Source organism: Pongo abelii, chromosome 11, assembly GCF_028885655.2.
Source record: "Pongo abelii isolate AG06213 chromosome 11, NHGRI_mPonAbe1-v2.0_pri, whole genome shotgun sequence".
Lineage (NCBI taxonomy): Eukaryota > Metazoa > Chordata > Mammalia > Primates > Hominidae > Pongo > Pongo abelii.
This window is the reverse complement of record NC_071996.2, coordinates 107040652-107112740: the sequence shown is the minus strand read 5'-3', so window position 1 is coordinate 107112740 and position 72089 is coordinate 107040652. Positions and strand designations below refer to the sequence as shown.

The following is a 72089-nucleotide window of genomic DNA, read 5'->3' as shown; positions in this document are numbered from 1 at the left end:
CCCATTGTGCAATGTTAATATCTTGTTCCACCAAGAAATCCCGGACGAGCTCTCCTGTGGCCTCACAGGAAGCTCGGAGTCCAGTTCAAGTCCTTTGATCCTTATGTTTGCTATTACTCTGGGCCTGCACGTCCCTCAGACTCCCCGCAGGCACCCCTATGTTTGGTGTCCAGCTCTTCTGCAGCTTGCTTGCTTCTCCTCCATGGGTCCTTGGACCAGTTATTAGCATGAGACCACTTCCTGTCCAAGCATTGCCAAGTTCCAGATAGGCAATTCCCAAGGAAGAGACATAGAAGCTCAACGCTTTACAAAATCCTGTGATCTGGGGCTTTGGGGTGACAGTGTAGACCTTCCCTTCTGGAAAGCAGTGGCCTCCATCCACTTGCCCCACAGCTGCCCATGTCTACACAGGGCCCCGCAACCAAGATATTCTGGCAGAACTCTCCGAAAACTTCTTTAGTCAGAACGATGTATTTTTAAGGTTTCCAAGCCCAGTTTTTGCTCAGAAAGTAACCCCACAGGCTCCTCCACACTGGTACAAGAGGACCACCTCAAGATTGGACATGATCTGGAGAAGGGGTGGGGGGGCTAGAGATTGGGTTATAAAAACTATTGAACCACAAGGTTTGGAGAGCTTTCTGGGCGGGTGAACACATCGAGGTGCTGTAAGGATGGAGCACCATGGGAGGGCATGAACGCTCCACTCCACATATACCCTACCCCTTGCCCTATGCATCTCTTCCATTTGGCTGTTCCCAAATTGTATCTTTTATAACAATCAACTAAACATAAATAAAATGTTTTCCTGAGTCTTGTAAGCCATTCCAGCAAATTACCAAACTTGAGGAGGAAGGTCATGGGAACCCCCAATTTATAGCCAACCAGTCAGAAGTACGCATGAGCTGGAATTTGCAACTGGTATCTGAGATAGGGGCAGTCTTGTGGGACCGAGCCCTTTAACTTTGGGAGCTGATAGTAACATCAGGTAGACAGTCTCGGAATTGAATTGAACTGTTGGACGCCAAGCTCATGTTAGAAAATTGGTTAGAGTTAGAGAAAACACCTCAGAAACATCTATGACTCCACTCCATAAATTCCAAAGCAGTAGAGTGCCTGCTTTTCCAGGAGCTAATTTACTTTGCTATGCTTTTGCCAATGGAGAAAGTTAAATGCAGACACCCCCAAAGGCCACAGACCAATAAGTCATAGTCCAGTGCTTGAGGGATGAGGAGGTGTTAGTTTCCTCAGGCTGCCTAAAAGAATGTCACAGGCTGACTGGCTTAAACAGAAATGTATCTTCTCACAGTTATGGAGACTAGAAATCCAGGGTGAACTTGCCACTAGGTTGCTGTCTAGTGAGGGGTTTCTCCTTGGGTTGCAGATGGCCACCTTCTCACTGTGTCTTCCCATGCTCTTTCTTCTTTTCCTCTGTGTACCTGTCTTCTTTTTTTTTTTTTTTTTCTTTTTTTTTTTTTTTGAGACGAAGTTTCACTCTTGTCAACCAGGCTGTAGTGCAATGGCGTGATCTTGGCTCACTGAAACCTCACCTCCCGGGTTCAAGCAATTCTCTTGCCTCAGCCTCCTGAGTAGCTGGGATTACAGGTGTCCGCCACCACTCCCGGCTAATTTTTGTATTTTTAGTAGAGACAGGGTTTCACCATGTTGAAGGCTGGTCTCAAACTCCTGACCTCAGGTGATCCGCCCATCTCGGCCTCCCAGAGTTTTTTTCTTCTTACAAGGACATGAGTCCTGTTGGATTAGGGTTCCACACTTAGAACCTCATTTAACCTTAATTACCTCTCTGAAGGCCCTGTCTCCAAATAGAGACACGTTGGGGCTTAGGGTTTCAACATACTGATTTGAGGGATGGGGAGGACACAACTCACCTCATAACAGGAGGAATGCCTCTGTTTGTTCTCCAGCACCAAGCTGTGCACTGCTTCCAGTTACTGGATCAGAGAATTATAGAACATTAGAGGTGGGAGGAACATTAGCTGCTTCATTTAATAGTGAGGAACTTGGGTTCCAGATGGGTGAAGTAGCTTGCTCATGGATATAGCTACTGAGTGGTAAGTTTGAGAATGGAACCCAGACTCCCTCCTGCCGGGTCAGCGCTCTTCTCCACTGACTTGCGCAGGCCCCCAAAGGGAGCTCCTAAGAGAAGACATCAAGGGTTCAAATCTTGAGTTACTAGTAAGGGAGGGCTTTAGAATATCACCTGCTACCTTATCATGAAAGGTTTTCCTCAAGGGAGCCGTGAAATATATGATCAGTAAAAACTCAATATATATTCCTAAATATAAATGCTTGGGATTTTCTCCTGTCAAACTGATGATCATGGTGCTAGCCAAACTGGATTCAAAGATTTTAGCCAACTCTGTATGTATAGCATGAGCAACTCCCCCTGAGCTTATGAGGGTTTTCTCAAACTTACAGGAGTGTCAGTGACCCCTCTTATTTCTTGACCTCATCCCCCAGGAAACCTACTATTACCATGGTACAGCCGTAAAGACCTAGCTTCCTCCCCTCCCCTGGGTCATTCTCAAATATCTTCGGTCAATCAGGAGTCAAATGACCAGGCTTGCCTCTATGCCAGTTCCTATTTTTGTCCTAGCTTTGCAAAACCAGGCGCTTCTTGCTGGCAACCAAAAGCAATTCTCTCATGAACCTCAAATCGTGCTGACAAGACACTCACATGGCCAAGGGCCATGTGAGGCAACAGTTCTCTGGAAAACTCTTGAGTGGTTTTCCAGGGCCATCTTGACACCAACAGCTAAGCCAGGTGTCCCCTGACAGCTGTGCTACCTTACTTCAGCACACCGCAGAAGCTGAAACCCAGGACTCCTTCCAGACTCTGCTTTGTGCATTCTATATCAGCCCTGATCCTTACCCATCTCTCCAGGACTCATCTTCTCTAATTCTCCCCCAATACTACAGCCCAATTAGCCTCTTGGATTACCTTTTCTATTTCTCTTCTTCAAAATTAAAAAAAAAAAAGAAGTTGAAGGGTTGTACTGCGACCATAATTAATCTTTCCAATTCATCCTTGCACTGTGGGAAATAGCTTATTCCAAGTAATGGAAGGAGAAAAGTCTCCTTCCCTTTTTCCTGAGTTTAGTGGTCTTGTCATGCTCCAGCCAGATGCTTCTCTGCACAATCACCCTCCTACTCCATCCTTGGGAGTAGCAGGAAAGACAGAGCTTGCATCCCAGAGTGCTGCCCCTCCTGTCCCCACAGGACCAGGGAGGAATCAGAAAACAGGAGCCAACTCCATTGCTGTACTGGGAAAATGACACCCACAGTATTCTATCCCTCAACTCTACCATGAGTTGGTGAGTTGGCACATTTGGTCACCTTTAGCCTAGCTTCTAAAATAAACCTCCAAAGAAAACTTAATAATGGAATAGGTACAGTTTTGTTACTGTTTTCCCCTCTTGACTCCTCCATGTGCCTCTTCCTGGATAAGGGGGATGCAGGCACAGTGCCATACTTGCAATAGAAAGAAGGCTGATGTTGGACACAGAATCTGAGCTCCTGAAAAGTATGAATATGATGCATGGCACGTAGAGCCAATCCAAGGGAATGGGCAAGGCCTCTTTGAGGAAGTGAGTTTTAAGCTGAGATATAAGGGATGGAGAGGAGTTCCCAGGGCACAGAGAGTTTCTAGCAGAGCAGGCAATAGATGCAAATGTCCCTAGTGATGGAGACCATAGTGCTTTCCAGAAACTGAAAGAGACTCGTGTGGTTGAACCAGAGAGAAGGAGAGGGAGCTTAGCATGGAAACAGGCAGGTGAAATAGACATGGAGATTCAAAGGAAAGAAGCTAGATATGAGGCAGCCTTGTGGGAAACTGTGTCCTCTTTCTGCATGAAGCTCTCTTGAACTGCAGACACAGAACATAAGGAGCAGGTGGTCCTTTCCACCAGCATATCCCCTCTTCCTGCGACTTTCATTTCTTTTCAAACCCAGAGCCCACCTCATCCCCTCTAAAAAGTCCTCTCTGATTTCCTATGTCTACTGCCCACCTATCTGTCCTGCCCTTCACGGCACTTCCTGGTTTCCTTTGTCACAATCAGTGGCTTTCCCTACCCTAGTTGATACTAAAAATAAAGGATTAGAACAATAGAAAGCAGAAATTGCTGCAACTCCTGGTCCCCTTTTCCTGTAACCTGAGGGAAAATGCAAGCCTCACAGGACATTTCAAAGTGATGGCTTTGTCTTTTAATGCAGAGGGAAGAATTTCCTGGCTATTAAAAACACTTTAACAAGTGGAATCCAGGCATCCAGGTCCTTCCTCATGCATGTCTCAATACAAATTCCCCCCCTTGTTCCAAAGAAATAATTATTTATCATCACAAAAAGTGTTTTATCTACCAAAAACGAAAACAAACATACTAAAAAAAATGAAAAATGGCTTTTGTGGACAAAAAGGAGGAGATGTGACTAGTTTAATAAAAACATCAGCTTTGTGTCTGATGGTATCACAGCCTACTCCCCTGTAACTGCAATGAAACATATGAACCCATAGATGGCAGAAGGTGACTGCTAAGTAAATACCTAGTTCCAGACCTCACAGAATCAGGTCTAAACAGCTCAAGGCAGGAGCTTCGCGTCCATCCATCTTTGCAACAACCACCGTACTGGTAGTGTAGCTTCCACTTCCCTATTACAGTTGGATAATCATAGAGGAGGACTCAGGTTTCACCATTTTCAAAAACACTTTCTGGCATTTTAAATTCCAAGCTATATGAAAATTAGCCCAATTCCTCACATCCTGATGCAATCATCCCAGTCCCATCTTCAGTGAGCGACATCTGGTACACATGCACTACATTAGAATCCCAACTAGCTAGGCACCATGGCTCATGCCTGTCATCCCAGTACTTTGGGAGTCCAAGACAAGAGATTTACTTGAGAGCAAGAGTTCAAGTCCAGCCTGGTCAATGTAGTAAGACCCCATCTCTACAAAAAATAAAAATAAAAAAATTAGCTGGGCATGGTGGCACACACCTGTGGTCCCAGCTACTCAGGAGGCTAAGGCAGGAGGCTTGTTTGAGCCCAAGAGGTTGAAGCTGCAGTGAGCTATGATCACACTACTGCACTCCAGGCTGGGCCACAGAGCGAGACCCTATCTCTAAATAAATAAATAAGAATTCCAACTCTTCCTCATGTCTGTCCTTGGCCTCTGAACTTCCTCCATGTTTTCCACAATCTCCCTCAGTTTTAGTGCCAAGACCTGGCCACAAACACCAAATCAGTCTGGGCAGTGACTATCAGAGCTGCAGGGCTTACTTCAGTTTATAGCTCTAAGTCTTGATTATATTTGTTTAGTGATAAGAGTTTATCAAGCCTGATCTTTGCTTTAATAAATCCTCACAATTGTGCCATGCACTCAATTCAGAAGTGACAAACAAATTTAGATGCCAAGTGGGTAGCATTTTCTAGCCTGTGACATTGGGCCAAAATGGTCCAATGAATTTTCAACCCATCCAGCTGTGCTTCTCCATGTATTCATGTGTGTCCTCCAAAATTGGTTCCTTTTTTTTTTTTTTTAATTTCCAAAGTTTCCGTGGTGATCCATGGTCAGTTTGCTATTAACTATTATTGTTAAGATAATTTTATTCAGGTGTAGTGGCACACGCCTGTAGTCCCAGATACTGGGGAGGCTGAGGCAGGAGAATCGATTGAACCCAAGAGGTGGAAGTTGCAGTGAGCTGAGATTGTGGCACTGCACTCTAGTCTGGGTGACAGAGTGAGACTCTGTCTCAAAGAAAAAAAAAGAGAGAGAGAGAAAGAGAGAGAATTTCCATTTCTTAGGTATAATCATAATGTCAACACTACTACCCTTGACCCCCCCATTACAGAGCACTTCCAGGGTGCAGGTACCTTCCTAAAGTACTTGCTTCTACATGTTAATTCAGGTAATCCTCACAACAACCATATGAACTAAGCAAAAGCATTGTTATTAATCCCCAATTTACAGATGAGGAAGCTGAGCACAGAGAAGTTTAATAATTTCAATGAAGGTCACACAGAAAACAGTAGAGTTGGGATTTGAGCTCAAGCCACCTGGCTCTTTCTGCCATGTTCTTAACCACTATGATAAGTCTCACTTTGAACTATCACAGGGGCCCAAAATGAACAAAGTTCATCTTCTCTCTCCCTGTTGAATTTGTGACAGGTTGGTTTGAGGGTGAGCATGGAAGTGGAAATAGCTACTGTCTGGAACCTCATGGTGTGGTCTTTACAAGTCCAGACTGATAAAAGAAATCAACTATAGGCCCAATAAGGCTGCCCACAAGCACTTGGTGAGCCTTCCTAACGGCAGAGCCAGAAGTTTGATTAGTGGAGCTCTGGTTACCAAGGGTAAGAGTCGGGTATATCGCTGGCTTAGCCTCCTATTTTTGTTTCTCATTTCTAAAATGGGGATAATTCCATCCAGCTCACTTCAGCATATATTGAACAGAAATCCCTGAATAGATACAGTAGGCAGCATCCACCAGCTGGAGAGTCACCTGGATCCAGAGGAGGCAGCCCCTCTAGATCAGTTCCAACGTTGGCTTCAACAACTACAAGTCTGTAAAAACAACATAAAATACAAAATGCAAAGGGCATCTGGCAGTTCCTCAAAAGGTTAAACACAGAATTACCACATGATCTAGTAATTCCACTTCTAGGTATATACACAAAAGACTTGAAAGCATGGGCTTAAACAGATACTGGTACACCAACGTTCCTGGCAGCGTATCCACAAAAGCCAAAAGGTGGAAATAACCCAAATGTCTACCGACAGGTGAACAGATAGACAAAATGTGATATATCTATAAAATAGAATGTAATTCAGCCATTTAAAGGAATGAAGCTCTGATACATGTTTCAACCCGGATGAATCTTGGAAATACTATGCTAAGCAAGATAAGCCAGATGCAAAAGGATAAATACTGTATGAGTTCACTTTCATGAGGTACTAACTTCATAGAGACAGAAAGTAGAGAAGCTCCCAGTGTCTGAGAGCCAGGACAGTGAGGAAGGAGTTACTGTTTAACAGGTACAGTGTACTATTTGAGATGGTTGCACAACATTGTGAATATATGTAATGCCAATGAACTGTACACTTAAAAATGGTTACAATGTTAAATTTTATGTTATGTATATTTTACCACAGTAAAAAATAAAATACAACTTTTAAAAAATGTGAAGTGCCTGAGACATCTGGGAGACCCTGCCAGTTACCTAGCCAATAGCCGTTCTCCTCTTTTACTTTATTAACAGAACCTTGATTTGGTGGCGACAGCAATCAGCACGGCTAAAAATCTGTTTCCCAGGCTCCCTGCAAATAGGGGTGGCCACATGACTATAAGCTGTCCAGCGAGATGTAAGCTTCCAGTGCTTGAGTGGGGTTTCTGGGACAGTTCATTAAAAGGTAGGAGCGGGAGATGTCAATTCATCCGTCATGCTCCCTTTCGCCTTTGACCCCTACCTCCTTCTTCCAGCATGAAACAGGCACAATGGCTAGGACTCCAGCCACTGTCTAGGAGGATGGGAGTCAACACTAGAGAGGCAGAGCAGAAACAGAGGCTCCTGACACAAAAGGCAGTGCGAAACTGCTATACCTTTCATGGGATGCTTATCCCTGAACTTCATGGTACCTGAGGGAAATGAGAACTCGTCTCTGATTTAAACCAGTGTTTTTCAGGGTTCTGCTACCTGCGGCTGAACACAATCCCTAACTGATTATTCAGCATGTTAACCGCTACTGTTGTCATTGTTGCTATTGGTTTTATTATCAAGAAAGAGGTGCCCCAGACCAGGGTTGTTTTGACAATGTCAAAAACACTTAGAGGACCCAAGATGTGAAATGAGTTGTCCACCGGCATAATTCATTTGAAGCTGGAGGATGTGCAGAAACAGCCCTGCCTGGCCCGGTGCCACAGATGCCATCATAAAAAATGGAGACATCATGGTGGGTCCCCTGAGGCAGCCATTTTGATTGACGCGCTTTCTCCCCAGAGAGTGCAAGTGTGAAGAGTTTTTTCTCTGCTCCTCAGGGTAGACAATGGACTGGGAGGCATCTGGCTCCTCCCTGCTAGATTTAAAGAGAAGCTGAAGGTTTCTCTAACCGCATTTCTCCGGTTCTGATGAAGAGCTCACCAGCATAGACTAGCTGACATCACCGGGATGAGTCACCCACCAACTCACAGTTCTTTAACTTCCTCTGCTTCACTGACCTTCGCCTGCACTGTGCCCCATGCTACCCACTTCCTGGTGCGGGCACACCCTGGACTTTGTCCTCAGCAGGAACTGTGCCACCAGAATCTTGATGTCTGCTATTCCAGGCCTTACTGCCCCACCCTCCTCTTCTACTCCCTACCCCTCCACTTCCGTTCTTTGGCCTCCTAATGGTCAATCCCATGGGAATGTACGTTGGGTCCAGGAAATTCTGCACTATCTATCAATATTTCAGATGCATGTGTCATTCGACCCAGCAATTCTATTCCTACGCACTTACCCTACAGATTCCTGTAATGTTCTCAATAACACATGTACAAAAATACTTAGTTCGGAAGAAAAATATTTTTAAACAATTTAAAAGATTTGTTAAATAAATTGTTGTGCATCCATTAAATTGGGTGCTATGCAGCCATTTTAAAAACTGAGGCAAAGCTACGTGCAGTAATATGAAAAGTTCCCCAAGATACATTTGTAAAAGGAGCACAATATATTATATGCTACTGCTTGTGTGGGGCACTTTATGTAAAAACATAAATAACATATGTATGTGTACACACATATATACACATATATATTAACTGTACGCATAATACGTATACATATGTAACACCTACCCGTATAATATGTACGTACACACACACGCACACTCAACACCATTGTACTATCTCTGAAAGGATATACAAGAAAGTGCAGCAGAAGACAGAGGTGGGTGGTGAGAAAAGGAGATTTACACTTTTCACTGTGTACTTTTATACTCAAAATTTATACAATGTGGAGTATTACCTATTCAAAATAGTTTTCAAGAGGATGTTCATCAAGAACTTTTCCTTGGCCAGGTGCAGTGGCTCATGCCTGTAATCCCAGCACTTTGGGAGGCCGAGGCAGGCAGATCACTAGGTCAGAAGTTCCAGACCAGCCTGGCCAATATGGTGAAACCCTGTCTCTACTAAAGACACACAAAAAAATTAGCCGGGCATGGTGGCTCATGCCTATAATCCCAGCTACTCAGGAGGCTGAGGCAGGAGAATTGCTTGAATCCAGGAAGCGGAGGTTGCGGTGAGCAGAGATCACGCCACTGCTGCACTCCAGCCTGGGCAACAGAGGGAGACTCCGTCTCACAAAAAAAAAAAAAGAAAAGAACTTTCCCTCTACTTCCTAGGGGAGAAAGTAGGGAAAATTTTTCCTCATAGCTTCACTGCCTCTCTGCCCCAGCCACACACCTATGGTCAATCAGCAGCTGACACAGTCACTGCCCTGTCTTCACTCCTTCAGGCTGTATCTTTCAGTGGGCACTGGTGGACTGGATTTCCAGCAGCCACCAGCTCTTTGTCTGTGGCCTTTCTCTAGCCACCAGAGTCATGAGCAGCTCTCCACCCATGAGCACCCCGGAGCAGACCAACCATGGCTGATGGGAATTGGGTACACTGGTGAACACAGGTGCCCGTCGGGGGAGATGACTCTGGGGTGTATTCCACACTGGCTCCCAGAGGGCCTCAGCAGGATTAAGCTCCGGTTGTCCACAGTGCACACCCTTTGTTGGCTTCTTTCCCTCCTCTGCCTCACCCCTCCCCTCCTCTACCAGGATCACCTCCCAGTAAACTTCTTATTTGGACCCAGAGACACTCATAAAGAAAAGATGATGTAACAAGCTATAGGGAGAGACGCTGGGACAGAGTCTCCCTCATAGCCATTGGAAGGAACCAAACCTGCTGACACCTTGATCTCAGACTTCCAGCCTCCAGAACTGTGAAACAATCAATTTCTGTTGCTTAAGTCACTCAGTCTGTGGTACTTTGTTAGACAGCCCTACCAAGCTAAGACAGGATAGCTATCCTGTATCCAAAATGCCTGAGACCAGAATTACTTCAGAATTCAATATTTTTTTTCAGATTTGGGGATATTCGCATTATACTTATCCATGCAGAGCATCCCTAATCCAAAAATCAGACATCCAAAATGCTCCAATGAGCATTTCCTTTGAGCATCATGTCAGCACTCAAAAAGTTCCAGATTTTAGAACTTTTTGGATTTGGGACTTTCGAATTATGGATATGCAACCTATATAGTGGGTATCTGCTAATTAGATGGAAGGTCAGGGAAGGCCTCTCTGAGGAGGTAGTATGTAAGCTGAGGCCTGACTAAAGGAAAGAGCCAGCCATGCGTAAGTCTAGGGCAGACCATCTTAAACAGAAGGCACAGCAAAGGCAAAGGCCCTAAGCTGGGAATGGACTTGGAAAGTTCGGAGAACAGAAGGAAGGCCAGTGTGGCTAGATTTAGTGAGTAAAGGGGAGAATAGTACAGGAGGAGGTTGGAGAGCTCAGCTAATGACTCAGCCATCCTTCTGGCCTCCTTATTCTCACCTCCTCCTGCTTCCACTCTGCATTTTTCTCCAAGTCCCACAATCGTTAGATATAGTTATTACAACTGTCACTGTGGAGAATAAAAAAAGGAGAGTATTAGGAATTAGGATTTTAAATGGCATTAATGATGTAGCTAAACTAGAAGACACTACTCTTAGGTTATGTGAAATAATGTGAGGTTATCTGAAATACTTGGTGGATGGCATATTTGCTTGATGAAACACTAATTTCCTGATGGAGAACAGACCAAAAATTCCTGGGCCAGAAACCAAATACTTGTTTGCCATTTGTTCTTGGATAATAAGTCATTTACTATCTCTGTGTTTCAGTTTTCTAATCTATCAAATGATTATGAAACTAACACCGTCCCTACCCAACTTGCTATATACGAAAGAAAATTATCCTCAAAAGTATCAGAAGGGAAATAAATGAAATCAAATAGAATATTGAAAGAATACCCTATCATGAACAAATAGTATTGATCCCAGAAGTCAAAAGATAGCTTAATATTTAGATATCTATTAACATTCACTGTGTTAACAGATCAAAGGAAGGAAGTTGAACAATAATCAAGAAAGATGCCCAAAAGCCAAATCATGTTGAAAAAATTCAACATTATTTATGATTTTTAAAAAAACTGTTACCAAGTTAAACAATTTTTCCTTTAGTTTCCAGCTTTCTCAGTTAGTAACATATCCTATGTGTTTCTTATAAGCATAGTTGTAGGGTGAAGCATTTCAAAAGCCCTTGCTTTTAATGCTTTGTAATGTTTTTAAAAGCTACAAAAAATGGTTTTCAGTGATAACAAGCATGAAGGAATAGAATTTCATTATTTAACATTATTTTAAAGGCTTATACTTGTTGTGCTATTTTTGTGCATGTTACTAGTCATGGCCTTAATTTACTAATGCACAGTCTTAAATCAGAAATGCCATCTCCAATAACTGTGTGAAAGAGCGCCTGCTCTGGAAGTAGGACTGAGGTTAGCAATAGAGAGCCAGGAGCACAAAATGAATTTTGATATATCTTTTTTTTTTTTTTTTTTTTTTTTTTAAAGAATTGGCTGCAGACATTCCTGTCTCTTTCTAACAACTCAAGCTGGCTGTATCTAATTGGAACACAAAGGCCAGTCATTCAGCGCTCCCACCCCTGGCTTTTCCCGCTGCTTCCACACCGTGGAATGAATGCTGGCAGCCCTGAATCATTTCCAAGTCACTGGGAATGCACTGAGGTCAGCAGAGCTTGTATTTATGTCAACTTTCTTCAGTGCAAAAGTGATTTGCCTGTGCTTCAAGCTATAGAATCACAGCGCATTGTTATTGAAAGGGGTCTGAGCAACTCAGTCTAGACCAGTGGTTTTCAACCCTAGCCGCACATTAGGGTAACTAGGGGGCTTTTGAAAAACAGTGATGCCCAGACTTCCCCCTCAAAGTGTCTGATTTAGTTGGTCTGGTAAAAGACCCTTTCTTTCGTGTTTTTGAAAAGCTCCCCTGAGTGATTCTAACATATAATCACAATTAAAAACCACTAGTCTAGTTTTGTCTTTTCATTAAATGAGCAAATGTAGGCCCAGAGTGTCCAGCTACGTAATGGCAGATAATGTCGACTTACAGGTAATTCTTGTGATTAAAAAAAAAAAAAAAAAAAAAAAAATTTGTCCAAAACCTTTTTTCCCAAAACTTGGAAATAAGGCAAAAACATGACTTGTGTCCATTCAATCCCTTATTAAAACATTGCTTTTAGTACTAATTTTTGTACTTGTAGTAGAGATGGGGTTTCACCATGTTGCCCAGGCTGGCCTCAAACTCCTGGCCTCAAGTGATCCACCCGCTTCAGCCTCCCAAAGTGATGGGATTACAGGCGTGAGCCACTGCGCCTGGCCATTTGCTTTCTCTTTGTGTCACTTTCCTAACCGGCTTTATCATTCTTCTGGTTACCTCATTAATGAGAAATGAAACTTTGACACCTACTCACTAAGGGGTTATATGAAAACTATGAGTATAAATTTATAATTGTTTTGACACTTATAGGTGATGTAAATTTTATTAAAGTGTCTTAAACCATTCAGAAAGCTTTAATTGGTCATTCAAGGTATACTTTATTTTGTTCTCTAAAAATATTACTCATAACCACATTCAGAAGCCATAATGTTCAAGACTTTCACTTCAGGCAAAGTGGAGTACCAAAGACCTAATTGATCCTGTCTTGAAAAATGCTAAAAAGTAAATGGGCAAAATATCAGAAAGTATAGTTTTTAGACACTGAACATCAGACAGCACAGGACAGTGATCCCTAAGAGCGGGAAAGCAAATAAGGCAAGCTCTATGATTGTTCCAGCTCACAGCCTGGAAAATTTCCAAGACACCATGCAGAGAGGAGGTCTCACTTAGTTGAGAAGATGGAGCTGCGAGTCTGGAATCAGTAGTGAGAAAAATCAGCCTTAGACCAAAGGCAGCTATCATCCCACCTCACAAAGCTTAAAAGCAAACTTGAAATTGTATTCAAGTAATTTACATGTATCTCAGAACAAACATTAAAAATATGTATGGGACTATAAAAAAAACCAATACCCAACAAGGTAAAATTTACAATATCTGGCATCCAATCCAAATTACTGGGTATGCAAAGAAGCAGGAAAATATAACTCATAATGAAAAGAAAAATTGATCCGTAGAAACAGACCCAGAAATGATAAAGATGTTAGAATTAGTAGAGAAAGACATTAAGACATGTAGTTATGGTCAGGCTCAGTGGCTCACGCCTATAATTCTAGCACTTTGGGAGACCAAAGTGGGCAGATCGCTTAAGCTCAGGCATTCCAGACCAGTCTGGGCAACATGGTGAAACCCCAGCTCTATAAGAAAATACAAAAATTAGCCAGGTGTGGTGGCATGTTCCTGTAGTCCCAGCTACTCAGGATGCTAAGGTGGGAGGATCTCTTGAGCCCAGGAGGTCAAGGGTACAGTGAGCTGAGATCATGTCATTGTAGTTATTGTAACTATATTCCATATGTTCAAGAAGGTGGAGCAAAGATTAAGCACATTAAAAAGAGACATGAGATCTATTTAAATGACCCAAATAGAACTTCTAGAAATGAAAACTACAACACCTGAAAAAAATACATTGGGTAGGATAAACAGTGGATTCAACACCAAATAAAATAATATTAGTGAACTTGAAGGCATAACCATAGGAACCATGCATAATAAAACTCCTGGAGAAAAAACACTGAAAAATGAAGAGAATGTCAGACACCTTTAAGCAGTCCAATACACATATAATTGGAGTACTGCAGTCCAATTATATATTATTTTCCTGTTGGAAAATGTGAAGACAGAAAAAAATTTTAAATAAATTTTTTTAGATGTAAATTTGTCTAAAGCTATAAACTCACAGATTTGAAGCTCAACCAACACCAAGCTTAGGAAACAAGAAGAAAATTTCATGAAGGCATAATGTTATCAAATTGCTTAAAATAAAGAGAAAATCTCAAAGCAACCAGAGGAAAAAAACCGTAAAGTTGTGTTGTCTCCCCCAGATTGTGAATGTTCAATTCTACACACCCTGGCCTTGGGAAACCACAGGAGGTAGAGCTTGGGACCTGTGGACCTAGAGAACATTGCTTTGCTTCCCAAGTAGAGTTCAGAATGCAAACAATATCTAATATGAACTATAAATATTTTTTCTCATTTATTAATGTTTCCCTTTAGCAGGGCAGGAACTAGCATGAGTTGACATATCAGGTACAAATTTTAAGGAGCACTAAAAAATTAATCAAATAACATTTTCGTGTAATAAAGAATTAAAATGAATGCAAGAAAATCAATTATTATCAAAATATCACATTTTTAATGAAGACAGGATCTGACCCTGTGCTTGCATGACTCACTTCCTTCTCCTTGGTCCCAGCTCTACTCTTTAGAAAGAGACCTGACATATCTTTAGGGCAATTTCTTCTTATCAACCCCACGCACTGCCCATAGTAACTCCAGCCCTCCACCCACTCATCACTGATTTCATTTTGGTGCCAAGACAAGAAACCTTAAGGCCATCTCCTTCTTTCTTTCTTTTTTTTTCTTTTTTGAGATGGGGTATCACTATGTTGCCCAGTCTGGTTTCAAACTCCTGGGTTCAAGTGATCCTCCTGCCTCAGCTTCCCAATGTGCTGAGATTACAGGGATGAGTTGCCACTGCTGGTCTTTCTTATTAGTTCATATTTTCTTCATGTTTCTCCCTTCTAGAGTCACAAGAGAATTATCTTCTTCAAGTACAAATTATATTCCTGAAATGTTTGCCTCTGTACTAGAAAGGGTTATCAAGGAATTGGAATCTTTTAACAGGGGGTTTCTAATCAAATGGATAAAGAGCAAACAAAAATAAATGCCAAGCTTTACTTACTAGCAAAAAGTGGAGTTTTTTAATTCATTGACACAGATTTTGTGTATGTGTTTTAATAGGGCTATTGTGTTGCTATGGTTGCAAGCTTGCATTGGTATTTTCACTAGGAGACGATGTGGTCTGAACATTCCTCCCACTTTTCACATCTGCCCACGTGTTCCACACAGGGATTTGGTAACCTGGCTTCTAGCCCTAGCCTCCTCTGCCATCCCAGGGAGTGCACATTTTTCAGCCCTTTCTCAGAAAATCTGAATTCCTCTGAGATGTGGTGAAGTTAAGCCCTGGCTCCTGCTCAGAACGCAGATTGTCAAACCACAAAATATTGATCAGCTTCCTGTGTGAGGCTCGATAAATTTTTACCTCTTTGGCATGATATTTATACAGGAGATCGCTATGAGATAATTAATTTAATAATGACCTCTTCAAAATGAATTTAGAAATTAATCACTAGAGAAGATATCGAGCTTCAAAATTCGGGTGTTTTTCTTAAAGCAATCGTTATGAAATATTTTGCAAACTAAGAATGACGTCTTAATGATTCTTCTAAGTTCTAGATATTCATATATCTTTTCTCTTTTCTCTCTTCCTCTCCCGGCTCCTTTTTCTCATCTTTTCTTCTCGTCTCCTTACCAATTTTTCTTACAACACTTACACCCATCGTCCAAGCTTGCCTCTCTGAAATTTGATTCTCAAATCTGATCACAGATGTCTCCTAAGAAGTAAAGAGGCAGTGGGGACAATGGTCCCAAGTATTGTGTCTTCTGAGGACCTTCCCAGTGGTGGCAACTGAAACTGGTTGTCCTCAAGCTTGGGAAGAACTTCCAACCAAGACCTTGGTTCAGGCCCTTATCATTTTTTAGTGGCCTCTGTTCCTGCATCCCTTTTCCAGCTTTTCACCATACTCCAAACTGAGTGATCCTTCTAAACTGCAATTCCATCTGCATGGCTTGAAATCCTCTAGTGGTTCCCCAATGTCAATTAGATGAGGTCCAAGCTCCATAAAATGGCATTTGAGGCCTTTAGTGATCTGGATCTTCCTCCCACCCTGACCTTGTCTCTCAGGGTTCATGCTCCTCCCTATCCCTAATCTCCCCTTCCCCTGCCTCCCATACACACACACACACACAGCCACACCAAACACACTCCTTACCCAGCCACACCAAACTCCGTATCTCCCAGTCCCCGTAATGCACCATGTTTTCTTACGCCACCATATAAGGTTTTCTCAGCCTAGACTCCCCATTCTATAAAATTATGATATAGTTTCAAGACTAATCTTTTAGCCTTGAAGAGTGTACATAGCACTCTGTCTCATTCCTTTCAGTGTCTCTGTTTTTTGTAGCCAAATATATTTATAACTGTTCTGACTATGAATTAGAATTCTCTGTGATGTAATTTCATGGTATTAGGTGCCAGCAGGAAACTGAACACTTAAGTCAGTGATCCACATGTCTGAAAATGTTTGAATGCTTAACACTATGTAGCTCTGGTCTAAAAAGAAATGAGTCATTTATGGGTCCTTGGGTTGCCACTCTCTGAAATCTCCAAGTACTTTCAAACATGCACATTCTCACATTCACTGGCCTTCCTCGGCTCCCACATGGCATCACTCACATTCTGATGCTCTGCACAAGATGCTTTTTATATGCAAAAGCAGCAGAAATTCAGGTTGCCTGAGCCATTGGCAAGTGTACAGTGGCTTGAATGCTCCCTGACACAAGTCCACCGCTCTCCTGAGCACTCCTGAGCGGTGACCACAAGGCTGTTCTAACCCAACTATGTGAGAAGAGCTGTGGTGTAATGGACAGAGCATGAGACTGCAGGTGACGAGACCTGAATGCAAATTCCCACTCTATACCTCTGCTTCTATCATGTGGCCTCAAGCAAGTCATTTCCCCTCTGTGTGTCTCAATTATCTCATCTAAGACCAGTGAGTTGGGCAATATCAATATTTTTCAACTGGAACCACAGACTGCCTGCATCAGAATCACCAGGGCTGCTTTTTGGCAGTGTCGACGCCTCGGCCCCTCTCCTGACCTAGTGAATCACATTCTTTAGCCAAGGAATGAGAAGGGAGTTTAGAGAATAGGAGCGATCCAGAGTCAACATTTCTAATAGCTTCTAAAGTAACTCTTGTGGTTACCAAAATCTGGGACCCACTGAAATAGATGATCTCTTAAGCCAGGCTGTCTACCAGGCTCTTGCCACACAGTGCTAACTTTCTATCTGTTGTGAGATGTATCACAAATAAAAAAAAATTATGAATGATTTTTCTAAAGTATTATAATTTAGAATTGTATTTAGAATATAAAATTTAGAATTTTATTTAAATTTAATGACAGGATTCAATGTAATCACTATAAATTGCACTACTTCTATTCATTCATTTTCCCTTTCATTTGCTTGAGCAGGTAAGCAAGGCACAAATTTACCCCTAAAACTCCAGAAATAGCACATAACCTGCAGCTTATTTTACCTATTCACAGGCTATTGGAGCAAATCTCTTTGGTGCCAGACATCACCTGCCCTGAATTCACCTCTGATTTCAGCCATGGCAGTGGTGGCGCAGTTCATGGGAGCTCAAATTTGTCTTCAGCTGGCAGTGTCCCACCTCAAGCACTCACCAAGTAGTTTCTTTGATTTTTTAAATAACAGCCTATCAAGATAAAATTCACAGTCTACAAAGTTCACTCTTGAAGTGTTCAATTCAGTGGTTTTAGTATATTCTCAATATTGTGCATTAATCAGTGCTATCTAATACCGGAGCATTTTCATCATCCCAGAAAATACCCATTAATGGTCAATTTCCATTTCTTTCTCCTCCATCTGTGGCAACCACTAATCTACTTTCTGTCTCTATGGATTTGTCTTTTCCGGACATTTCATATGACTGGAACCATACAGTACATGGTGTTTTGTGACTGAATTCTTTCACTTAGCATAGTTTCCAAGGTTCATCCATGTTGTAACATGTATCAGAACTTCATTCCTTTTTGTGACCAAATAATATTCTCTTATATGAATGTACCACATTTTGTTTATCCATTCATCCCCTAATGGACATTTGTTTCCACTTTTTGACAGTTATGAATGATGTTGTTATGAGCATCCATAGTATATGATGAGTGTTTTTCTTGCTTTTTTCAATAGTCTCTTTGTCTTTCAAAAGTTTGACTATAATGTATGTATCTAAGGGTCAATCTTTTTGAGTTCTCCTGCTTGGAGTTTGTTGACCTTTTTGGGTGTGCAGATTAATGTTTTTCATCAAAGTTTGGAAGCTTTTAAGCCATGATTTCTTCAAATATTTTATCCCCTTCTATCCCTTTCTCTTTCTCCTCTCCTTGGACTCTGATTATTTGTATGTGGTATGCTTGATGGTGTCACACAGGTCTCTGAGGCTCCATTCATTTTTCTTTATTCTTTTTCTTTCTGTTCCACAAGCTAGGCACTCTCAGTTGACCTGCTTTCAAGTTCACAGATTTTTTCTTCTAGTGCAAAGCTGCTGTTGATACCCTCTAGTGAATTTTTCATTTCAGCTATTGTACTTTTTCTTATTCTCTTTGGATTGCTGTAACAAAATACTATAAACTGTGTGGCTTATAAAGACCAGGCAAGGCACAATGGCTCACGCCTGTAATCCCAGCACTCTGGGAGGCCAAGGCGAGCAGATCACAAGGTCAGGAGATCGAGACCATCCTGGCTAACACAGTGAATCCCCGTCTCTACTAAAAATATAAAAAATTAGTGGGGTGTGGTGGCGGGCACCTGTATTCCCAGCTACTCGGGAGGCTGAGGCAGGAGAATCACATGAATCTGGGAGGTGGAGGTTGCAGTGAGCTGAGATCATGCCACTGCACTCCAGCCTGGGCGACAGAGCGAGACTCCGTCTCAGAAAAATAAATAAATAAATAAATAAATAAATAGCAGAAATTTATTTCTCACAGTTCTGGAAGCTGGAATTCTAAGATAAGATTGCTAGCATGGTCAAGTTCTGGTGTGGGCTCTGCCCTCATGACCTAATCACCTTCCCAAGGCCCCACCTCCAAATACCATCTCACTGGAGATTCAGTTTCAACATATGAATTTGCGGAACATAAACATTCAGTCTATAGCAACTTTCCAAGCCCTGAATTTCTATTTAGTTCTCTTTTTTCTTGTAATTTATAACTCTTTGTTGATATTCTGTATTTAATGGCCAACACTCTTATACTTTTTTTTAATTCTTTAGACATGGTTTCTTTGAGATCCTTGAACATATTTATGATAACTAATTTGGAGTCTTTGTATAGTAAGTATAACATCTGGGTTTCCTCAGAGGCAGTTTCTATTGACTGCTTTTTTTCCCCTGTGTGTGGGCCATACTTACGTGAGGCCTTGTAAATCAACAACCTTGAAACCGAGAATTGTGAAAACACAGCTGAAAATAGCAGCTACTGCAGGGTGCAGAACAGGCTCGGAGTTCCCCAAAAGCCCATCCCTGGAGAGCTGTCACTATTTGACCTGTCAGACTTATCATTTTTTCTTGAAAACTAGATATTGTAAATTATGTGTTACCTCTGGAAATCAGATTCCCCTTCCTTCCCAGGGTTTGCTGTTATTGCTCTTTGTTGTTTTTTTATTGCTGTTGTTTGTTTAGCAACTTTCCTCAACTAATTCTGTTTAGTCCATATTCTTTGCCCTATGCAGCCACTGGAGTCTCGGCTTGGTTAGCTTAGTGGTCAGCTAATAATTGGACGGAGATTTCCTTAAACTCTTCGAACCAGTGATTCTCCCAGCCTTTGCCTGTGGCATCTGTGTGTATGTTGGGTCACTCCTTCAACATTTTATTTATTTTATTTATTTATTTTTTGAGATGAAGTTTCATTCTTGTTGCCCAGGCTGGAGTGCAGTGCCATGATCTTGGCCCACCACAACCTCCGCCTCCCGGGTTCAAGTGATTCTCCTGTCTCAGCCTCCCGAATAGCTGGGATTGCAGGCACCCGCCACCACGCCCAGCTAATTTTGTATTTTTAGTAGAGACGGGGGTTTCTCCATGTTGGTCAGGCTGGTCTCAAACTCCCGACCTCAGGTGATCCCCCAGACTTGGCCTCCCAGAATGCTGGGATTATAGGCATAAGCCACCGTGCCTTGGCCAACATTTTAGCAGCCATTTCCAATTCTGCCTTTGCCTTCACTTCCTGCATGTACAGAGCTTTAAAGTCAGCAACAGGTGAGAGCCTAAGGTCTTCCAGGACTTTCCTGAGCATGTACACAGCCCTATGCATGCATATGGCCTTCTAGATTTGTAGGAATATGGCAAAGCTTTTCAGAATCCCCTATAGATATCTAATTCACCAGTGTTCCTCTTACATTTTATGCTTAGACTCTTGTTAGCCTGAATTTGTAATGGCACCTCAGGTAATGCAATGTTAAACAACTGCCTTTTGTTTATAGTTGATAAATACCCTATGGGTAGAGCTGGTTGCATGGAGCAACCTCTGAGTCAAATGAAACAAAGACGAGCCCTGAGCTGTCAGGTCAAATAGTGACAACTTCTCTAGGGATGGGCTTTTGGGGAACTCCGAGCCTGTTCTGCACCCTGCAGTAACTGCTAGGCTGTGTTTTCACAACTGCCAGTTTTAAGGTTGTTGATTTCCATGGCCTGACCAAGCTGTGAGAATGGGATGGAATTAGGGCAATTTGGAATGCCACAGGTCTTGCTCTTCTACTGAGATTCAGCTGTTTTTCTTGAGTAAGCACCCAGACTGCTGTAAGCCTTTAAGTAATTTCCAGAGTTCTGAAAAAGTTGATTTTGACAGTTCTCACTGCTTGTATGAAAGAGCAGATTTTTGAAGGTCTTTACTCCCCCTTTCTAGAAGATCCCCCCACCCTGATTTGTTTGTTTTGTTTTTGTTTTACCTCATGGCTCTCTCTGAATTCCACCTCACCATGTGCAAGCATAAACCCAGAATTTCAGAGCAGTAAAGTTCAGGGCAATCCTCAAGAGCATATGACTGGAGAACCCTTCAGGTGGATGCTTCTGAGAGGCATTCGGCATGCTTCTCTGCGGTCCAGGGAGAATCAAGGCCCCCTTGCTTAATGTGACAAACTCCATCATGTGCCCTTATCTTAGCTTTTCATCCTTTCCCGCCTTATCTTATCACTCCTTAACTCCTGCTTCATAGAATCACCTCTCAAATAAACTGCCCGGGCCGGGAGCAGTGGTTCACGCCTGTAATCCCAGCACTTTGGAGGTTGAGGCGGGTAGATCATTTGAGGTCAGGAGTTCAAGACTAGCCTGGCCAACATGGTGAAACCCCATCTCTACTAAAAATACAAAAATTAGCGGGGCGTGGTGGTGCACACCCGTAATCCCAGCTACTCGGGAGGCTGAGGCAGGAAAATCACTTAAGGCTGGGAGGCGGAGGTTATGGTGAGCCAAGATCATGCCACTGTACTCCAATCTGGGTGACAGAGTGAGACCCTGTCTCAAAAAAAAATAATAAAATAATAATAATAATAAACTGCCTGCATCCAAGTCCTTGTTTCAGGCTCTGCTTCAGAGAGGGCCCAAACTGAGACAGCTACCAGCTCTGGTGAACTGCATATAGTTCTGTGACTCATGAATAACTGTGGTGCTTTGCTTTACCACAATTTGCTGTTTTTGATCAAATCTGGATACATTCAGTGGAAGTATGTAGCACTCATTTGTATCCCAGCAAAAAAAGGGGGGAATGGGCATTAAGAAGAGGTATTCTAAAACACTATGATTTCTAGGACAGAAAAAGAACAGCCCACACATCAAGTTAGGAGGAAAAAAACAGGATATCTCCATATGCCACAACTCCTGTTTTCCCTAAACCTGATTTTATAACCAGAAAAGCAGTTTCTCAGGCACTAAGTTCATCCTGCAACCAGCTAGAATGAGGCAAGCTCCTTCTTGGTTGAGCCATCAGATAATTACCACAGAGCCGTGAGAATGGTGATTTGGATGCTGACAACAGAAATAATCATCACTATTACTGACTGCTGACCATGCTAGGCACTGTGCATGCATTTTCTCACAGGGCCCTCATTATAACCGCTGAAAGCTTAGACTACTCCAGCTAATGAGTTACCACCTGATGGGAACATGCATCTGGGTTGCCTTGCCTTATCGGGTGCCAGAAGGCCATGGTGTTAGTCTAAATTGAATTTGGATTTACATAAAGTGCATGTGTGTCCCCAGACTTCCAAATGTTCTTTTAACTATATAAAGTCTCATTGGCAGCATCCTTCCATCTGGAGATTCTTGTTGCTATTCCAAGTGGCCACAAGATGCATTACCCACTGAGACACATGGTTACTGTTACCAGGTACTCACAGAAAAACTTGCACCTAGCAGTTTCCACCAAGAAGCCTAGCAACGGACTCTGGAAAGATTTAAGGGGTCCATGTCATCACCTCACATACAGGTAAGGGGTGACTTACCTACCAGCAAGAAGCCTTTCAGCTGTCACTAGGTAAGGAGTATGGCCTGTCTCAGTGGCAGAGCTAGTGAAAATATAGGTCAGGCCACCCTGATTCAGGGACCAAAAGACATCTTTCAACTAAGGATTTAGCACAGACGATAAAAATTAGTTTAAAAATTGTAAAGACATAATCTACTTTTACGGATAAAACACACTGTTTTCTATGCTGTTAATTATAAGTAGCATCTAACACACTGTGGCACCAATTCCTCCTCACTAGAATTATTGTGAAACCCTTCCCCAAGAGTGGTTAGTACTAAGCTGGGCGCCTAATAGGAAGAATAATAACAACGACAATGTTCTAATTTTTTTTTAGTATCTGTTAGGTGCCAGGAACTTCACATTCATTATCCCTTATTTTCAGAAGTACCCTGTAAGCAAATTAAGTAGTACCCCTGAATAGTCCCCATTTAACCCGTGAGGAAATTGCCAATCTATTTCCTTATCTTTACTCATTTACGCTATTTCCAGTCTTTTATCATTAGAGCAATGCCAAATAAACATCTCGTATTCATGTTCTTACTTACTGCTGCTTATATTTCTTTCTTTTTTTTTTTTTTTTTTGAGACGGAGTCTCGCTCTGTTGCCCAGGTTGGAGTGCAGTGGCACGATCTTTGCTCACTGCAACCTCTGCCTCCTGAGTTCAAGCGATTCTCCTGCCTCAGCTTCCCAAGTAGCTGGAACTACAGGCGTGCAACACCATGCCCAGCTAATTTTTTTGTATTTTTAGTAGAGACAGAGTTTTTCCGTGTTAGCCAGAATAGTCTCAATCTCCTGACCTCGTGATCCGCCCGCCTCAGCTTCCAAAAGTGCTGGGATTACAGGCGTGAGCCACCGCGCCGGCCTGCTGCTTATATTTCTTATATTTCTATGACATAGGTTCTCCACAATTGGGATTGCTGCATTAAAGGATGTATGAATTTTTAGTTTTAAAATATGTAACCAAATTGCTTACTTCACAGCCTGTAAGAACTTAACAACATAAATATACAAGAATTTGCATTTCCCTGTCTCCATCAACGGTGGGTGTTTCGTACCCCTCACACTAACAGCAGTTCAGAAGAGAGATCCCTTATTTGCACTTTAATTTGCATTTTCTGCTAGCTAGTTTAAGCATCTTCTCAACTCTTCTTATATCATATTGACTATTTAGATTTGCTCCTTTAAGAACTATTTACTCACATTATTTGCTCATTTTTTTCCTATGAGTTTTAAATAGCCATCTGAATTACAAATTTTTTCCAACTCTCTCATTTGCCTTTTGAGTTTGTTTATAGTATCTTTTACCTGGTAAAGAGGATTTTTGGTTTCTTGGTTTGTTTGTTTGTTAGGTTGTTTGTTTTTGAGCCAGTGGTATGAAACTAGCTCACTCTAACCTTGCATTCCTGGGATCAGGCGATCCTCCCACTTCAGCCTCCCAAGTAGTTGGAACCACAGGCGCCTGCCACCACACCCAGCTCATTTAAAAAAAATTTTTTTGGACCGGACATGGTGGCTCATGCCTGTAATCCCAGCACTTTGGGAGGCCGAGGCGGGCAGATCACAAGGTCAGGAGATGGAGACCATCCTGGCTAACATAGTGAAACCTCATCTCTACTAAAAATACAAAAAATTTAGCCAGGCATGGTGGTGGGCGCCTGTAGTCCCAGCTATTCAGGAGGCTGAAGCAGGAGAATGACATGAACCTGAGAGGCGGAGCTTGCAGTGCACCAAGATCATACCACTGTACTCCAGCCTGGGCGACAGAGCGAGACTCCGTCTCAAAAAAAAAAAAATTTGTAGAGACAGGATGTCATTATGTTGCCCAGGCTAGTCTTAAACTCCTGGCCTCAAGTGATTTTCTCACCTCTGCCTCCCAAAATGCTATGAATACAGGTGTGAGCCACCTCATCCAGTTGTATTTTGTTTTGTTTTGTTATGCTGCAAATATTTGTCTTTATATAACATATAGTAAAATATTTCTGTCTTTTGTAGCTCCTGTGTTGCCTGTCTAGTTAAGAAGTTCTTCCCTCATCTTCCAAGTTATATAGGTAAGTCTCCTAGATTTTTTCCTAATCTTTTATGCTCTTTCTTATCACAAAGTGCTGGAATTACAGGTGTTAGCCACAGTGCCTGGCCAATTTTAGCTACTTTCTACATTAGTTTTCTCTTAGGTTATATGCACTCAAATAGTATAGCGCATTATCCACTTTGATTTAACTATACATAGTTAAATGGATATAGTTATCCATTTCCGTTTAACTATACATATTACAAGATTCATTTCATACCATTAATTTCTCCCCAAAGTATCTTCTCCTATCTTGAGGTCTTTGGATTTATCTGTTGTTTGCTTAAAATCTTTCCACAAGTAAATTACTCAGATTTTGTTAAGGTCCTCTTGATTATTTCATTTACTCTTCCTCTCTATGGCTGCTGGCCCCGGTGGTGAAGTGTTATTTTCTTTGGTCTCGTCTTGAAGATACTTTAGTAGTAGCAGTCTTGAGAGTGGTGGAAGTGCAGCAAGCTCTGATCTTCTGACCCATTGCATCAGTGAAAAAGTTTCTAAGCCTCTGCTGAGGAATTGGGAGGATATTCCTCTTCTCCGTGGGCCTCTCATGCTCACTCAACCTCAGAAGTGGAGAGAACCCAGCCTTCCCTTTCAGCCTCCTGGGAACCAAAAAGACAGGCACACTCATGCTAACCAATGTTAGCCTTCTCCCTGAGTGCCCCATGGTCCAAGCCTTCCTCAGGAACTGCAGCTTTCAAATCTTCCCCAAGGCTTTGCCTGGGTTTTATCTGGCTTTAGGGTAGTAGCAGGATTGGAAGTTCAGCTACAGGTCTCTGGCTCATGCCCTCCAGGCTCCACCTACCTCCCAGCCCCAACTCCTAGTTAGCCAGGAAGAGGTTGGAGGTTGGAGTGTTTAGTAATTAAAGAGAAGGGAAGGTGAGACTTACTGAGCCATCATCTTTCCAGCATGCCCTGTTCCATGTTTAATAAATACCTTAATTATGTAAATATCCACAATGATTTAGTGTTGTCCTTCACTGATGTAGGATATACTCCTCCTTCAAGCAGCTCCCTCACCTTACCCAACACCACCTGACCCAACTCGATCTCCTTGAAGAGCTTCCTGCTTAGTTGATGCACCAGTAAATCCAACTCTAAGAGACCTGGTTCAGAACGCACTGGGGGCATTTATATTCTTTTATTTGAACACCTTTTCTCTAGGGGTTAATTTCCCACTGTGTGTATCTTGAAGTGGAAGCCAGAAGGACCCAATAATTTGCCTCACCCTTAACACATAAAGTAAAGGACATTGGTTTCGCCAATCGATGCTTTCATCAGACACTTTGACTCTTGTGTTGGTGACACAAAGATCTAGGGATGGCTGAGAAATTGTATGTGTCTCCAGATGATCTGGAGAGTCTTCTATTTGATTAGGTTCATTTGAATTTAATCAATGAGGTCATAGTCCGCAGATCAGTTAGCACAAAGTTGGTTTATTTGTTAGGATTTGGTTTAGCAAATAGTCCCAAAATAATAGTGACTTAAATAAAACCACTGTTTATCTCTTCCTCATATGAATAAAGTCCAGAGGTAAGAGGTCTTAGGCAGGTATGAGCCCCTCTATGGGATCAGAAACCCAGGTCCTTCTATCTTTGCTCTGCATCACTACAGTTCTGTCCTTGTCTATATTTTCCAAGGTGACTTGCCATTCCATCCATACTCCAGGCACCAGAAAAGAGGACCCCAGTAGGACACTCCTTTCCCTTTGAGAACATTTTCACAAAGTTACAAATTAACCTCTGCTCACATACGATTGGCCATTATTTAGTCACATGGCTGTACCTCACTGCCTATATCCTAGGTACCTTTGTACCCAGCTACAAATTTTGTCACTATGGAAGGAGTGAATAAATACTGGTACAACGGAAGTTTCTTCACAGTTGATGAATAAAATCAACTTTCTATGAAAAATAATTTTCTACTTTAACAGCTTTCCTCATTGAACATTCTACAAATGTAATCTTTTATAATAAACATTCAAAGTCCCAAGATTATAAGTCAGCAGGTTTGGAAACTATTAAAGCTATTAAAATTCCATTATTTCAGAAAAAGTCTTTGCCCTTTTTATCAAAGAGCAGTAGACAGAAACTCAATATAATAATAAGAAAGGGAACAGAAACTAACCCAAATTTTATGGTCCCTGGTAGGCAAACATTTTCTAACCTGCTTTCTTATCTCTCACAACAAGATGTCAAGAAGCCAACTCAGAGTTTTGTATTCCCAAACACATGTATCGACAGTTTTTTATTATCTCAAGATTCCTATTACTAAAGATTTTAATTTATGACTTCAGCTTAATTTTAATCATGGCTGAATTAATGAATTTGGGGCTTATGTTTTCTTAGGTCTACAGTCATCCATTCTTCTGTGCTAGGGTCAACTCTAGTTGTTTTATAAGAACATCTAGAAGTGCTGTCTGCTTACTGGGATTCTCCCACAGCACATGATTAGAGAAGGGGGATGACTGTATTTAGATGTAAATTTTCAGTGGATTTCTCAGGTTCCTCACAGCCTTAAAGGCTTGTCCAGGAGTATAACCTAGAGTTCACTAGAAGTAATATTTGTAAAGGACTTCTTCATTGCATTGGGCACACTAAAAGTTTATCCTCAAATCAAACCATCAGAAATTTGCACACTTGTGTTTTGTGCCTTGTAGAATTAATTTCACTGATGTGAGTTTTGGCATTGCATCATAGATATTAAAGTGTATTGTAAAGAATGGCCCTGTGAAACTTGTTATTGTACTTGCAGTAAAGATGATGTCAAGGACATTATTCACTGACTTGCCCTGTGATTCATAAAAAAAATTACTATTGTCTCATCGTAAACAGTAGTAGGTGGAATCCAGGGTGGGTTGGCTTCAGCTGCCCTGGCACATAGGCGGAAGGGCAATTGTCAGGATAATGAATTTTAACACTGCCTAGAGAACAGATGTTTGGAAATCATAGCATTTGCTTGTGAGATAAAACTCAGAACACAACTTCTAAACTTTGAAATTACCTCTGTGGATAGAGCTTCAAGTGCGTTTTCAGGACAGAAGAAGCAGATCATGACCTGAAATAAACTAAACACACACACACACACACACACACACACACACACACAGCAGTGAAAGAGGAGAAATAGAAAAGCAGATCAGCCCAGGAGAAAATATACATATATATATATAATGTAAATGGTCAAGTCATCCAGCCAGCTGTGGGAAGGGAAAATGAGGAAGGAAACAAAGAAATAAAGTCTAGACCCTAAATTTAAGATTAAAAGATTATCTTTTAAGGTTTGGCATTTTGTCTTGTTACAAGTTAGTCTAAAATTGTACTATATAATTCCACTAAGTTCATTCAAAAAAATTGATATTTTAAATAAATGTTTCCTAATCAGAGGGCAGAAAACTCGGAAAGAATTTAGAGGATTATGTCAAAGAGTGAACAAATCCATAGATACAGATATATTTGCATGTTGGGATCAACAAAAAACAAACTTGTAAAAAATAACCAATCTTAGAGGCTTCTCCTCAAGCAAAACACTATTATACGGAAAAGTGATAAGGAAATCAGGGCACATGGTGTTCTTTTTTTTTTTTTGGTCAATGTGCAACATGATATTCTTCAAAGAGATTAATGCTTTTCTATTTCCAATAATGGCAGGCCAGTTTTTCAGACCAATTCTTTCACTGAAAATAAATGAAGGTATGTATCTATCATTTTATGGACTTTCTTCCTGGGCTATTCTTGGCACAAGGCACACAAGCATGAATAAATTGTGATCTCCACCTTCAAGGAGTTCATAGGGACTCTTACAAAGTAGGAGTTTTCATATGTAATTTCAGAGGTGACACAGAAAAAATCAAAGTGGGGTGAGTGAAAGAAGTTAATTTTGAGCTATACTTGAAGGCTAGGAACTGCCAGAGTGGTGTGGGGAAGGCATTGCAGGTAGAAAGCGTAAGCAGTTTCCAGAGGGAGGGATTTAAGACCTGGGCACGGACAGCAAGTGAACTGGCTATGCTAAAGCAAAAGGACCCTATTGAGGAATGTAAAAATCCAGGTACTTCCATATGACCCCCACAGTACCTAGCACAGGACATTTGAAAAGTAGGTCATAAATATATTCTGGTTGTTTACTTAAGTCCACCTGACTCCAGGGCAACGTGTACTTACTATAGTAGGCAATGAAGTTAAACAGACATGAAGGGGTAGAGAGGCGAATCATCGTGTGGAGGGAATATTGTTGGCCTTCAATTCTGAAAAACTGGGGAACTGAAAATAAACTAAAAAATCTGAACAAACTCTTCTGGTATCTCGGTTTATTTTGGTCTGTCAAGTAAAGGACAAGAGATGTGCAGAGAAATTCCTCCAAGATTCTGAGTTAGAAAGGTACTAGTGACTTCAGTTGAGACAACCTTCTCCTTTTCCACTTTTCCAATTCTTTGGCCTGCTTAAACAATTTCTTTGGCTCTTCTTTCCATAAGCAACCTTGCTACCTGACAGAAGTGGGTTATGGGGCATATACATGATTTTAACTGGCTCATGAAGAACCTCCTCTTTTATTAAATCTGGAGGTTATTTCTCGAGCAATTAATTCATGGTGATAAAATATCCAGCAATATACTTTTCACCAATCTTTAGAATAAACGTGAAAATATTTAGATTTTGTCATCTGTTTTTGTTGCTCTGTATGAAATAGGATTTTCAAAGGAAGCTTCAACCTGGTAGTCATAAATAAATGACTAAATTAGCTTTGATTTTAGAAGCTTATACTGATGCTTGCTTTTCTGAAAAATTCAGTTTCTAAGAATATGCAATGTAAACATTTGAATTATAGTGGTCAATACAGATTTACAATCGCAAAGCATAACTAGTTTCATGGCCTACAGAAAGCCTTTTTCTAGTTCTTCCCTTTTGACATAAATGCAGAACCTCTGTGTTGTAATATTAAATGGAAACATCCCAGAAAAATAATCCTCCAAGTTTGTCCAAATTGCTGTTTTGGCTTTAAGATCCAGTAATTTTCTTTCAGATGTACCCTAGGGTACAACGAATTGTCATGGGGTTTTCCATACGCAGAAAAGTTTCAAAGTTGCAGATTGAAAACCTCCATTGAAACAAATGCATTATGTCACTTGAAATAAGAGCATCTGTACATACTTCACAAAATAATTTTCTTTGTTCAGCAGAGGAAGGCCAGATGATGCAATATCTAGCTTCCAGCTGCGCCTTCCTCACTGGCAATTCAGCCTCTTCTAGTGCTATTTGAAAGACTCCTGACCACTTACTGTGCAATTTTGATGTGCTTACGCTCAATTCTTCATCTCATCACTGACAAGGAAGAGGGAACAGAAATTGTATGAGAATGCATGTGTCCACAAAGCAACAGAACGATGGTTATCTTTCCCTTAGGCATTATTTTTTTAAACACAAACAGCACCAAAGGAAGAGGGAAATCAGTCAGAGGCCTTGGGGATTCAAATGGAGGAAATCCTCCAACAGGATGAAGCTACACATCCTATAGAAAGTACACAAACAGCATTGTAAGCTGGACGTTGTTATATTTCTCTGAAGTTCTACCTTTTCCAAGCTCTTTAAACCATGAATTGTTTTATTCTGCCAAAATAGATGAGCTAATAATTTGGCTGCCTGCTATTAAAGGAGATTAAAAGACAAGCAGAGAAAAGTTCCATAAATAAAACATAACCAAAATATTTCAGTTGATTTAAATATAGTCTTAGCACTTTAGAATTGATAATACTATCAGGTTCAAATGTTGAATAACAAATAATCAAAATAAGAGTGTTGAGTTGAAACAGCTGTCAAATCGGCCATTTAATGAAGGAGAAAAAAATGTTCCAATTGTTTCATAATGTGAAGACATCTGAATGTCTGATAAAATTTTTAACTTTTCTGATTGGTATGGAAGGGAGCATTATTATTGATTGCCATTGTCTAGCCTTTGATTGTTCTGAATCTAGAAAACTGGACTTTTACTTATTTTCTGAAACTTTGCCCCAAGATAGATCTCTATGTTCCGGTATAACAAAAATTTTTTTTAATAAACAAACAAGATTCATGGCTTCGAAATGTCTTATATGGACCTTCAAAGGCTTCATGGTGCACCACCATTGGTGGGATGTGCCCTTGGTTTAGACTCTTAGAAGCAATCATGTGTTTTTCCCTCTTACCCCTGCCCTCTGACCTGCATCCTATTGAGAGGTGACAGCGTGCTGGCAGTCCTCACAGCCCTCCTTCGCTCTCGGCACCTCCTCTGCCTGGGCTCCCACTTTGGCGGCACTTGAGAAGCCCTTTAGCCCACCACTGCACTGTGGGAGCCCCTTTCTGGGCTGGCCAAGGCCGGTGCTGGCTCCCTCAGTTTGCAGGGAGGTGTGGAGGGAGAGGCGCGATTGGAAACCGGGACTGCGCGCGGCGCTTGTGGGCCAGCTGGAGTTCGGGTGGGCGTGGGCTTGGCGGGCCCTGCACTCAGAGCAGCCGGCCGGCCCTGCCCACCCCAGGCAATGAGGGGCTTAGCACCCGGGCCAGCGGCTGCGGAGGGTGTACTGGGTCCCCCAGCAGTGCCGGCCCACCGGCGCTGCTATCGATTTCTCACGGGGCCTTAGCTGCCTTCCGGCAGGGCAGGGCTCCGGACCTGCAGCCCCGCCATACCTGAGCCTTCCACCCACTCGTGGGCTCCTGTGCGGCCCGATTCTCCCTGATGAGCGCCACCCCCTGCTCCTCCACCCTCAGTCCCATCGACCACCCAAGGGCTGAGGAGTGCAGGCGCACGGCACTGGGACTGGCAGGCAGCTCCACCTGCAGCTCCAGTGCGGGATCCACTGGGTGAATCCTGAGTCTGGTCGGGCTGTGGAGAACCTTTATGTCTATCTAGCTCAGGGATTGTAAATACACCAATCAGCACCCTGTGTCTAGCTCAGGGTCTGTGAATGCACCAATCGACACTCTGTATCTACCCACTCTGGTGGGGCCTTGGAGAACCTTTATGTCTAGCTCAGGGATTGTAAATACACCAATCAGCACTCTGTATCTAGCTCAAGGTTTGTAAACACACCAATCAGCACCCTGTGTCTAGCTCAGGGTTTGTGAATGCACCAATTGACACTCTGTATCTAGCTACTCTGGTGGGGCCTTGGAGAACCTTTGTGTGGACACTCTGTATCTAGTTAATCTAGTGGGGAGGTGGAGAACCTTTGTGTCTAGCTCAGGGATTGTAAACGCACCAATCAGCGCCCTGTCAAAACAGATCACTCAGCTCTACCAATCAGCAGGATGTGGGTGGGGCCAGATAAGAGACTAAAAGCAGGCTGCCCCAGCCAGCAGTGGCAACCTGCTGGGGTCCCCTTCCATGCTGTGGAAGCTTTGTTCTTTCGCTCTTTGCAATAAATCTTGCTACTGCTCACTCTTTGGGTCCATGCTGCTTTTACAAGCTGTAACACTCACCGCGAAGATCTGCAACTTCACTCCTGAAGCCAGCGAGACTAGGAGCCCACTGGGAGGAACGAACAACTCCAGACGCGCTGACTTAAGAGATGTAACACTCACCGCAAAGGTCTGCAGATTCACTCCTGAGCCAGCGAGACCACAAACCCACCAGAAGGAAGAAACTCCGAACACATCCGAACATCAGAAGGAAAAAACTCCAGACGCGCCACCTTAAGAGCTGTAACACTCACCGGGAGGGTCCGCGGCTTCATTCTTGAAGTCAGTGAGACCAAGAACTCACCAATTCCGGACACACTATCATGACTAGAGATGTGCACCAACACCAAACCCAAAAAGTTAACCCTTTTTTTTTTTTTTTTTTTTGAGACGGAGTCTCGCTCTGTCGCCCAGGCTGAAGTGCAGTGGCGTGATCTCGGCTCACTGCAAGCTCCTCCTCCCAGGTTCAAAAGATTCTCCTGCCTCAGCCTCTGGAGCAGCTGGGACTTCAGGTGCCCGCAACCACGCCCAGCTAATTTTTTGTATTTTTAGTAGAGACGGGGTTTCACCGTGTTAACCAGGATGGTCTCGATCTCCTGACCTTGTGATCCACCCGCCTCAGCCTCCCAAAGTGCTGGGATTACAGGAATGAGCCACCGCGCCCAGCCCAAGTTAACCATTCTTTAACCCAAAAAGCTAGGTGGGTTTTTGCTTGTTTGTTTTGTTTCTGTTTTCAAACCAGGCACGACCTGTGGTGACCAGCAATGGGAAAAATGGAAGGAGCTCTCTAATCCTGTCCGCAGCTTCCCTGCCCATCACTTGTGCACACCCACATCCCCCTCAGGCCCACAGGGTTACTTTATGATGACCACTGGCATGTTTAGATTTCTCAGATGTAGGAAGAACTTCAAAGCACAAATTCCTTTCATGGGGACACAAGTTTTAAACTATGTTTCATAACTGTGAGCAATAGAAAAAATGGGGCCATCTAGGGATACGCTTAACATTCCTGGGACTCTGGACATACCACAATGTTCACATAATTCTGTAACTAGAATGTTATAGTAAGCTTTTTGCTCTAAGCAATTCATGGCAGATAATTTAAATAGACATCAAATCTAATGTGTTGTGAAGAGAAATGCTGCCTGTGGCTCCTTGGTTCTTTATATGAGTCAGTGTATGCAAGTATCTAGTGTAGTTCCTGGCCCACATTAGACCTTGAGCCCTTCTTCCAAATGAGCCTCAGCTCCACAGAGGCTGTGAAATGCCTCCAGCTAGTTTCCCTCCCATTGCAAACAGATCCTGGCCTAACACCCGCTCAAAGTCCGCTTATGTCACCCCATCTGTGTTTCTCAAAATCGGATCTACAGCCCACCTCCATCTCAAGCACTCGGTGGAGTGAGAGTTAAAAATGCAGATTTCTAGGCCCTTCTCCAGCCCTTCAGAATCCAAAGCTCTGGGAAAGGGGCCTAAGGATCCACCTTTTTATCAAGCTCCCAAAGTCATTCACTAAAGCTTGAGAATCCCTGATATAGAGCTTCACAGTTCTATCCCTCTATTAACTTAAACCCTGGAAAAAGAATTTCTGCACAATGTCAACAGAGCCTATTACAAAAATGACTTCATTGTTACTTAAAGTTATGCTGTCTGTCTTTATGGATGTCTAATTCAAGAGCCATCTGAGGTCTCATTTCAGTATCTTTTATACTGAAGTTAAGATTCTGTTCACTCCATAAATCTCTGTATTTTATACAAGAACCCATACCATTAATTGGTGATTTCATTTATTTGCATGGAGAAAAAAAATTATCTGCTGATGGATTTATTTGCTTCCTGTTGTCAGAAAATGAAAAACATATAACTGTGTTTCTCTTACAGCTTTAGCTACTGGAAATCGTGTAGCAATTTTCTTGCCTAAGTGTGGCAATCTGTTCAATTCTGTGCTCCAAATATATTTACTGTTTCTTCTCCTTTGGGGTGAACTCTGTTTTGTTTCACATTTAAACGGCATAGGCAGTGACTTCTGAACCACTTTAGAAAGGGTATACATTTTTACAAACTAGAAAGCATTTTCTTGCAGTGTTGTATTCTTGGCATGCAGCAATTCCTGAATAGCCACTTGAGTCCAGATAAGAACTTGCTTGTTGTAGGATGCAGGACTAGTAGTACTGTGTTCTGTGCAATGAGTCTCTTCATCGGTTTGGATACTTGGGTCCAATTACATTTGTTTTGCTCATCTGCTTTTACAAATGCAAGCCAGAGACAGGGAATTATGATGCGCTTCCAATGCTTTCAGAATCCACTCGCCCTTTGTAGACCATGAATTTCTGAAGCAACATAGCATCTCCATGGCTACCTGACAAAATTACTAAGGCTGCCAGCGCCTGCTTCTATGTGACTGAGTGTGAACTAAACAAATTACTACAGCCAACACAAGTAGAGGATTTGCATCTCTGACTTCTGTAGGGGGAGATGTTGAGCATCCAACTGAAGCCCAGCAATATTCCTGGCAGCGGCTGTATCAAGATTTGCTTTGGTGGTAGCCAAACCCTCATGCATAGGACATAGCCCCATGAGTCATTTTCACCCCCAAACCTCCTACTGTTTATTAATCACTTATGGCAACCACATACTCATGGTGAAGTTTTAGTCGGAACAGCAATGAATTTTGCTTAACTTTGCTTCCCTGTACGAGTCCTGTGCTTCCCTCAGCACCCGACACGAAAGCACTAGTTACTTAACCGAGCCTTTCAATGTCCCCAGAAGTTTCTTTTTAAATTATTTTATTTATTTTGTTTTTACAAAATTCAGGTGGTAAAAATATGGAATGCTTCAGGAATTTGCGTGTCATCCTTGCACAGAGACCATGCTAATCTTCTCTGTACCATTCCAATGTTAATGTATGTGCCGCTGAAGTGAGTACCCAGAAGTTTCTTTATACATACCTATCATGAGACAGCTTCCATTTCAGTCCAACTCAAACACAATGAAGAAATCCTCTTTGAAATATCCCTGCTGAACTGTTATTATCCACACCACCTAATAACAAAATTCCTTAAGGGCAGTATGGCCTAGGGTTTAAGTGCACACACTTTGGGTTCAAAAAGACCAGGATTCAAATCCTGGTCCTGCCTCTTACTATATGTGTGTCATTGGGCAAGTTACACAATCTCTCTAAGACCAATTTCTTCATCTGCAAAGCATGAATATTAGTAGTACTATTTCAAGAGTAGTTGTTATAACTAAATGATTTAAGAATTTAGCACATAGTAAGCACTTAATAAAATAGTATTTATTAGTACTCACAGAGTAATCTGCTCTGAGATGAACAGCTCTATTGATAGCAAGTTCTTTCTTATACTAAACAGATAAAACTTTGTCCCATTTGTCTCACTCTTTCTTCCTAGTTCTGCCTTCAGAAGCTATCCAGAATAAGTATATTCCTTATTCCACACAACAGCACTTTAAATATTTGAGGGAGCTATTGTGTGCCTCCTTTCATATATTTGAGAACAGGTATCATTTTTTTCCAGTTTGACTTTTTCTAGTTCCTTCAACTGTGTCCCACATGACTTTGGATCTGTCACCATCTGTGGCAGAGCTAGCTAGATGCTCCCTAATCCCATTTCCTCTTCTTGGGCATATAAGAATACCCTAGCCATTGGGTTGGGGCATGTGGCTGGGTTTCGGCCAATAAAGCAAGATTAAACGTATGTGTGCTACTTCTATGCCAGGCCATGTGTCTTATGAGATCTTCCTTGATCTCTTTCACTCATTGACTTGCTTAGTGCAGAGGATCCAGTGGAAAATTCTCAGGACACATAAGAGGCATGGAATCTGTGAGATGGAAGAAGCTTGAATCCCTGTGTCAGCACATAGAAGGCTACCTCTCGTGCACCTGTCAGACTGTGGCATGAGTGTTGTATTAAGCCATTAAGACTCGAGGGTTGGGCCAGGTGCAGTGGCTGATACCTGTAATCCCAGCACGTTGAGAGGCTAAAGTGGGAGGACTCCTTGAGTCCAGGCATTTGAGACCAGCCTGGGCAACATAGCAAGACCCCCAACTCTACAGAAAATTTAAAAATTAGCTGGGTGGGGTGGCTCTCTTGTAGTCCCAGCTACTTGGGAGGCTGAGGTGGGAGGATAGGTTGAGCCCAGGAGGTCGAGGCTGCAGTGAGCAATGATCACGCCACTGCACTCCGGCCTGGGTGAAAGAGCAAGACTTTGTCTTAAAAAAGAAAAAAAAAAAGCTTGAGTGTTTATTTATCACTGCAATATATCCTAGCCTGCCATGGCTAATACATCTTTGTAGTCACCATTCTCCGGACATGCACTATCCTGTCAATGTCACTTTTAAAAGATGATATCCAGAAATGAAAACTTTTCAAATGTGACCTGATCCTAATGGAATAAAACTGGAAAACTACTTCCTTCTTTTGTTGTTGTTGTTTTTTTCCTGAGCACCATATTTTTTTTTTCAGTGCTTTCCAAAGTTGCCTTATGCTTAGCAACCACATTACACATACACAGGTGGCAAAAGCTACATTTGTAGTTAACTAAAAACACTGCAGTATTTTTCAAGCCAACTGCCATCAAGCTAAGTGTGGCACAGTCAGTGTTCACCAAATATCCCATTTGCTTTCCTGCACTTCCCAGCCTCCCTCACAGTTTGGTTGGGGCCATGTTTATAGTTTCAGGAGCAGAAATAAAGTGTCACTCCTGGGCCAAGGCAGTTAAAAGCCAGTATGCCTCTTCCATTCCTCTCTTCCCCTGCTGCAGATACCTTGGAGGACACATTCCACGTGAAGGTAGGCTTCCCATCAGACTTTGCATCAATGAGAAATAAATGTTTACTCTTTAAAATACTGAAATTTCACAGTCTGTTTGTTGTGGTATCTAACATTAGTTAACCTGACTCCTCAGTGAGAGGTGAAGCCAGCTGGACTTCCTGGGTCGAGTGGGGACTTGGAGAACTTTTCTGTCTTACAAGAAGTTTGTAAAATGCACCAATCAGTGCCCTGTAGCTAGCTAGAGGTTTGTAAAATGCACCAATCAGCACTCTGTAAAATGGACCAATCAACAGGACATGGGTGGGGACAAATAAGGGAATAAAAGCTGGCCACTCCAGCCAGCAGTAGCAACCTGCTTGGGTCCCCTTCCACGCTGTGGATCCTTTGTTTTTTTGCTTTCGCAATAAATCTTGCTGCTGCTCACTCTTTGTGTCCCTGCCACCTTTAAGAGCTGTAACACTGTGAAGGTCTGTGGATTCATTCTTGAAGTCAGTGGGACCATGAACCCACCGGAAGGAATCAACTCCAAACACACCAGGCTGCTACTTGCGCACTTTAATTTTTGCACTTTTGCACTTTAATTCAAAACTTTGTATTTATTTTTATTAACTTTTAAATTTTTTACTCATGAATTACATACCTACAGAAAAGTGCCATATCATAAGTGAATTAATTCAATAAATTTTCACACACCCACTGAATGCACATGTGTAACTAACAAAAAAAAACTACCAAACCTCAGAAGCCCCTTCACACCCTCTGGCAGCTACTATCTGCCCAAGAGTAATCACTCCCCTGCCTTCTAGCAGCACAGATTATTTTTGTGTTTTTGCATATTATATACATGGAATCATACTGTGTGTACTCTCTTGCCCAGTATTACATTTGTAAGTTTCATCCACAATGTCTTTTTTTTTTTTTGAGATGGAGTCTCAGTCTGTCGCCCAGGCTAGAGTGCAGTGGTGCCATCTCGGCTCACTGCAAACTCCGCCTCCTGGGTTCATGCCATTCTGCTGTCTCAGCCTCCCGAGTAGCTGGGACTACAGGTGCCTGCCACCACGTCCGGCTATTTTTTTGTATTTTTAGTAGAGACAGGGTTTCACCGTGTTATCCAGGATGGTCTCGATCTCCTGACCTCGTGATCCACCCGCCTCGGCCTCCCAAAGTGCTGGGATTACAGGCGTGAGCCACCGCGCCCGAATTTTTTTTTTTTTTTTTTTTTTTTTTTTTTTTTTTTTGAGACGGAGTCTCGCTCTTTAGCCCAGGCTGGAGAGCAGTGGCGCTATCTCGGCTCACTGCAAGCTCCGCCTCCTGGGTTCACGCCATTCTCCTGCCTCAGCCTCCCCAGTAGCTGGGACTACAGGCGCCCGCCCCAACACCCGGCTAATTTTTTGTATTTTTAGTAGAGACAGGGTTTCACTGTGTTAGCCAGGATGGTCTTGATTTCCTGACCTCGTGATCTGCCCGCCTCGGCCTCCCAAAGTGCTGGGATTACAGGCTTGAGCCACCGAGCCTGGCCCCATTCACAATGTCTTGTATGGCTATTGTTGGTTCATTTTTGTTGTTAGAAATACTCCATTATGTAATTATACTGCCTCTTCATTCTCTTAATGGTATATTTGATAAAAGAAAATTTCTTAATTTTAATATAGTCTAATTAACCAATTTTTTTCTTTTAATTATCACATTTTATGTCCTGTTTAAGCTATCCTTGCCTACTCCAGAATCATGGACTCGTTCTACTACATTTTCTTTTAAAAACTTTATTGTTTTACTTTTAAAATTTAGATTGACAACTCACCTGGAGTAAAATTTTGGGGCATCATATAGGCAGAAATCAAAATACACTTTTTTCGTTTGGATATCCAGCTGACCCAACACCTTTTATTGACAAGACCATCGTTTCTGTTAAAGGATGCATTGAAGGACTTTTTTTTTTTAATCATAAGTCAGGCAACATGCATGTGTGGATTCTGTTTCTAGACTTTCTATTCCGTTTCTTTTGGTCATTTTGTCTTTCCTTTGCCAATACTACACGTTTTAATCAGCCTTGATATATCTGATGATGTATATCTTTTAATTTTGTTCTGCTTCTAAAATACTTTTACTATTCTAGGTTCTTTGTATTTCCACACGTATTCTGAACTACCTGGGCAATCTCTGCAAAATAATCTGTAGTGTTTTGACCGGAATTCTTTTGAATCTACATTAATTTATTTGTGTAGAACTCACTTCTTCCCCTCCCCGCCCTGCCCCCTGCCCCCCGCCCCCCGAGATGAAGTCTCGCTCGCTGTGTCACCCTGGCTGGAGTGCAGTGGCGTGATCTCGGCTTGCTGCAACTTCCACCTCCTAAGTTCAAGCAGTTCTCCCTGCCTAAGCCTCCTGAGTAGCTGGGATTACAGGCACCCGCCATCACGCCCTGCTAATTTGTGTATTTTTTAGTAGAGACGGGGTTTCGCCATGTTTGGCCAGGCTGGTCTTGAACTCCTGACCTCAGGTGATCCACCCGCCTTGGCCTCCCAAAGTGCTGGGATTATAGGCTTGAACCACCGCACCTGGCCAGAACTCACTTTTTTATAATACTGAGTCTTCGAACCCATTAGTCTGGTCTCTTCCTCTGCTTGTTTAGGCGTTCTTTTAATTTCTCCCAATAATGTAATGTTTAGGGTAAGAGTCTCGCATGTGTCTTTTGTTACATGTATATCTAGGTAGTTAATATTTTTTGCTGTTGCAAATGACATTTTATTTTCTATTTGTTTGTTGCTGGTATATAAACATACAATGATTTTTGTATATATGTCTTGTATCCAGAGACCTTGCCAAATTCATGTATCAATATAATTTGTCTGTAGATTCTTTTAGACTTTCTACATATGCAGTCATGTTATCTGTGAATGATGACACTTTGTTTCCTCCCTTCCAAGCCTTATGCCTCTCTCTAGTGCATTTTATCTTTCATTTTTAAGTCTAAAATTCCAACTGGTTGAGGTAATTTCAAATCATGATTTTATAACCCAGAATTATTATCTGCTTCCCCACAATTTGTCAAATTTGTGAATAACAAAGGTGCATGCTGTGTAACAAAGGTGCATGCTGTGTGCTCATTCAAATCAGTGTCCAGTAAAATTTTTTTTTTTTTTTTTTTTTTTTTGAGACAGAGTCTCGCTCTTTCGCCCAGGCCGGAGTGCAGTGGCACGATCTTGGCTCACTGCAAGCTCCGCCTCCCGGGTTCACGCCATTCTCCTGCTTTAGCCTCCCGAGTAGCTGGGACTACAGGCGCCAGCTGCCGCGCCCAGCTAATTTTTTGCATTTTTCGTAGAGACGGGGTTTCACCATGTTAGCCAGAATGGTCTCGATCTCCTGACCTCGTGATCCACCCACCTCGGCCTCCCAAAGTTTTGAGATTATAGGTGCGCGCCACCATGCCCAGCCAAAAATTTTTAAATAAGGCTGAAAACAAAGCCGTGTAGAAGACCCCAGGAGATTTACTTCCAGGTTGAAACTAATCAATTAGTTCTCTTTGGATGCAAGTATTCAAACTATCACTTGATCCATCTAAATGTGTCTCAGTCAGTATCCATTTCTTCTCTAAAATATCATGAGATATTTCATAAAATTTTACTTGAAATCAATGTATATTATGGGCTGACAATTCTCTTATCTCTTTAGACTGAAGATCTTATGAAAGATGTAAAATGTTTATTTACTCCTCTCTTAATGAATAACTATGCTGACCTCTTGGTGATGACTACTTCTCTTTCTAAGTAATCATAAAATATCTGCATAAGAATTTATTCTGGCATTTAACTAGGAACCTATGTTTTCATGGATATGAATTTGCTGGAAGCCACTTTTCTCCCCTTTGGGGGGACTTCATGTACCAAGCTGCTCATCTCTAGTTTCCTATCATGTTTCCTAGCCTCTACCGCTTTTAAGAAATTATTAATAATGATTTGAGAGTGCTAATAATGCAAGTGACTTCAGTTCTGTGAGTTATAATCTGTCTGTGGTTGAGAATGTAAATTCCCTCAATGCAGCAAGTAAATATCTAATCATGTCCTCATTTAGTGTATCGGTCAGGGTCCCGGCAGGACATAGAATCCCCTCCTCACCCCTAAGAGGGATAACATGAAGAGATTTTACAGAAGGACAACTTACAGGGATGTGGGCAGAGTTAAGGAAACAGACAGGGATGGTGCAGCACCCAGAGATAATGGAAAGCTGGTTAAGACTCTGAATGAGTCAGGGTGGCAGAAAGAACTAGATGACCCACTTAAACTAGGTAATTGAGGGAAGGGACCACTTACAAAGCTGTGGGCAGTGTTTAAGATATACAAGAAGTGATGGTTCAATATCTTGGGGCTAGTAAGGACAGGGGAAGTGAATATCCCTGGGTCTGAATGAATAAGTGGAGGAAACTATTGTTAGAATCCACAGAGATTGTAGTATAGGACAGCCCTGACAGCAGCACTGTGTGGCCTTTTGTAGAGGCCCACTGCCCACAGCCAACCCAGCATTGTTGGGGAGGGGGTGTCAGAGGTATATGAGGACAGGGGAGTGAATGCCCCAATCTCACCCTCCTCACTCTGAAATCCTGCTGATGCCTCTTATTGGCCGAGCCCACTTGGATGCCAGAGGAAAGGGAGGCTTTTAGTGAAGTCCATACAGGAGAACCACCTGGGGACAGAGCAAGGTGGAGGATCGGGGTGAGTGGATTCAGAAGAGCAAAGAATAGCCAGCACAGCCCCTTAAGCCCAAAGGGCAAGAGAAGGAAGTGTTGTTCCTAGAACTGTCTGCAAAATGAAACTGGAACAGGAGGAGGGTCCATTGTTGTGAAGGAATGAGACAACAAAGGTGCTGGGGAAGGTGCTGGGAAGAAACACCCCAGCCTCTCTCTCACCCAGCTCTGAACTGTCCACCAGTGCTTCCCACTGGCCAAACCCAACAAGAAGGCAATTAGCAAGAGAGCCCATGTGACACAGAGAAGGGTAGAGATGAAGATGAACCAGCACCCTTAGCCTGAGGAATCCTCTTAGCCATGTTTACCTCACATGCCTCAGTTGAGAGGTTAGTTTATTTCACATGCCCCAGTTCTAAAAAAACAGGGAAATAAAATCAGAATTGAGTGACTCTGTCTTTTTAGTGTCATCTGATATACCAACCTGGCCAAATAGTAGGCTCTCCTTCCTTTTTCTCCTATTAGGAAGCTCTTCAAAAGTTCTTTGTGTTATCTTTAGAATTCCTCATGAGTCATTGCATTCCAGGTTTCAGACACTCACACATTTAAAAAATATTTATAAGCTTTTGCCTAGTGGTAAACTCTGTGCTAGAAAATCATGGGATATGGCTTTGAACAAGCACTGCCAGAGTGCAGTGCACAGGTGACCTCGACTCAAGGACCCTACAGAGCACTCTTCCTCCGACCATCCTACGGACAATCTCTTTCTAACCTGGGAAAGTCCTGTGCTCCCTAGACACTCTGCCCCTACCCAAGAAAGCTGTCTTCCTTTTTGCTTAAGGACTCCTAAAGCCTCAAATTCTTGGAAACAAAAGCTAGAAAGTCTTAGATATTTTACCACACTACAAATCTCTTCCAAGACAAGGAAGCTTAGGGTCGCTTTCTTTCTCAAACAGGGATAATTGGAAAAGAGAAAACATCATGAGAAAAAAATATAAGAACTGATGACCCAGTGACATTTGGCTGCTTTCTCATCTTCCATTACTTGGGTGTGTCCTTTTAAACTCTGAGCTCACCAGCAAGTTCCTCTACCACTTCACTGTCTCTGTTAGTTGTTTCCACTTCTTCCTCACTGTAATCATTTTCAACACATTCTCAAAATTTCATTTTAAGAAATGCCCATCCACTTTGTATCATCTATCCTTTTGGAGTCTCTGGTCATGAGAAAACCCCAAAAAACATTGTGAAATGAGTTTTCACATATAGGACAAACCCAATATTGGCCTCATTGACTATTCAATGGCCTATAAAATGGGTATAATCACTTTTTCCCCCAAAGTTGGCTTAACTTTCACAGCAACTATATTTTCATTGCTAATCAATTATTTCAGAGATACAGTTCTTCTCATTTTATCCTCTGTATCCTGGAGATTGAATCATCAATAAATCTGTTTTTTAAAAGAGAAAACACATAAATTGTTTATTTTAGGAGACTGAAACTTCCAACAAAAGTCCAGTGGTGCTATTCGGTGCATAAGAATAAACAAACTTAAATATATACCTGACAATAAATAATAGCACATTAAACATGCCAACGTGGAGTTCGCAAGCCAAAGTTGCCCACGAGGGAGTCCTCTGTCTTGTGGAAATAGTCCTGCATTAGTACTTTCACCCTGGTTAGCCAATGGCTGGAAGCAGCCCACAGGAAGTTTGGCCTCGGTGTGAACACAGTGCTATCCAGTAGGATAGCAGCTGGCGTCATCAGGCAGTTGTGTTCCCTGCATCAGGATGTCTGATTAATGTGTTTGCATGGCCATCACAACCATGTAAATAGATTAAAATTAGAAAAGCGATAAGATTAGCTTTTAAAATAAAAAGATGAAAAAATACTTGTTTTAGTCCAATGTTCATTTGTTATTTTTAAAAAATACTTAGCAAACTGGTGTGATTCCGTCCTGCGTGGCTGTTCTCCTGAGCAGCGCTTATCTCCACCTGCCTTTTCTCCCACCTAAGTGCGTGCTGCCACCCGATGGAAGATTTGATGGACATGGGCATGAGCCTCCTGAGGCCCCAGAACTATCTTTTCGGTTGTGAACTAAAGGCAGACAAAGATGATCACTTTAAGGTGGATAATGATGAAAATGAGCACCAGTTATCTTTAAGAACGGTCAGTTTAGGGGCTGGTGCAAAGGATGAATTGCACATTGTTGAAGCAGAGGCAATGAATTACGAAGGCAGTCTAATTAAAGTAACACTGGCAACTTTGAAAATGTCTGTACAGCCAACGGCTTCCCTTGGGGGCTTTGAAATCACACCACCAGTGGTCTTACAGTTGAAGTGTTGTTCAGGGCCAGTGCGTATTAGTAGACAGTGCTTAGTAGCTGTGGAGGAAGATGCAGAGTCAGAAGATGAAGAGGAGGAGGATGTGAAACTCTTAAGTATATCTGGAAAGCGGTCTGCCTCTGGAGGTGGTAGCAAGGTTCCACAGAAAAAAGTAAAACTTGCTGCTGATGAAGATGATGATGATGAAGATGATAATGATGAAAATGATGATAATGATGATTTTGATGATGAGAAAGCTGAAGAAAAGCACTAGTAGAGAAATCTATATGAGATACTCCAGCCAAAGATGCACAAATGTCAAATCAGAATGGAAAAGACTTAAAACCATCATGAACACCAAGATCAAAAGGACAAGAATCCTTCAAAAAACAAGAAAAAACTCCTAAAACACCAAAAGGACCTAGTTCTGTAGAAGACATTAAAGCAAAAATGCAAGCAAGTATAGAAAAAGGTGGTTCTCTTCCCAACGTGGAAGCCAAGTTCATCAATTATGTGAAGAATTGCTTCCAGATGACTGAGCAGGAGGCTATTCAAGATCTCTGGCAATGAAGGAAGTCTTTTTAAGAAAATAGTTTAAACAATTTGTTACAAATTTTCCGTCTTATTTCATTTCTGTAACAGATGATATCTGGGTCCTTTTTATAATGCAGAGTAAGAACTTTCCCTACCATGTTTGATAAATGTTGTCCAAGTTCCATTGCCAAGAATGTGTTGTCCATAATGCCTGTTTAGTTTTTAAAGATGGAACTCCAACCTTTGCTTGGTTTTAAGTACGTATGGAATGTTATGATAGGACATAGTAGTAGCGGTGGTCAGACATGGAAATGGTGGGGAGACAAAAATATACACGTGAAATAAAACTCAGTATTTAAAAAAAAATACTTAGCAAATAGGACCCGAAGTGAAGATACTTCACTGGAAAAGCACATCTACAAAAAAAAAAATCCAAAAGAATATGCAGAAACACTATCGTAACTAAAAAGAGGGTTTGGCGAGAATGTTGGATATAAAATCAATATGTAAAAGTCAGTCTCCCTCCTCTCTCTCCTCTCCCTCTCCCTCCTCTCCCTCTCCATCTCCCTCTCCTCTCCCTCTCCCTCTCCCTCCTCTCCCTCTCCCTCCTCTCCCTCTCCCTCCTCTCCCTCTCCCTCTCCCCTTTCTTAGGTCTCCCTCTCCTTCTTTTTTCGGTCTCCCTCTGTTGCCGAAGCTGGACTGTGCTGCCGTGATCTCGGCTCGCTGCAACCTCCCTGCCTCGGGCTCCTGTGACTCTCCTGCCTTGGCCTGCTGGGTGCCTGGGATTGCAAGCGCGCGCCGCCACGCCTGAATGGTTTTTGTGTTTTTGGTGGAGACAGGGTTTCGTCGTGTTGACCGGGCTGGTCTCCAGCTCCTGGCCTCGAGTGATCTGCCTGCCTCGGCCTCCCGAGGTGCTGGGATTGCAGACAGAGTCTCGCTCACTCAATGCTCAATGGTGCTCAGGCTGGAGTGCAGTGGCGTGATCTCGGCTCGCTACAACCTCCACCTACCAGCCTCCTGCCTTGGCCTCTTAAACTGCTAAGATTACAGCCTCTGCCCCGCCGCCACCCCGTCTAGGAAGTGAAGAGCGTCTCTGCCTGGCCGCCCATCGTCTGGGATGTGAGGAGCCCCTCTGCCCAGCCACCCCATCTGGGAAGTGAGGAGCGCCTCTGCCCGGCCGCCATCCCATATAGGAAGTGAGGAACGTCTCTGCCCCGCCGCCCATCGTCTGCGATGTGAGGAGCGCCTCTGCCCGGCCGCCTGGTCTGGGAGGTGAGGAGTGCCTCTGCCCGGCCGCCACCCCGTCTGGGAGGAAGTGAGGAGCACCTCTGCCCGGCTGCCCCGTCTGAGAGATGAGGAGCACCTCTGCCCGGCCGCCCCGTCTGGGAAGTGAGGAGCGCCTCTGCCTGGCTGCCACCCCGTCTGGGAGGAAGTGAGGAGCGCCTCTGCCCGGCCGCCCATCGTCTGGGATGTGAGGAGCGCCTCTGCCCGGCTGCCCTGTCTGGGAAGCGAGGAACGCCTCTGCCCGGCCGCCCCGTCTGGGAGGTGAGGAGTGCCTCTGCCTGGCTGCCACCCCGTCTGGGAGGAAGTGAGGAGCACCTCTGCCCGGCTTCCCCGTCTGGGAGATGAGGAGCACCTCTGCCTGGCCGCCCCGTCTGGGAGGTGAGGAGCGCCTCTGCCTGACCGCCACCCCATCTGGGAGGAAGTGAGGAGCGCCTCTGCCCGGCGGCCCCGTCTGGGAAGTGAGGAGCGCCTCTGCCCGGCCGCCCCGTCTGGGAAGTGAGGAGCGCCTCTGCCCGGCCGCCCCGTCTGGGAGGTGAGGAGTGCCTCTGCCCGGCTGCCACCCCGTCTGGGAGGAAGTGAGGAGCACCTCTGCCCGGCTGCCCCATCTGGGAGATGAGGAGCACCTCTGCCCAGCCGCCCCGTCTGGGAGGTGAGGAGCGCCTCTGCCTGGCCGCCACCCCGTCTGGGAGGAAGTGAGGAGCGCCTCTGCCCGGCTGCCCCATCTGGGAAGTGAGGAGCGCCTCTGCCCAGCCGCCACACCGTCTGGGAAGTGAGGAGCGCCTCTGCCTGGCCACCCTGTCTGGGAGATGAGGAGCGCCTCTGCCCAGCCGCCCAGTGTGGGAAGTGAGGAGCACCTCTGCCCGGCCGCCCTGTCTGGGAGGTGAGGAGCGCCTCTGCCTGGCCGCCACCCCGTCTGGGAGGAAATGAGGAGCGTCTCTGCCCAGCTGCCCCCTCTGGGAAGTGAGGAGCGCCTCTGCCCGGCCGCCCCGTCTGGGAGGTGAGGAGCGCCTCTGCCTGGCCGCCCCCTCTGGGAAGTGAGGAGCGCCTCTGCCCGGCCGCCCTGTCTGGGAGGTGAGGAGCGCCTCTGCCTGGCTGCCACCCCGGCTGGGAGGAAGTGAGGAGCGCCTCTGCCCGGCCGCCCCGTCTGGGAGGTGAGGAGCGCCTCTGCCCGGCCGCCCCGTCTGGGAGATGAGGAGCGCCTCTGCCCTGCGGCCCCGTCTGGGAAGTGAGGAGCGCCTCTGCCCGGCCGCCCTGTCTGGGAGGTGTACCCAACAGCTCCGAAGAGACAGCGACCATCGGGAGTGGGCCATGAGGACGATGGCGGTTTTGTTGAAAAGAAGAGGGGGAAGTGTGGGGAAAGGAAGGAGAGATCAGATTGTTGCTGTGTCTGTGTAGAAAGAGGTGGGCATAGGAGACTCCATTTTGTTCTGACTAGGAGAAGTTCTTCTGCCTTGGGATGCTGTTGATCTATGGCCTTTCCCCCAGCCCCGTGCTCTCTGAAACATGTGCTGTGTCAACTCAGGGTTAAATGGATTAAGGGCGGTGCAAGATGTGCTTTGTTAAACAGATGCTTGAAGGCAGCATGCTCTTTAAGAGTCATCACCACTCCCTAATCTCAAGTACCCAGGGACACAAACACTGCAGAAGGCCGCAGGGGCCTCTGCCTAGGAAAACCAGAGACCTTTGTTCATGTGTTTATCTCCTGACCTTCTCTCCACTATTATCCTATGACCCTGCCACATCCCCTCTCCGAGAAACGCCCAAGAATGATCAATAAATACTAAAAAAAAAAAAAAAATGTAAAAGTCAGTTGTATTACTGTACAACATAAACAAAATATTAAGAATTGTATCTTCAATAAGGTTTTTTAAACTTTCTTCTTGAAGTTATTGCATATATTTTCCGAATTTATTCCTAGATATCTTATTTTAATTCTTTTTAAAGTGGTATAGTTTTAGAACACTAAATATATGCAGAGGTATGCTATGTATTTAGATGTGAAAATTTAATGTATAAATATATGTAAGTATATAAATACTTTCTCCCCAAATTGACCTTTAAAGTTAATGAAATTCCAATCCTAATACCAACAAGATTTTTCATAGAACTTGGTAAGTTAACTCTAAAATTTACATAAAACAAATAGCCAAGGTACTCCTGAAGAGGACCATCAGAAAGCAAGATTTATTATAGAGCCATAGTTATTAGGGGAAGTCAATTTTAGGTCAACAAAATAGAGTTAACTGAAACAAAATAGAGAGTCCATAAATAGACCCACATCCACATGTGGGTGGCATTACACATCAGTAAAATGGTGGAACAAATGAAGATCTACATTGAAAAAATAAAAGTGTATCCCAACTTCATACTATCTTCAAAAAAATCAATTTCAAATACATTGAAGACTTATATGTGAAAGACAAACTTAAAAACCTTTAGAGAAAATATGTTTATGATCTCAGGTAAGAGATTTTTTTAAATGGAACCCAAACACACAAACTTAAAAGGAAAACACTTTGAGCAGAAATTACAATCTTATCTCAGTCAAGAAGACATCATAAAGGTCATGTAAAGATAAGTCACAAAATGGAAATATGCGCTTGTAACACATAAATAACAAAGAACCAGAATTCAGAAAATATTAAGAACTCCTTAAAGTAAAGGAGAAATAGGGAGAAAAAAAACACAGAAAAAAATGGATAGAAGGCTTATACTAGAATTTTACATAAGAGAAAACATAAATAGCCAAAAAACATAAAATGTACTCAACCTCATTTGTAACCTGAAAAATATGAAGTAAAACACATCGAGATACTTTTTTTTTTTTTTTTAAGATGGAGTCTCACTCTTGTCGCCCAGGCTGGAGTGCAGTGGCACGATCTCGGCTCACCGCAACCTTCGCCTCTTGGGTTTAAGCAATTCTCCTGCCTCAGCCTCTTGAGTAGCTGGGATTACAGGCACCTGCCACCACGCCCAGCTAATTTTTGTACTTTTAGTAGAGACGGGGTTTTGCCATGTTGGCCAGGCTGGTCTCAAAGTCCTGACCTCAGGGGATCCGCCCACCTTGGCCTCCCAAAGCACTGGGAGAGATACTCTTTTATACCCATCAGACTAATAAAAATTAAATGAGTGAGGAAAAGGAAACCTTTAACAACTATATTCAGGTATAACTGATAAACAAAGAACTAGACATATTTAACGTAGGCAAGTTGATGGGTTTGAACAAATACAAACACCTGTGATATCATCACAATTAAGATAATAGACATATCCAACACTGCCCAAAGTTTTATTGTGCCCCTTTTTTTGTTTTGTTTACTCGTTTTGTTTTGTTTTGGTTTTAGCAGTACAAACACTTGAGATTTATCCTCTTAACCAATTGTTTTTTGTTTGTTTGTTTGTTTTTTGAGACGGAGTCTGTCGCCCAGGCTGGAGTACAGTGGCGCAACCTCAGCTCACTGCAAGCTCCGCCTCCCTGGTTCACGCCATTCTCCTGCCTCAGCCTCCCAAGTAGCTGGGACTACAGGCGCCTGCCACCACGCCCAGCTTATTTTTTGTATTTTTAGTAGAGACGGGGTTTCACTGTGTTAGCCAAGATGGTCTCGATCTCCTGACCTCATGATCCGCCCACCTTGGCCTCCCAAAGTGCTGGGATTACAGGCGTGAGCCACCACGCCTGGCCCTCTTAACCAATTTTTAAGTGCACAAGACTATATTGTTAACTATAGGCACAATATTGTGCAGATCTCTAGAACTTACTTGTCTAGCATAACTAAAACTTTATACACTTTGACAGCAGCTCCCCACTTCTCCCAAGCCCTGGTCCCTAAACCACTATTGTATTCTCTGCTTCTATGAGTTTGACTATTACAAATACCTTATACAGCTATAATCATGCAGGATTTGTCCTTCTGTGACTGGTTTATTTCACTTAGCGTACTGTCCTCCAGGTTGAACCATGTCACAAATGACAGGATTTCCTTCTTTTTTTAAGGCTGAATTGTATTCCGTTGTATGTACATACCACATTTCCTTCATCCGTTCATCTGTTCATGGATATTTGTGTTGTTTCTGTATCTTGGTTATGGTGGAAAAAAAAACTGCAATGAAAGTGGGAGTGCTATGATCACTTCAAGATCTTGATTTCAATTATTTTGGATGTAAACCCAGAAGTAGGATTCAAACATTTTAATGTTTGAAGGATTCTCCATACTGTTTTCTATAGTGGCTGCACCATTTGATATTCTTATCAACAATTTTTTTTATAATAACCATTTTTACAGGTATAAAGTGATATCTCATTGTAGTTTTGATTTGTATTTCCCTCATAATTAATGACGTTGAGCATCTTTTCATATATTTATTGGCAATTTGCATGTCTTCTTTAAAAAATGTCTGCTCAAATCTTTTGCCTATTTTTTGTTGTTGTTATTGAGTTGTAAGAGTTTCTGGCTGGGCGCAGTGGCTCAGGCCTGTAATCTCAGCACTTTGGGAGGCCGAGGCAGGTAGATCACGAGGTCAGGAGATCAAGACCATCCTGGCTAACACGGCAAAACCCCATCTCTACTAAAAATAGAAAAAATTAGCGGGCGCCTGTAGTCCCAGTTACTCGGGAGGCTGAGGCAGGAGAATGGCATGAACCCGGGAGGTGGAGCTTGCAGTGAGCCGAGATCACGCCACTGCACTCCAGCCTGGGCGAAACAGCGAGACTCCATCTCAAAAAAAAAAAAAAGAGTTTCTTATATATCTTGGAAATTAACCCCTTGGCAGATATATATGGTTTAAAAATATTTTCTCTCATTCTTTTTGTTACCTTTTCATTCTGTTGTTTCCTTTACTGTAAAGATTTTTAGCTTGATGTAGTCCCACTTGTCTATTTTTGCTTTTGTTGCCTATGCTTTTGGAGTCATGTCCAAGAAATCAACACCAAGACCGATGTCAACAAGCTGTTCTTTTATGTGTTCTTCTAGGAGTTTTACAGTTTCAGATAATCCTAAACATTGCTAATGGTAAAGAGGATTGACACAACAACTGGAAAACAATTTGCCATTATCTAGAAAAGTTGAAATTTAACACTACCTAAAATGCAGCAATTCCACTCCTAGATATATATCCTTTAAAGAAAATCTCCCATTCATGCACAAGGAGACATATAATAGCCTGATTCCTTAAAATAGGAAAACAACAACAACAACAAAAAAAAAAAACAGAAAACAATTAAAATTGGGAGGATATATTGAAACAATGGAAAAACTGTAAGAGTGGAAATGAATAGCATCAGTATGGATAACTATCTCAAATCTAATACTGAGCAAAAAAGCAAGTCGCAGAAGAAAACATAGAATATGATTCTACATAAAGGTCAAAACGTGCAAAACTAAAAAACATTGCTTAAAAATGCATACATATATGTTAAAATTAAAGAAAAGCAAGAAAATGATAAAAACACAAATCAATGTTTATCTCTGATAAGGAGAGGGAGATGGAATAGAGGATGGATGCAAGGAACTTCCCATGTAGGCAATCTTCCATGCAATAGAAAATAAATATTTTCTATTTCTTAGTCTAGGACAGGTGTATACAGGTTTTCATTACATCATCATACTTTGAACCACATATATATGTGTGCACACATATTATACATTTATTATTTGAACTTTTTATGGATGGTGTACTTTGCCAAAAAATAATAAAACACTTTTGAGAAGAAAAAAAGAAAAGCTCATGAAGGCTTTTGACCCTTTACCTTTCTTCCCGAATGTGACACAGATATGATTCCTGAAATGAAGCAGATACCTCGCAAGTTTGAGGACAATAGCCAAACCCTAAAATGGTGGCATCTGAAGACAGAAAAAGCCTGGGTTTTGATCATGTGATTCAGCTCCTGTACCAGTCATGGACAACCTACCAAACTTCTTGTGATGCTATTACCAAAACTCCAAGGGTTTGGTCTACGTCCTGCTGCTTGCTGCACAGAAAGCCAATTGCTGAGATGCCAATTACTGCCAGGGAAGAAGGCTTCAATCAGGTGCTGCAGCTGAGAAGGTGGAAGAGCAGTCTCAAATCCATTTCCTTGACCAACTGAAATTAGGGGTTTACCTAGCAGGGAAGAAATGTAACTTTGTGTGGGAAAACAGGAACTACTGAGAGGTAAGGAAGCAATTATGACAAGTGAGGGGTCTGGCATCTCATTGTCTGGATGGATAATCTGGTGAGTTTCAGTTATTTGATACTTTCTGAGAGTCCTGAGGGTTGTTTCCTAAGTTAGGAACTCAGATAAAACAAATGTAAGTTTCAAGCTTTGAGACCAGAAGGGCTAATTGCTATGTTTATCAACAACAACAACAACAAAAAACCTGTCTATGGGACTATTGGGTCAATTTCTATGTGAGGTATTTGTTACTAAAGTAGAGCTGTATTTTGTACTTATCTGAATGAAATCTTTAAGAATAGAGTATTAATGAAATTCTTTGAATTGTAGTCCCAACTATAGTCTTCTCTCGTGATCTTCAGATCACATTCTTGTCAATGACAGGTTTTTGGTTTTGGGTTTTTTTTTTTTTTTTTTTTTGGAGACAGAGTCTCACACTGTTGCCCAGGCTAGGGTACAAGGGTGAAATCTCAGCTCACTAGCTCACTCCAATCTCCGCCTCCCGAGATCACATGATACTCCTGCCTCAGCCTCCCAAGTAGCTGGAACTACAGACATGCACCACACAATTTTTGTATTTTTTGTAAAGACAGGGTTTCACCATGTTGCCCATGCTGGTCTCAAACCCCTAGACTCAAGGGATCCACCTGCCTTGGCCTTCCAAAGTGCTGGGAGTACGGCCTTGAGCCACCACACCTGGTGATATGTTGATTCTTGAATCAGGCCTAACAGCAACAGACCAACAACAAAGCATTCAAATTCCTCTGGTGCTAGTTAATTCCATTTTAAATTACACTTTCTATTTCAACCACATGCTTCGTTAACTACACATCTACTGGTGTAGCTCATTGTGCTCCTAACTCATTACTACATAGATCCATGCAAATTCTGAAATATCAGGAAATGCAAAGCTCCTATGGAGAAATATGTTCTGGAACATTATCTGCAAATGTCTCCTATAAAAGACCACTACAAGAAATGTTTTGTGTCTGGGCACAGTGGTTCGCACCTGTAATCCCAGCACTTAGGGAGGGTGAGGCGGGCAGATCACAGGAGGCCAGAAGTTTAACACCAGCCTGGCAAACATGGTAAAACCCTGTCTTCACTAAAAATACAAAAATTAGCTGAGCATGGTGGTGTATGCCAGCTACTGGAGAGGCTGTGATCCCAGCTACTGGAGAGGCTGAGGCACAAGAATTGCTTGAACCTGGGAGGCGGAGGTTGCAGTGAGCCAGGATTGTGCCACTGCACTCCAGCCTGGGCAACAGAGTGAGACTCTGTCTCGAAAGAAAAAAATAAATAAAAAAGAAAAAGAAAGAAATGTTTTCTGTATCTATGAAAAATATATGTTTAGAGATCTCCTTACTTGAGATAGAAAAAAAGTATGGCTTCTGGGCATAGTGTGACCTGAATTTCTCCTCTCCATTATTCATAAGCCTTTTCCTTTTTATGGTTGTTTTTGTTTAAGACTCACACTATGAAAATATCTCCTTGAATTCAATAGCTTCAAAACTTAAAATTATGTTTCTTGACTCATCAAAGTCTAGTAGTCTAACGATATCATGCTTGATGTGGCTATACAAACACACACACACACACACACACACACACACACACTACAGATTAAACCTTTTGTTCTTGAGAATATTATTGTGGAATTTTTAATTTCACATGCCAGAACCATTACGCGAACTCTGCTTCTCTGTTGGTCTTTATGACAGCACTCTGAGGTAGACAATATTGTTCTAATTTCACAGAATAAGGGAACTGAACCATAAGAGCGAAACTCCATGTCAAAACAACAACAACAACAGAGCCTTCAGCCAAGCCTGATCTGTCCTCTCACTGTACCCCCTGCCAGGACAGTATGCGCTTCACCACTTGTTTCCCCACCAACTTGGTTCTGTCCAGGTGCCCAGCTACCGCGCCCACTGGTCAGAAGTGTGGCCAGCGTCTATGCAGGCACTGGGGGCTCTGGTTCCCGGATCTCTATGTCCCGCTCCACCAGCTTCCGGGGTGGCTTGGGGTCCAGGGGCGTGACTGCAGGGATGGCCGGGGGTCTGGCAGGAATGGGAGGCATCCAGAACGAGAAGGAGACCATGCAAAGCCTGAATGACTGCCTGGCCTCCTACCTGGACTGAGTGAGGAGCCTGGAGACGGAAAACTGGAAGCTGAAGAGTAAAATCTGGGAGCACCTGGAGAAGGGACCCCAGGTCAGAGACTGGGGCCACTACTTCAAGACCATCGAGGACCTGACTCAGATCTTCACAAGTACTGTGGACAATGCCCGCATCATTCTGCAGATCGACAATGCCCATCTTGCTGCTGATGACTTTAGAGTCAAGTATGAGACAGAGCCGACCACGTGCCAGTCTGTGGAGAACGACATCCATGGGCTCCACAAGGTCATTGATGACACCAGTGTCACTCAGCTGCAGCTGGAGACAGAGATCGAGGCTCTCAAGGAGGAGCTGCTCTTCCTGAAGAACCACGAAGAGGAAGTAAAAGGCCTACAAGCCCAGATTGCCAGCTCTGTTGACCGTGGAGGTGGATGCCCCCAAATCTCAGGACCTTGCCAAGATCGTGGCAGACATCCAGGCCCAATACAACGAGCTGACTCAGAAGAACTGAGAGGGGCTAGATAAGTACTGGTCTCAGCAGATTGAGGAGAGCACCACAGTGGTCACCACGCAGTCCGCTGAGATTGGAGCTGCTGCAATGATGCTCACAGAGCTGAGACGTACAGTCCAGTCCTTGGAGACTGACCTGGACTGGATGAAAAATCTGGAGGCCAGCTTGGAGAACAGCCTGAAGAGGAGGTGGAGGCCTGCTACACCCTGCAGATGGAACAACTCAATGGGATCCTGCTGCACCTGGAGTCAGCGCTGGCACAGACCTGGACAGAGGGACAGGGCCAGGCCCAGGAGTACCAGGCCCTGCAGAACATCAAGGTCAAGCTGGAGGCTGAGATCGCCACCTACCACCGCCTGCTGGAAGATGGCGAGGACTTCAATTTTGGTGATGCCCTGGACAGCAGCAACTCCATGCAAACCATCCAAAAGACTCCCACCTGCTCGATAGTGGATGGCAAAGTGGTGTCTGAGACCAATGACACCAAAGTTCTGAGACATTAAGCCAACAGAAGCAGGGTGCCCTTTGGGGAACAGGAGGCCAATAAAATTTCAGCAGTCAAAATAAAAAGAAAAAAAAGCACATAGTCGGTGTTTTCACTTAGCACATTTCAGGCCTTAGAAGAGCCCAAGTAACACACTCATGTCCTTATTTAGGGTATGCAAATGTTCCAGTACACTCTCAAAGTGACAGATGTACTGTCCTACGTGCGTGCACTCATATCCTTCCAAAGCACACACCTTCCTCCCCTTCTCTCAAATGTTTTCAGGTCTCTCTGAGTCAGATCATAAGCTCTTAGGCCAAACCCAACTCCCTTGCCCCTCTTTTTTCCTTTTATATTATATTTAGTACTTATAATCCTTCCCAGACACCCAGAGGTCACCCAGGTGTAGGATATCTCTGACTGTGGTAGTTGTCCTTGTAAACATCACCTATACGTCCCCCAGCACGACCCCCACACTCCCACAGACCTTCATGGCTCATTTTCTCCACTCCAGCCAGAACAGTCAAGCACAAGCCTCACCTAATTTATAAATGACTACATTCTGCAAAAACCTGTCTGGAATCAGAAAACAACCTTGGGTTTGATTTGAGTGTGAAAACCACTATACTCACTTGTTTGTTTAAAAAGTTATGATGTGTTAATCTTTTCAATTTTAAATGAAGAAAAACAGGTGGGAAGGAAACCTCATGCAGTATTATATCATCTCCTTTTGCTACTGTGCTTTGATGCAGAAGTTAGTAGACTTGTAGAGTCTCTGAAATAGAAGAGAACTTAAGGTCAAGTTGATTTAATCCCCTAGCCCATAGTTAAAATGTCATGTGTGCTTGCAAGAAGAGAATAGGCTTGGAAGCAGAACAAACTGGGTTGGCCTTGTCATTTCCTAGTCACAGACCTTAAACAAGTTACTTAACCTCCCAGAGTCCCAATTCCCTCAGCTGAAAAAATGAAGAAATTAGTCTGGAGGGTTATTGTGAGGACTTGAGCTAGTATATTTAAGATATTTAACATTGTGCCTAGCACTAAATAAATTATAGCCATGATTTTTATTTACTTACTTAATTCCTACATAGTTCACAAATGATCACCCAGCTTCCTTAACTCCTCTTCAGTGATGAGGAACTCCTTGCTTCCCTAGTTAGTCCATTCCATCTTTGGAAAATTATCCAAGAGTTACAGAGTACATCCTTATTGCTGGGATTGCTATCTGTCTAAGAAGAAAGAGGTTCGGGGTAGGCGATAGCAAGGGTTCTGTTGATGACTGACAGAGGAGGCTTTGGATTCAGATAAATAGGAAGGTAAAATAAAATTTAGTCTCAAATCAGGTCATCTTCTCATTAGCCCTCTTACACATTCCCAGAAGCCCCCTAGGCTTGTTCAAAGAAGATCTAAAGAATGTGACTGTCTAATTGCTGGCAAAAGTGTGGGAGGTTGGGGTGGTGAACACTTTGGAACCTCCAATATCCGAACAATGTATATAAACTTGTAATTAATGAAAATTAGAAGTAAACATAGAGTGCATAGAGTGTCTTAGCTTGGGTTCCTCAGAAAGCAAAGTGGGAAACAAAGATGTCTATATGAATTCTTTATTGGGGAGTGAATCCAGGAGGCAGTAGTCGTAGCAAGGTGACAGAAAACCTGGACCAAGGGAAAGCCAAGTCAAGGGCGGGTTATTCAGTTAGTCACCACTATATGTGACTGGTTGTTCAACCCTACAGGACTACATGGGACACTATGAAATCTGGGAGTAGAGAGGGGGAAGCATTTAACCATTGTCTCCCAATTCTCATTGGTTCAGAGTTTACCCCACAGGACATTGACACCCCACATTTCTGGGTTGCACATATATGTTACCCAACTGTATTAGTCTATTCTCACACTGCTATACAGAAATACCTGAGACTGGGTAATTTATAAAGAAAAGAGGTTTCATTGACTCATGATTCTGCAAGATATACAGGTAACATGGCTGGGGAGGCCTCAGGAAACTTTCAATAATGGCAAAAGGTGAAGATGAAGCAGGCACATCTTAGGTGGCCAGAGTAGAAGGAAGAGAATGAAGGCGAAGGTGCTACACACTTTTACACAGCCAGATCTTGTGAGAACTCACTCACTATCACAAGAACAGCAAGGGGGAAATCTGCCCCCATGATCCAATCACCTTCCACCAAGCCTCTCCTCCAACAGTGGGGATTACAATTTGACATGAGATTTGGGCAGGGACACAGATCCAAACTGTATCACCACCTATTACTGCAACAATACTACATAACAAATAACCCCAAATTTTATAAGCTTACAAAACAAATGTCAATTTTTCACTCCTGGGTCTGTAGGTCAGCTGGCCATGCTCCACTCCAGTCTGTGAGTGGGTTGGGTTCAATTCTACTCCATATGTATCTTCTCTTTGGACCAGAAACTTCCTGGTCCATGCTTTCTCATGGTGAATGGCAGAAACATGAGACCAATTCAAACAACACAGACATTTAGGTCTTCTGCCTGCATCCCATGCACTCATATTCCATTGGCCAAAGTCATATAGCCAAACCTAAAGTCAAGGAGGCAGAGATAAGATCTCCATCTCTTCCACCGGGAGGTACTAAAAATAAAAACACTTGACAATGAGTTTCAATGTATAATTCTATTACAGGGAGGGAATGAAGATTGAAAGTCATAATCTAATCTGCCAAGCATATGTGGGCACTAATTGTGTTTCTAAGGAATCTACACAAAGGTATCAGCTCAGAAGCCCCAGAGCAGGTGAGCAGCATTCAGAGGGCGTCTGAGATGAGGTACTGTCAGGTTGAAACTGCATGAAGCTGCTTGCCTCAACAGAAGGAGGAAAAAGAGACAGGCAAGGTTGAGATTTGCAGTGATACGTAAGAGATGTCCAAGGCATATAGTCAACTCTGATATCAATTAGAGTCTTATAACATGACAAAGATAATTACTTCATCCTACTACGTAAGAAGGAAGTGCCAGTTCTACTGGAAGTTCACTCTCCTGCCTTTCCTGTGTAGGTGGAAGGGAAATAGGCAGTATAAATTAAAGCAAGCAATCATCATTTCCCCACACTGCTCTCTTAGGAAGTTTGGAAGTGGAGTTAAGAAGAAGTTTCTGTCCCTTTTATAAGAAATGAGTTGTTAACCAGGGCCCTGATGTTAGATAGGGGAATACCTTTGGGAACCATGTACCCATTAGTAGACCAGGCCTCTCTCCCTAACACTTTGACCTGGGGTGAGGAATTTGAGGACAATACGCCCTATTGCCATATTGTAAACAGATGACGCCTCTTGAGCCCAACCAAAGCCCTTTATTCTGGCTTTCAACATACATCTCTTGCCATTTTGGAATGAAACAGAGAGGGGCTTCCACTGTCTTAAATTGGTTCTCCTGAGAATTCAAGTCATTGGTCTTTATTCTATACCTTTGGGCCTCATAAAATGAAACTCATTTATCTCTCTTCTACCCAGAAGGCTTTCAAGAGTGAAAACAAATTCACAAACATTATATCCAAGTGTCTCGTTGATGTTTGACATCACAAATGCATAACAACTAACTGAATTTTTTTGTTTGTTTGAACAGAAATGACGTTAGATTTGTGTATCTTTCTGTGGATTGATTCAACATGAAAATGGATTCAAAAATACACATTCCTTCACAGTGCCTGGTTTTAACATCATGTCAAGGAAAGGGACACTGAATAAGGTAATAAAGACTGTCTTGAATCACTGACATCACCCTTCCCCCATAGCCTGGCAGCTGCAGAGATAAAATGTGTGTGCTTGGAGGAGAAAGAGTGCAGTGATTGCGGGACTTTACGTTGGAACTCAGTACTGTCCTGCCACAGCAGAAAGCAACACAGGGCAGAATTCAGCCAGAACCCACAGACGGAGCATCTAGACCAACCTTAGCCAGAGGAGAATTGCCCATCCCAGTGGTCAGAACCTGAGTTCCAGCAAGCCCCACCACTTCAGGCTAAAGTACTCTGGGGTCCTAAATAAATTTGAAAGGTAGTCTAGGCCACAAGGACTGCAATTCCTAAGCAAGTACTGATGCTATGTGGCTTGAAGCCAGTGGACTTGAGGGGCATGCTACCTAGTGAGACACCAGCCGGAGCAGCCAAGAGAGTGTTTGCATCACCCCTTCCCAGCACAAGGCAGCACAGCTCACAGCTCCAGGAGAGGCTCCTTCCTTCTGTTTGAGGAGAGGAGTGGGGAGAGTAAAGAGGACCTTTTCTTGCAACTTGGATACCAACTCATCCACAGTAGGCTAGGGCACCAGGCAGACTCCTGAGGCCCCCATTCCAGGCTCTAGCTCCTGAAAAACATTTCTAGACACATTTAGGTCCAGAAGGGAACCTGCTGCCTTGAAGGAAAGGACCCAGTCCTGGCAGGATTAATCACCTGCTGACTAAAGAGCCCTTAGGCCTTGAATAAACATCAGTGGTAGCCAGGTAGTACTTGCCACAGGCCTTGGGTGAGACTCAGAGCCATGCTGGCTTCTGCTGTGACTCAGTGCCATGCTGGCTTCTGCTGTGACTCAGTGCATTCCAAGCTGTGGTGGCCTCAGGGAGAGACTCCTTCTGCTTGAGGAAAGGAAAGGGAAAATTAAAGGGAACTTTGTCTTGCAGCTTGGGGACCAGCTCAGCTACAGTAGAGTAGAGCACTGAGCAGGCTCTTGGGGTCCCAGATTCCAGGCCTTGGTTCCTGGAAGGCATTTCTAGACCTGCCCCAGGCTACAGGGGAGCCCACTGCCCTGAAAGGAGAGACCCAAGCATGGCAGCACTCACCACAAGCTGACTGAAAAGCCCTTGGGCTTTGAGTGAACTTCAGCCATAGCCTGACAGTATTTGTCATGGGCCTGGGGCAGTGGTGGACAGGGAGAGAAACTCCTTCTGCATAAGGAAAGGAAAAGGAAGAGTGGGAAAGACTTTATCTTGTGGCTTGGGTGTCAGCTCAGCTGCAGTAGGATAGAGCACCAAGTAGATTCCTCAGGTTCCTGACTCCAGGCCCTGGCTGCCGGATGGCATTTCTGGACCTGCCCTGGGCCAGGGGGAGCTCACCTCCCTGAAGAAAAAGACACAAGCCTGGATGGATTCACCACCTGCTGACGGAAGAGCCCTTGGCCTTGAGTGAACATTTGCAGTAGCCAGGCAGTAGTCACTGCAGGCCTTGTGTAAGACTCAGTGTGCTGTGCTAGCTTTGAGTCTGACTCAGTGTAGCCCAGTGCTGATGGCCATAACGGTGCTTGTGCCACCCCTCCCCCAATTCCAGGAAGCTCAGCATGGAGAATGGGACTTCATTTCTTTAGGGGAAAGTAAGGGAAGAGAACAAGAATCTCTGCCTGGTAATCTAAGGATTCTCCTGGATCTTATCTAAGACCACCAAGATGGTACCTCTATGAATCTGCAAGGGTCACGGCATTACTGGGCTTAGGGTGCCTGCTAATGCAGGTATGGTTATAGTGATCAAAGATTTAAATCACAACACTCAATTTTCTTTGACTACTTGGAAAGCCTTCCCAAAAAGGACAGGTACAAACAAGCCCAGACTGTGAAAACTACAATAAATACCGAACTCCTCAATGCCCAAACAATGATAAATTTCCACAAGCATCAAGACCATCTAAGAAAACATGACCACTCCAAATCAACTAAATCAGGCACCAGTGACCAATACCAGAGTGACAGAAATATGTGACCTTTCAGATAGATAATTCAAAATATGTGTTTTGGGGAAGCTCAGTTAAATTCATGATAACATAAAGAAGGAATTCAAAATCCTATCAGATAAATTTAGCAAGGAAATTGAAATAATTTTTAAAAATCCAGGCCGGGCGCAGTGGCTCACACCTGTAATCCCAGCACTTTGGGAGGCCAAGGCGGGTGGATCACGAGGTCAGGAGATCGAGATCATCCTAGCTAACACGGTGAAACCCCGTCTCTACTAAAAAATACAAAAAAATTAGCCGGGCATGGTGGCAGGCTTCTGTAATCCCAGCTACTGAAGAGGCTGAGACAGGAGAATGGCGTGAACCCAGGAGGCGGAGCTTGCAGTGAACTGAGATTGCGCCATTGCACTACAGCCTGGGGCCACAGAGCAAGACTCCATCTCAAAAAAAAAAAAAAAAAAAAATCCAGCAGAAATTCTGGAGCTGAAAAACACAGTTGACATATTAAGGAATGCATCAGTCTTTCAACAGCAGAATTGATCAAGCAGAAGAAAGAATTCATGAGCTTGAAGATAGGCTACTTGAAAATACACAGTGAGAGGAGAAAACAGAATGAAGCACTCCTACAAGATCTAGAAAATAGCTTTGGAAGGGCAAATCTAAGAGTTATTGGCCTTAAAGAAGAGATAGAGATAGAGATTGGAGTAGAAAGTCTATTCAAAGGGATTAAAAAAAGAGAACTTTCCAAACCTAGAGAAATATATCAATATTCAAGTACAAGAGGATTATAGAACACCAAGCAGATTTAACACAAATGAGACTATTTCAAGGCATTTAATAATCAAACTCCCAAAGGTCAAGGATAAAGAAAGGATCCTAAAAGCAGCAAGAAATAAATTGCATATAATGGAGCTTCAATATGTCTGGCAGCAGACTCTTCAGTGTAAAACATACAGGCCAGGATAGAGTGGCATGACATATTTAAAATGCTGAAGGAAAAAAACTTTTATCCTAGAATAGTATACCTGGTGGAAATATCCTTCAAACATGGTGGAGAAATAAAGACTTTCCCAGACAAACAAAAGCTGAGGGACTTCATCAACATCAGAACTGTCCTACAAGAAATGCTAAAGGGAGTTTTTAATCTGAAAGAAAAGAACATTAATGTGCAATAAAAAATCATCTGAAGGTACAAAACTCACTGGTAATAGTAAGTACACAGAATATTACAACATTGTGGCTGGGCATGGTGGCTCACGCCTGTAATCCCAGCACTTTAGGAGGCCGAGGAGAGCGGATCACGAGGTCAGGAGATCGAGACCATCCTGGCTAACACAGTGAAACCCTGTCTCTACTAAAAATACAAAAAAAAAAAAAAAATTAGCTGGGCGTGGTTGCTGTAGTCCTAGCTACTCGAGAGGCTGAGGCAGGAGAATGGCATGAACCCAGGAGGCAGAGCTTGCAGTGAGCCGAGATCAGCCACTGCACTCCAGCCTGAGTGATAGAGCAAGACACTGTCTAAAAAAAAAAAGGAAAAAGAAACACTTCAAATAAACAACCTAATAATACATGTTAAAGAACTAGAAAAGTAAGAGCACACCAAACCCAAAATTAGCTGAAAAAAAGAAATAATAAAGATCAGAGCAGACACAAATGTAATTAAAACAAAAATAAAATACAAAAGATAACTGAAATGAATAGTTGGCTTTTTGAAAAGATAAACAAAATTGACAAATCTTTAGTGATACTAAGAAGAAAAGAGAGAAGACCCAAATAAATATAATCAGAGATGAAAAAGGAGACATTACAACTGATACTGCAGAAATTCAAAGGATCATTAGAGACTACTATGAGCAACTATAGGCCAATAAATTGGGAAAACTAGAATAAATGAATAAATTCCTAGATACATACAACCTACCAAGATTGAATCATGAAGAAATCCAGAACCTGAATAGACCAATAAGAAGTAACGAGATTTAAGTCATAATAAAAAATCTCCCAGCAAAGAAAAGCCCAGGACCCAATGGCTTCATTGCTGAATTTTATCAAACATTTAAACAAGAACTAATACCAATCTTACTTAAACCATTCCAAAAAATAGAAGAAGGGGAAACACTTCCATACTCATTCTACCAGGCCAGTATTACCATGATACCAAAACCAGACAAAGATACATCAAAAAAAGAAAACTACAGGCCAATGTCCCTGATAAACCTTAATGTAAAAATCCTCAACAAAATACTAGCAAACCAAATTCAACAACACATTAAAGAAATCATTCATCATGACCAAGTGGGATTTCTCCCAGGAGTGTAAGGATGGTTCAGCATATGCAAATCAATGTGATACATTGTATCAACAGAATGAAGAACAAAACCAGATGATAATTTCACTTGATGCTGAAAAAAGCATTTGATAAAATTCAACATCCCTTTATGATAAAAAAATAAAAAAACTAAGGATAGTAGGAATGTATCTCAACACAATAAAAGCCATAAGTGGCATACAACTAGTATACTGAATAGGGAAAAACTGAAAGCTTTTCCTCTAAGACCTGGAACACGACAAGGACGCCCACTTTTGCCACTTTTATTCAGCGCAATACTGGAACTCCTAGCTAGAGCAAACAGACAAAAAAAAAAAGAAAGAAAGGGGATCCAAATTAAAGAGGAAAAAGTCCAATTATTCTTGTTTGCAGATAATATGATTTTATATTTAGAAAAACCTAAAGACTCTACCAAAAAAACTATTTGAATTGGTAAACAAAATTCAGTAAAGTTGCAGGATACAAAATCAACATACAAAATTCAGCATTTCTATATACCAAGAGCAAGCAATCTGTAAAAGAAATTTTAAAAAATTCCATTTATAATAGCCACAAATATTCATAAAATAAGATACCTAGGAATAAACTTAACTTACAGTGAGAAATCTCTACAATTAAAACTATAAAACATTGATGCAAGAAATTGAAGAGGACAGGAAAAAATGAACAGATATTCCATGTTCATGAATTGGAAGAACCAGTCTTGTTAAAATGTTCATACTACCCAAGCAATCTACAGACTAAATGCAATCCCTATTGAAATACCAATTGCGTTCTTCACAGAAATAGAAAAAAAATTCTAAAATCTATTTGGGACCACAGAAGACCCAGAATAGCCAAAGCCATCCTGAGCAAAAAGAACAAACCTGGGGGAATGACATTACTTGACTTCAAATTATACTACAGAGTCATAGTATCCAAATAGCACGGTACTGGCATAAAAACAGACACATAGACCAATGGAACAGAATAGGGAACCCAGAAATAGATCCATATATCTACAGTGAACTCATTTTCAACAAAGATGCCAAGAATATACATGGGGGAAAAGACAGTCTTTTCAATAAATGGTGCTCGGAAAACAGGATACCATATGCAGAACAATGTAACTGGACTCCTGTCTCTCACCATATACAAAAATCAAATCAAAATGGATTAAAGACTTAAATCTAAGACTCAAACTATGAAACTACTAAAAGAAAACATTGGGGAAAATCTCCAGGACGTTGGTCTGGGCAAAGATTTATTGAGCAATACCCCAAAAGTACAGGCAACCAAAGCAAAAATGAACAAATGGGATCACATCAAGTTAAAAAGCTCTGCACAGCAAAGAGAACAATCAACAAAGCAAAGAGACACCCCACAGAATGGGAGAAAATATGTGCATACTATCCATCAGACAAGAGATTAATAACAAGACTATATAAGGAGCTCAAAAAACTCAATAGGAAAAAATACAATAATCCAATTTAAACATGGACAAAGATCTGAATAGACATTTCTCAAAAGAAGACCTACACTTCGGGAGGCGAAGGTGGGTGGATCACGACGTCAAGAGTTCAAGACTAGCCTGACCAACACAGCGAAACCCCGTCTCTACTAAAAATACAAAAATTAGCCTGGCGTGGTGGCACTCACCTGTAATCGCAGCTACTCAGGAGGCTGAGGCAGGAGAATCACTTGAATCCGGGAGGTGGAGGTTGCAGTGAGCTGAGATCATACCACTGCACTTCAGCCTGGGTGACAGAGCAAGACTCCATCTCAAAAAAAAAAAAAAAAAAAAAAAAAAAAGAAGACCTACAAATGGCAAACAGGTATAGGAAAGGGTGGTCAACATAACTTATCATCACAGAAAAGCAAATCAAAATACAGTAAGATATCATCTCACCCTAGTTAAAATGCTTTTATCCAAAAGACAGGCAATAACAAATGTTGGTGAAAATATGGAGAAAAGGGAAATCTCATATGCTGTTGGTGGGAATATAAATTGGTACACCACTGTGTAGAACAGTTTGGAGATTCCTCAAAAAACTAAAAATTGAATTACCATATGATTCAACAATCCCACTGTTAGATATATACCTAAAAGAAAGGAAATCAATATATCAAAGAGATCTCTGCACTCCCATGTTTATTGTAGCACTGTTCATAACAGCCAAGATTTGGAAACAACGTAAGTGTCCATCAACAGATGAATACATAAAGAAAATGTGATACATATACACAATGGAGTACTATTCAACCATACAAAAGAAAAAGATCCAGTCATTTGCGACAACATGGATGGAACTGGATGACATCATGTTAAGTGAAATAAGCCAGGCACAGAAAGACAAACCTCACACCTTCTCACTGATTTGTAGAAGCTAAAAATTAAAACAGTTGAACTCATAGAGGTAGAGAATAGAATGATGCTGGGAAGGGTATGGGGTGGGGGGATGAATTGGAGATGGTTAATGGAAATAAAATTATAGTTAGATAGAATGAATAAGAGCAAGTATTCAATAGCACAAGATGACTACAGTCAACAATAACTTATTATACATTTTATAATAACTGAAAGAGTATAATTGAAATGTTTATGACACAGAGAAAGGATAAATACTTAAGGTGATAGATACCCAATTTACCCTGATGTGATTATTACACATTGCATGCCTATATTAAAATATCTCATGTACTCCATAAATGCATACACCTATGTACCCATAAAAATAAATAAATAAAATTATTTTTTAAAATACACATTCCTAGAGCAACCAAACGTAGATCTCTTGATATCTGTTAAGATGTCCAAATTCACAACATCATAATGACACACAAGTTCCTTCTTAAAATATGACCTTCCCTGGGCATGGTGGCTCACACCTGTAATCCCAGCCACTCAGAAGGCTGAGGCAGGAGAATAGCTTGAACTCACAGTTGGAGGTTGCAGTGAGCTGAGACCGCACCACTGTACTCCAGCCTGGGTGACAGAGTGAGTGAGATTTCATCTCAAAAAAAAAAAAAATGTGACCTTTGCATGAGCTTGTTCAGGAATACTTCACAAGTTTAAGAATTTTAATAAATACCATGAAATAGGCCAGGTGCAGTGGCTCACGCCTGTAATCCCAGCACTTTGGGAAGCCGAGGTCGGTGGATCGCCTGAGGTCAGGAGTTCAAGACCAGCCTGGCTAACATGGCGAAGCCCTGTCTGTACTGAAAATACAAAAATTAGCCAGACATGGTGGCGGGTGCCCATAATCTCAGCTACTCAGGAGGCTGAGGCAGGAGAATTGCTTGAACCAGGGAGGCAGAGGTTTCAGTGAGCCAAGGTTGCACTGTTGCACTTCAGCCTGGGCAACAAGAGCAAAACTCCATCTCAAAAAAATAAATAAATAAATAAATAAATACCATGAAACAATAGAAAAAAATTATGTTTATATGCTTTTTTCGCTGGAAGAAGTTCCATAACTTTTAAAATATTCCCAAAAGGGTCCATGTTCCATCAAAAGGTTATGAACAATTGAATTTAGTGGTGACTCAGATATATAATAGGAACAAGCCCAGAATATACCCATAAGGAAAAAAACATGGAGCCGGATTCATGAAACCTTGCCAGTGAATGAAACAGTGTGACACTCCAAAACCTCCATTTTCTTATTTTCTTATGAAGAACTAGACATGTCTTAGACCTGTCTTAGACAAAAATGGGGCAGCAGCTCAGCAGACAGTTATTTTTCCAGAAATCATGTCTGTATGCTTCTCCCCCTCTTCCATAAAAGACTCCTCCCCATTGGCATTTGATCTAAGGTGAACAAGTCAGAACAGTTCCCTGAGACTTTTCAGGCTGAAGCTGAGAGAAATGATACTTTTTTTTCTATTCGATCACTCTCCCAAGTAGCTGGGAATAGAGGCGCCCGCCAACAAGCCCAGCTAATTTTTGTATTTTTAGTAGAGATAGGGATTCACCATGTTGGCCAGGCTGGTCTTGAACTCCTGACCTCAGGTGATCCACCCGCCTCGGCCTCCCAAAGTGCTGGGATTACAGGCATGAGCCACCACGCCTGTCCTTTTAATTTTTTTTTTTTTTTTAATTATCAAAGGAAAGCCTATGAGAATGGCACTACCATGGTTGGAAAGAATGTACATAACAATGTACATAAGTCAGAATTTTGGCCAAAAATACAGAAGCCACATATGACTCATCATTTGTATTTGGCACTAGGAGATATGACTTCAAATATGCTGATAATGACAATGTTCTTTAGAAAAATTCAAAGATTACACACAATATTTTATGAATCTGCCAACAGAGAGAAATCTTGATGAAACACATATCAAATTTGTCCTTACAACTGCTTTTGAAAACGTGATTGTTACAGACCACATGTTTGTGTCCCACAGAATTCATATGTTGAAACCTTAACCCCCAATAGAGTGCTATTAGGAGGTGAGGACTTTAGGAAGTAGATAGGTCATTTGGATGAGGCTCTCATGATGAAATTAGTGCTCTTCTAAGAAGAGACTCAAAAGAGCTTGCTTCCTCTCTCTATTTCATACCCTATAAAGGTACCACAAAAAGATGACCATCTGCAAACCAGGAAGCAGGCCTTCACTAGACACTGGATCTTGGACTTGCCAGCCTCCAGAACTGTGAGAAATAAATCTCTGTTGTTTAAGCAACTAGCATATGGTAATTTGTTATGGCAGTCCAAACTGACTAAGACAGATGGGAATGCCAACAAACACTATTAAAGCAATTAGATTTAACTTAGATAAGCTATAGAATACATTAGCAAAGATAAGTAAAACAACAGAAGATCCTCAACAAATGGCAGTTTTTGTCAGAAAATGAAATTACTTCTGTGTTAGTTCTAGCTCTAGTTATTTGATATGAATTGTTACTTGCTATTTACTATTACAAAAAGAAATCTAAATGTGGATATTTTATTTTAAAAAGAAATTTAATTGTTATTTTAGAGTGAATGAGTTTTCTGAATAAAAAAATACATGTTAAAAAATGCAACTAAAGTAGCATTTCAACAAAACACAAAACCATTGGCATGGATATGAAAGAAAAGATTCACCTATAAATAATCCTGAAACTAATTTCTCTAGAGACTATTTTCTGGTTGTTTGAGATAAAGGCATCATCTCAATTGAGATTAACAACTACAATGAACAAAGAAAACTTGTTTAATTTATAATAGTATTGTCAATAATACAAAAATTATTTGAAAAATCTTGATTAGACCACATTATTTATACTGAAATAAAGGCAAGAAAAATAAATTTTATGGGCCAGGCACAGTGGTTCATGCCTGTAATCCCAGCACTTTGGGAGGCCGAGGCGGGCGAGTGGATCCCCTGAGGTCAGGAGTTCAAGACCAGCCTGGCCAACACAACAAAACCCTGTCTTTACTAAAAAGTACAAAACTAGATGGGCATGGTGGCAGGTGCCTATAATCCTAGCTACTTGGGAGGCTGAGGCAGGATAATTGCTAGAACTTGAGAGGCAGAGGTTGCAGTGACCCGAGATCATGCCACTGCACTCCAGCCTGGTCGACAAGAATGAAACTCTGTCTCAAAAAAATAAAAAAATAGGCCGGGCGTGATGGCTCATGCCTGCAATCCCAGCACTTTGGGAGGCCGAAGCGGGCAGATCATGAGGTCAGGAGATCAAGACCATCCTGGCTAATACGGTGAAACCCCGTCTCTACTAAAAATACAAAAAATTAGCCAGGCGTGGTGGCGTGTGCCTGTAGTCCCAGATACTTGGGAGGCTGAGGCAGGAGAATGGCGTGAACCTGGGAGGCAGAGCTTGCAGTGAGCCAAGATTGTGCCACTGCACTCCAGCCTGGGCGACAGAGGGAGACTCTGTCTCAAAAAATAAATAAATAAATAAATAAATAAATAAATAAATAAATGTTATGACGTAAGTATTTGATAAATCCTTTAAATTTTCTGCTATGGAATAGTAAATACAGAAAAGTACACAAGTCATACATACATAGCTCAGAAAATTTGCAGAGTGAATAGTAATCAGCATCCAGTTCAAGAAACTGAATATTGTATCTGTCTTAATTTTATTGCTCATACAATCATCTCAACCCATAACAGAAGACCCGGATGTGTGTGATAATAACTAAATCAGTTGTCATTGATATTTTGCCAACTTTCAGTTTTACTTTACATGTATTTTTCTATTTGTCATCATAAAGATATATTTGTCAAGATAGGGGGATAGAACATATGTAATAACACTTAGTTGTCTTGATTGATGATGTCTAGCTGTTTAGTGGGTCTCCGTTGATTGGACTTTATCCTAAGCTCCACAAAGATTATGGCTGGTCCTGACCATGACTTCCACTTCAAAATGTCCTCTGCACATGGCTTCTTTAACTCTTCTGCACCTGGCAGATCTAGGTATAAAGGAGCTTTGCCTGCCCATCTGTTTCCCTCCCAGGCCCCAGTCTAAATTTGGTGCATGCTGTTATTCTATCACATACGCCTGTATTCTTTTTTGTAGCATCTACCACAGTCCATAATTGCATATGTATTTGTGAGTTTCTGTGTTAATGTTTGTCTCCTCCGCCAGCTTAAAAGCTCCGTGAGGGGAGGAAATTTGTCTCTTCTCTCATCATTTTATACCCAGCATGTAGCTCATAGATGGTATTCAATAAATATTTATTAAATGAATGAGAAAATGAATAAACTACACATTGAGTGCTGGCTCATAGATCTATCTCCCTAGCCTCTGCTCACTCCTGACTGCCACAACTCTATTAGTTGTCCAGCTGCATCGTAAGGCATCTCCACCTGGATTCTCACAAACACGTCAAATTCAACATGTCCAAAGTGAAATTCAACATCATGCCCCCTACTAAAATTAATTTCTCCTCCTGCATCTCTAGCTCAGAGAGTGTAACTACCACCTGCACCAGTCTAAAACCAGGGAGTGGCTGGGTACAGTGGCTCACGCCTGTTATCCCAGCACTTTGGAAGGCTGAGGCAGGTGGATCACCTGAGGTCAGGAGTTCAAGACCAGCCTGGCCAACATGGTGAAACCCCATCTTTACTAAAAATACAAAAATTAGCTGGGCATGGTGGCACTCACCTGTAATCCCAGCTACTTAGGAGGCTGAGGCAGGAGAATTGCATTAACCCAGGTGGCGGAGGTTGCAGTGAGCTCAGATCGTGCCACTGCACTCCAGCCTGGGTGACAGAGCAAGACTCCATCTCCAAAAATAAAGAAATAAATAAAACCAAGGAGTGACTTTCTCCTTCCCTCTATCTTCTAGTCTTCCAATGGTCTTCACCTTTCTGTCCTCTAGGTACCTTCCACTAATGCATCCCTCCAACTCATGTTCTTCTTTGATTTACTGCAACAGCTGTTGAACCACTCCTCACATTGCTAGCAAAACAATCTTTCCAAAATGCAAATTTAATCAGGTCCCTCTTGTGCTTGAAATCTTCCAAAAAATTGGAAGGGTGGGAGTTAGTAGAAGTGAGCTGAATTCTTCATCTTCATAGTGGAGAGTCTGTAAATACTGTTCAGTTTGACAAATGAAGAAATAGGGATATAAACACATTGAGAGTTATGGAGGTAAATGGAAACTGTTTAAAAAAGTGGTAACCTCTGAAAAATAGAACTGTGGGACAGGGGACAAGGAGGAGGAAGACATTTAGTTTTCATTTTATAGCTTTCTGCAATGTAAGATTATTGGTTATATATTATAAATAATTTTTAAGCAAATTTTTTAAAATTATGTATTTTATTAGCTTTCCCTTGCCCTTGGGATAAGCCCCAAATTCGTAGGAATAAAGAGTTTGTCTTAATACAGGTGGTCTCATCTCTTATGCTCTCTTGGACTTAACCTACTCTCCAGCCACCCGGAATTCACACATTGAACTCCTCAAAGGCATCATGCTTGTGCTTTTGCACAAGTTAGTCTCTCTACCTGAAATGTAATTCCCTTCTTCGTCACTTGCCTAAACCTCCTTTGTTCTTTAAGATTCAGCTGCTGTCATCTACAAATACTTTCCTGAGCCTGCCCAACTCCTTGCATGGTTAGGTGATGCCCCACGTTTGAGCCACAGTAACTCCCTATGTATAGCTCTATCATAGACCTGGAAACCATGTGAAAATCTTTGTGTCTCCCATAGCCTGGGAGCTTCTTGAGGACAGGATCTATATCTAACTCCTCTGACAAGTGCAGTGCCTGGCATGGAATGGATACTTAATAAATGCTGATGAATAAACAAAGAAACAATAAGCTTACATCTTACGTCTATTCATCTCTAAAATGAAGGAGTTACAAGCAAAGGAATAGTTTCTTTGAAGTGACTCTACATTAAAAAGCTGACAATACAACTGAAAAAAAAATGGGCAGAAGATATGAGTAGACAGTTCACAGAAAAAAAAATAAAAATGAGTCATGAGAAATGAAAAGATGATGAATCTGATTCATAAAAATGAAATACAAATCAACTCAATGATAAAATATCATTTCAAACTATCAAATTGGCAAAGATCAAACATGTTAACACTGTGCTAATGAGAATAAATAGGGTAAAAGGCTCTCTCATACGTGACTGTTGGGAGTATATATCAATATAACCTCTGTGCAAAGCAAATTGGCAGTATTTCTAAAAATTAAAAATGCAAGTACTCCTTCTCAAAGCTATTCTATTTTCCACAAGTTTGAAAAGCTGTGTATTGCTTTTCAGGGCCAGATTAGAATTCCAGTCCACAACAGTCTTTCACCTCTGAACTTGAATTGTATATCACTTAATTAGAGCTTAGTATATACTACCTTTATGACCAGTTATTTCCCCAACCAAGTAGTAAATTGCTAAGGTCAAAACTATGTCAAATCTCTTTCTGTCCTTCTCAGTCCCCATCACTAGACTGAACACATGTGTGGCCAGTTTGTGTCCTTTTCATAGGACACAAGCAGGAAATCCCCAAGCCATTCTAGAAGCTAATGTGTTATCCCAGGGCCCCCAGAGAAGATCAGTGTTGCCAGAGGTGCCACTGCCAGAATCAAAGACAGACTGAAAGGATGAAGATCCAGGCCCAGTACATCTACTTTGGTCTTATGATAACATTTCATTAGAATAAAATTTTAAATATAAGTACACTTTGAATTTTTAAACATGACTTTTTTTTTTGAGACAGAGTCTCGCTCTGTTGCCCAGGCTGGTGTGCAGTGGCGTCATCTCGGCTCACTGCAATCTCCGCCTCCCAGGTTCAAGC

The 72089-nt window shown here is 42.2% G+C and overlaps 1 non-coding gene and 2 pseudogenes across 1 annotated transcript; 2 read left to right on the top strand and 1 right to left on the bottom strand.

Moving 5' to 3' along the window:
* Positions 1–34770: 34770 nt before the first annotated feature.
* LOC112132553 (U6 spliceosomal RNA) lies at positions 34771–34877 on the bottom strand. Its single transcript, XR_002914301.1, has one exon. It is a non-coding gene; the product is annotated as a U6 spliceosomal RNA (small nuclear RNA).
* An 8552-nt stretch (positions 34878–43429) lies between these two features.
* On the top strand, positions 43430–44314 carry LOC100451676 (nucleophosmin-like; annotated as a pseudogene).
* A 7078-nt stretch (positions 44315–51392) lies between these two features.
* On the top strand, positions 51393–54880 carry LOC100451299 (keratin, type I cytoskeletal 18-like; annotated as a pseudogene).
* The last annotated feature ends 17209 nt before the right edge of the window (positions 54881–72089 follow it).